General features: G+C 38.9%; 1 protein-coding gene and 3 long non-coding RNA genes across 9 annotated transcripts; 1 reads left to right on the forward strand and 3 right to left on the reverse strand.

Moving 5' to 3' along the window:
• The first annotated feature begins 10,613 nt into the window (after window positions 1–10,613).
• Window positions 10,614–13,408, forward strand: LOC147754026 (uncharacterized). 2 transcript variants are annotated; one of them, XR_015313380.1, is made up of 2 exons: window positions 10,614–12,105; window positions 12,604–13,408. It is a non-coding gene; the product is annotated as an uncharacterized LOC147754026 (long non-coding RNA). The 2 variants fall into 2 exon arrangements; XR_015313379.1 differs by having other exon boundaries at window positions 10,614–12,043.
• An 11,851-nt stretch (window positions 13,409–25,259) lies between these two features.
• LOC111266201 (uncharacterized) lies at window positions 25,260–28,311 on the reverse strand. Of its 4 annotated transcripts, none has more exons than XR_015313914.1 (3): window positions 28,020–28,311; window positions 27,369–27,663; window positions 25,260–25,691 (listed from the first exon to the last, which is right to left on the reverse strand). It is a non-coding gene; the product is annotated as an uncharacterized LOC111266201 (long non-coding RNA). The 4 variants fall into 4 exon arrangements; XR_002683934.2 differs by having other exon boundaries at window positions 28,016–28,310; XR_015313886.1 differs by having other exon boundaries at window positions 27,464–27,663; window positions 27,925–28,023.
• Window positions 28,312–36,217: 7,906 nt separating this feature from the next.
• On the reverse strand, window positions 36,218–37,646 carry LOC111266234 (uncharacterized). 2 transcript variants are annotated; one of them, XM_022843661.2, is made up of 2 exons: window positions 37,359–37,637; window positions 36,218–37,099 (listed from the first exon to the last, which is right to left on the reverse strand). In XM_022843661.2, exon 2 carries the CDS (start codon window positions 36,966–36,968, stop codon window positions 36,276–36,278), a length of 693 nt encoding a protein of 230 aa, XP_022699396.1. In that variant the 5' UTR covers window positions 36,969–37,099; window positions 37,359–37,637; the 3' UTR covers window positions 36,218–36,275. The 2 variants fall into 2 exon arrangements, with proteins under 2 accessions (XP_022699396.1, XP_022699318.1); XM_022843583.2 differs by having other exon boundaries at window positions 36,218–37,646.
• A 7,134-nt stretch (window positions 37,647–44,780) lies between these two features.
• On the reverse strand, window positions 44,781–49,190 carry LOC111266330 (uncharacterized). The gene is made up of 3 exons (XR_002684041.2): window positions 48,821–49,190; window positions 46,102–46,137; window positions 44,781–45,756 (listed from the first exon to the last, which is right to left on the reverse strand). It is a non-coding gene; the product is annotated as an uncharacterized LOC111266330 (long non-coding RNA).
• Window positions 49,191–72,089: the final 22,899 nt, after the last annotated feature.

Raw genomic sequence — 72,089 nt, forward strand, 5'->3', positions numbered from 1 at the left:
CTGTTCCCAGTACGCCAATGTTTATAGCGCAACATTCTTTAACTTAGATCTTTCATTACGTAAAAGTATTTAAAATTATAACGAAAACTATCACCCTAACTTAAGGATAGATACAGTTCATCTACAGTAGCTGTACCCCAATAACAGAAGATGAAAGTGACTTGTCCTGAGTTCCTCATTATCCTTACTTATCTTATCTTATCTTTACTTAGCCTAAACGAATGAATAAAAGGTGTGCCAGGTGAAACCAAGGCATTTTGCAATACTTCGACTAGCTAGCACGTACAATCACGCGCAAACTGACGAATATACCTACGTTACCTATTCTCTGTAAATATGTCTATTTACTTGTGAATCTCTCACTTACCCGAATCAAATTGCCCCAAATAGCCACAAAAATCATGGCCAATGCGCCAACGTCTACAAGCGTTAACGGATGCATTCTTACACCGAGCAGTAATCGCTGCTTGGGGCAGAATTGTATTTGGGCATCTGCACGCGGGTGCAGGCGCCTGTCCACAGTTCTGCACTCTAAGTTCTTACTTAAAGAGGGGTGGCATAGGCGGCATTACCAGCAATCTGTAGTAACGTGGGTGCGTGTAAACTCTAGTCTCAGTTCTTCAAGGAGAAAAGCGTCTAGCGTGAAAAAACATCACCTTTCCTTTTCAGACCCGCTGAAGTGATCTACGTCGTCCAAACCTGAACTTTTTGAGGGCTCCTGAGAATTGCAGGGGCGTTGACATTCGAAAACTGGGTTGATTTCGATGTTTTAACGACAACAGCAACGACGTCTCACACTATCCTTTAGTGAAGCTGACGAAACTACTTGATACTATTGTCTCATAATTTTTCCTTGTCTCATAAGCCTGACACTTTATAGGACAACTGTATGTATAAATTCAGTTGTTTTTGCGAGAACTAAAATTTCGACGATTGTAAGGTTCTATAGTTGTGCGTGATACAAACATTATGGTTGCATTCTCCGATCGGTTTATGACAATACTTTATCGAAGAAGGCCGTTTTTCTATATTTTGAAGTTGCATATTTTCGATGCTATAAGTCGTATTGCGTAGGCGTTCGTGTCGTTTGGGAACTGTCACTTCTGGCTGGGCGACAGTAAATGAACTGAAATTGTTAGAATGCTTCTATGATTTATTTATATTAAACTAGAGCTCCTTGAAGGCACGCGAAATTTCTGCAAAAACTTGGCATATTTTACAATTTTGTGACGATAAAGGTACAGGTAGTGCCCAGGCCAATAACAAAAATGCGCCGTTTACGGTCATAATGGACTATCGGAAAAAATAGATCAAAGCCTGTTTTGTCGCTTTCGATCTGGACATTTTGATGAGAAAAATGTCCTTTGTTATACTCGACCGATTATGGAAAAAGTTGATGAAATTATTACGAATGTTAAGCAAGAATAGTTACACTTGAAACGAAAGTTACACTTCAATTGCCATGATATCGTCAAGGGCCTGAGCATCTAGCAGCTTAGACATTTGAAGGGAAACAGCTTTAAACTACTGGAAGGGATCTCGTGAAAAAAAGAAGCTCGCTGTTTGAGTGCCACATGGATTGGCATAAAATCAGCTATCCATTCGTTTTACTATCGGCAAAACTCCACTGAAACACAGCGTAATTGAATCATTTATAGGGTGGTTGACCACATGCGATTAAAACAAATGGGTTACATATACCAAAAATGGGTAATAACGAAAGAGATGTGCGTTATAAATTCAAACTAACGCCAAAGGGCTCATGCTAAGCGTTTGATAGGATTGGAAAGGAGCCGTGCGTAAGCGATTGATTCGGATCTCTACTGTAGACGGCTAACGAAATTACAAAAACAATCATTGGGACTAGTGGACAAAGGTCTCCTCGTCTATTATGATAATGCCACACAGCATGTAATCTTAGCTACCTCGAAAAAATCAAAAAAAAACAGAAGAACTTGGATGAAAAAAATTATTAATGCGTCCGCTGTATAGCTCGGATCCTTGGCCATTCCACTATCATTTGTTTTGGTTTCTTCTAATGAGGTAATTCAGCTGCGATAGTGAAATGCAAAAAACGACCTATCAGCATTTTTTGCCCACTGACCACAGAAATTCCATAGTGATCGAACAATGGTGTTCCAACCCAGAAAAAGCAAACGGTTAGCAATCAAAATGATGAATATTTAATTTATTAATGTAAAGATATTTACTTCAATTTGAGCTTGAGACGGTCAGTACTTTTCAGACCAGTCCGGCAAGTAAGATTTAATTCCCTAGGTAACGACCCAATCTTGGACTCGATATAAACTGCTGCTTACATAAGCTTACAGCATATATATATATAGACTTAAGGTTTAGTTATATATTTTTGTGAGAAATATGTTGTTGTGTTTTAATGTATAGATTTGTCTATTTATATAAAATAACACACAGCGAGTTAACCTGTTTTGCAGACGAAGCGCGTCTTTTTAAAAGCCGTTGTCGTATATATCAACAACTCCTACTCTGTGTATTCTCGTTTCTCGTTTCATATAATGGAGCAGCCAGCTGTGACATAAAGGTTAAAGTCGTTTGCAAAAAAGGCAGCCTGCGGTGCTCCAATAGCCTAAAAAAGTTAAGCCTGGGTTTGCTTTTTCACACTATCTGTATTATCATATGACGCGACACTCTGCCGCAACGTTATAATAACTATTTAGGCGCTTATGGTACAAACGCAGTTAACACAAATTAGCAGGACACTATTATATCAGTAAACAGCTTCAGGCTAGCCGAGGGCGTCGGTATGGCCTACATAAAAGATCTTACATGTAAAAATCCTTAATTTGGCTACCTTATTGGGATGAAACGCGTTACACATACTCTAAATCCCCTGAATTGTTCCTTATCAATAAATTCTTTAGTGAAATTGCAGTATAGGTTATGAAGACGATTATGGCGAGCCCAATCAGCACATGTGCCACGAAATTTTTCCTCTTAGATCTGCTTTCTTTTAAAGTTCCTGATAACAAAAAGAAAACTGAAAAATGATAGTAGTAATAATAATATTAATAATAAATCTTTACTTTTTCATTAGTCGATTACTTTGGTTGGCGCATAGTGGGAAAACATCAGATAAGGTTTGTTTTCGTCCAGGGTGGAAGGGCAACACAGTTGTTAAAGCTCGCTGACGCAAGTCATTGCTATTCTGCTTTGATAAAAGTGCATATGGGACGCCACCGGACCCGGAGCTGATCCGACATGAGCTCCCGAGAAGACGCCGGAAGCCGTCAATCTCCGCTTACGACAGCTGGCCACTTAATTGCAGCTAGACTCCTTTGAACCCTTCAACTAGCTAGAAAGCAATAGCCAAGTTTGGACTATTACCCGCCTACGACCCAGACAGGGTGTCTAGCCAGCCAAATGGGCCTTCTTTGTTGTAATTGACATATGGCATACTTTAACCAATGAACGCTAACAGCTGGATATCTCACAAGAGGTTTTTTGTTTGTCGACTCAGCAGCCTGCAATATATCGTGATAACGTATTACCGCCGAAACCTTGAAAATGAGGCAAATCGTTTAAGTGGGATTTTTATGACAGTCCAGGAAAAATGACAAAAGAAAAAGGCATACCAATATTAAGCTTCTTGTTCTTTAAACCGGGGCGATCTCGCGTCTGAATAACTTTGACACTGCAGCGTACACTGCTATAGAGAAGCCCGAGATTAACTAAGCTCTTACGACCAACGTTATACGAGCGTCTAGGAATAAATAGATCAGATGATTTTGATACGTCCAACCAGTTCTATGTTTCTTCACCATAGAATGTACTAGATCGCCTTAATGAGAAAAATCCATGGCCATCAGTTCTGAATTCCGGATCAGCGCCGGCAATTGTCTTTGTTTTTAAAAGAAAGCAAAAGCAGTAATAGTAAATAGCTTTTTGCCTTGAGGATTTCACAGCGTACATATATACACGTGACGCATTTAAATCTAAGTTTTAGAAGGTCATGTTTCTACTTGCTGTGGCTGAAGGAATCTTGGGAATTAAGTACAAAGAAACATTTTTTGCTTCCTCATACCTTAGCCAAATTGAACGTATACAGACGATGGCACAGAAACGGCATACGATGATGACAATTAAAAGTAGAAAAAGAAATGGAATTATAGTTTATATATAGTGGATAGGAATTTTAGAAAAACGTTTTGACCGACAACAAGATGCTCTCGACTTCGCCTGAATGTGTTGAGGTGGACCGGCACAGTAACACTGTACAATGATATAATGAAGTCGCAAACACCATTCATCACATTCAAATGTAAAGCCGTTGACAAGCCAAAGATTCCATCGAATGCCTCTTACTAAATGTAAGAAACTTGCTCCGTTTGATATGTAAAATATGGAAAAAAAAATAAAAGCTTCTTACTATTGGCAAGCCAAATATTTTGTTAGAAAATATGATTTTTTTCAAGCAATTTCTCCTTGAAATATCCAGTTGGAATTTCCAAAGGCAGATCTTACGCTGTAATCTCTATTTGCATCATTAGGAGATCGTTTAAATAATAACAACACAAATAAGCTGGTCGCTCTCACGTATGTCAACATGTCATGAGCTTACAGAATGTACAAATAGAAAATGTCTGTTTAGGATTAACATGCACCATAAAATATCGTAAAACTCACTTGCACTTCAAATCGGGAATTCGGTTTTGGTCGAAAAAATTCATTGGACTTCAACGATAAACTGAAAGCGATATGAAGCTCATCCTATAGTATTAAACATATAGTCATTTATTATTTGTATATAGGGAGTGCTTCAACGAAGATTGAATTCGATCAGTAACGCATAAAAACAATCGGTGGTTAGGAAGTACATCAAGTTTTAGCCATATGTCAAGGTGTAGAAAATAAAAACAGAAATAATACGAAAATAAAAGAAAAATTTTAATGAAATGACCATACAACATAAAGCGGTAGATTGAACAATCGAAATTATAAAAACCGGTCATTTTGACGCCCAAGTGACGCTTTACTTCGTGTCGCTAACGGAAGTAGCGATTGAGACCACCTTGTCGGCTGTGACAAAACCAAAACGACGCGTAACCGAAATCATATTGCCTGCATCATAGCCGTATGTTGCGCGTGTGCTCCTGACAAGAAGGATTTACTTGTAGCACTCAAATAAGAGTCAAGCGAACGTTTAATTCACGCAATTGAAAAGTACATTTTATTTAAAAACATGGTGTTTAATAAACAGAAAAAGGTTCCTCTCATTATTTCTTTTTTATATCTATGTTCAGTTGCTTCCCAATAGCAACACATGAGACTTATCTATATGTTTCCGCCTATTATAGGACTTACGAACACTGATTAGTATTATTATTTGATAATCCGATTTTATCTATAAGTATTGAAAAAAATTGAGGATATATTCATTTGTGTGGAATAAAACAATAATAATAAAGGCATACGCCTGACCAAATTACTCAACGATCACTGATAGTCGAGTTGCGGAATGTTCAAAGAGAAAGTGTGTGCGCTGTATCCCGTTATATAATTTTTTCTAATTATGGCTCCTTAAAATTCAATCAAGTGATGCGACAATCCTGACATTGTCTTTCACATTTATAAGCTTCAGTCTCGTATATTTTATAAGAGGATATAGAGTTGTGGCATTACGAATACGGATATGGAGTGTCCAAATAGTGGAGTACAACGCTTCAGAATTAGCTTGAGTGGCGCCCGAAAACCAGCAAAAAGAGCCAAGGAGAAAGAATACTATTTTTGATGCAATTTCAGTTAAATTTTTTTCTGCACGATCGTAGCCTTTTCGCATCCATATTTCGGTGGACTTACAGCATCCTGATGCTTTAGAAGGTCTTTGACCCCATATGAGAAACTTTATTAATCGAAAAATCTTAAACACCCCAACTATGTAGACCTCACAACTGCAGTCGAATAGCCCCCTGCGACTATTTCTTTTACGGGCTATTGAAATATTATTAATGAAGAGTTATTTAGTGTTAATAAAGTATTTTGGTATATCTTTCCGCAGAAAATCTAAGCTCACATAACAACCGAGCGATGCTCTATGCCCATTACATCGAGGATATAAAAGAATATGACAGATTTCTAATATGACAAATTTTACTATTTAATTGAGCTACATTTATGAGCTTGAATGACCGTTTCTCTAACGGCTCGATTCTTTGAAATTAAGGACGCCTTTAAGCTGGACAGGTTTAAAGGAAGTGAACCGTCGCTAGTGTTATAGATATTGGCTCCGTCTTATTTATTTGTCACTATAAAAGGTCAATTCCAGGTCTAGGATTCTTATATAGCGATATTACACAAAATAAAAATCCTATCAACACGCGGTTCTAAGAAGAAAATGACTTGGTGCTCTCTGCATTTTGATTCAAGCAATGACATGTGTCGTTCGTCACAAAATTATTAACTCGAAGAATACCTGTTAGAAATATCTTAAATGTATACTACTTGAGTTACTGTATTGTGTAAAAGCATAAACAGATTTTGTCGCGTAACATGAAAAAGACCACTGATATGTAAATACAGAGCGGTTATCAGAAATAACTGATTGATGGAAAAAAGGGGTCGTTTTGAAAAGACAATGCAGACCATCATCAATCATGCTCACCTGGGAACACAAAAAGGGAACCTGATGAATTTATGGGCGTGCAAATTGCATGTAGGCTTTATTTAATTCGAAGTGCTCGTAAGTAGATAGGTGAAAACTATACCGATAGGATAATGAAACGGGACCTTAGATTCTTATTCCTATATATTGTGTTTTTCTAGCGTCGCTATAATAAACCCTTCTGGAGCCTAATACCTCTCCGTACACATCCAAAAAAGTTTTTTGAACTTAATGTTTGTTTTAATCTTTTGTGTTTTACTCTTATTGTTGCTTTAGCTACTGTCAACTGACACATTCAACACAACCTACATACAAACGGAAGTTATTTATCTGTTTGATTTTGATAATAAACTTGTCTTTGATAAAGCTGTTTCACAAGCAAAATTTACACACGTCTATTTTTCTCTAGGTTTTCTGGCTCCTTTGCTATACGCAGTAAGTAACGGTAATAAACCAAAAAAAGTATTATTATTCGGTATACATTGCGTTATTTTAGATGTCATTCAACCTAACAGACTTGCCGAATGCGTAGAAGTACGTAGAAGAGCTTCGAAAAATTAGAAGAGATTTAGTGATTTTTAATTTGTGTGATAAGAATACAAGTGGAATTCTTAATTAAGCTCGAATCAAAATATTTATAAAAAGAGAATCAACGACCGCAACAGTGCAGCGTAATTTTAGATAATACTAAGACATACTGACTATATAGACGGGTTCTATGACTGCGGCTGTTTAGCATATGACTACGTCCTATTCCCCCACATGTATACGCTTACGAGAGTAGTCGTATACTTATATTAAACTTTTTTTTCTTTAGAGAAAAGAGATAAATTCGCTCGGGATGCTGTTTTACGATTTATTAAGGTAGTGGAAGCGCTCATCCACTAAAAGCTATGGTAATTTAGAATAGTTTTAGAAAAAAAGACGGTTTTTGAGCTCAGGTTCGTCAAAACATCAGTAATTTATCTTGCCACACCTCCAATAATGTGGATGGTACTAAAAACAATGTTTTGAATTAGATTGAATTCTCAAGGTTTCCTTAAGTCCTATTTTGTTGTAGGCCGCATTTCGGCACCCACCTACATAGTCTTATGAACGGCAGGAATTGAACCCCTGTTCTAATTATCCTAGAGTGTGAGTAAATATCTATCTATCTATCGCTAGACTAATCGACGATATCATAAAAGATAAATATTCTGAATGTTACGTCTGGAACTGCCTGATAATTATAAATATAGTTACCGATATCTCTCGCACACTAGATTTATTTAGATGAGTGCATTGTTGGGGCTCGCGTGCTGAACGTCTGATAGCTGCTGGAAAATAATACAAGTGAAACCAGTTAGCAACTACGCGGAGCGAAGCTCGATACATTAAAAAGCGCATTTACAGCTCATGTCGAAAACTCCGATGGCGGCATGCGTTTCAGCCCTGGTTTAACCTTTCAGGTAAATCGACTTGAAGGCCCTAATTTTTAGCGTGTGCATGGGTGCAAATGCCTAGGAGAAAATATCGTAGATTTCTAGTCACTTAATTCGTATAAACCCTACATAGATAATCTGCCTTTGCGACGAAGTCCACCCGTTAGAAACACTCGGCTCAAAGAGACGCGTGTCATTACGTGTCAGTACGACATTGTTAAAGCATGTTGGCATGATGGTTCGTGAGATACAGCGTACAATTTCTTCCTGTATTTTCATCCTATTAAGGTCTTCTTGGGTTTTCGTTTGATCTATCAATAGCTAACAATAAGCGATAAACAATAGGCGACACTTTCGAGTCTCCTCACTTATGTGTGCATATAAAAGTCGGATGGTACTGTTCTGAAAAAACCTGAACCATACAGGATCTTTCTGAGCCTCAAGGCTTTGCAAAGCGAATTCAGAATCAAAAAAAAATTTCATGAATTTTTAAATTCTTAATCAATTGAAACGAGTTCTGATCAGGCTACTAACTATCACATTGCCGGTAATTTAAATTACGCTACAAAGCATATCTAGCTTTGAAAGCTTTTAGAAAGTCTAAATTTCGACAGATCATATACTTAATCTTAAGCATAACTACAATACAATTGGGAATCCTAATATTTACTTGTATTTTGTTTCCTTTCGCTTCAGCTCCAAATATGGCTGATAGTTAAATGAATGCATCTGAATAAGTAGTACGGCATTAGTATATCAAGTGAACGAGGAAGCCCCTCACGAAAGACTAGCAAAAAGAAGTCAATGGCGAAATATACAAATCTACTAATTGTAGCCAGTCGTTGGGACTTTGAAAACCCATACATTTATTTTTGATATTTTTGTTTAAATTTCAGCGTTGTTAATTTCGTTCGAAGTTAGGTTCCTAAAAAGCGCATGTATTATCTGGCATTGCATGGTCGAGTATGCCTTCTTCAATTTTTCTGTTCAAAAAGGAATTACACAAATTTACTGTAAGAAGGTACCAAAAAAATATCGTCTTGGATATCGTCGGTGGCCAGGCTGGCCGGATGAGTAGATTTAACAGGCTGTCACAAGCAGGAGCTTCCAGATTCGATCCTTAATTCAAATGAGAGTAACTTTTCAAGTTATTTGAATTCTTTATATTTTTAATATCAGCTCCCATTGCTCAGTCTGGTTCTGAACGAACAGTCGATTCTCTGTCCGGAACATACTGGAAACTGGTGGTCGTAATAACATCAGTATGTTATTACTAAAGGTTAAGAAAAAACGAGTTATCTTTAACTAAAAATTAACACTGTATATCAAAATAACATTTTATAGAAAAGCGAGACGGAACGTTATCCCTGGCGACGACCTCAGCTTTGTTGTCATCAATTTGGCTAAATTGTCAATAAAAATTCGAGTACCAGTTTATGTAGTATCGTTATCTGCCTGACATCAAGGTGTTTCGGACCAAAGCGTTTCCACCCGGGAGCTAAAGATAGTTTCCTTCTGACATGCACGAAAAGACAGACATGCATGCATGCATGCGTTATAGCTGCAGATTATGTCGCACACGATTGGAAATATAAAGGGTAACACGAATGGGCCAGAATTTATACTTCGCAACAACTTTTTGCACCTTGGTATTAAATTATGTAGTACGTTCAGACGAATATATTAAATAATGGTTCTAACCTCGGTCTGATCTCGGTCAGAACTAAGTCCGTAAACGAAATGGAGGTGAACACTTTGGCTAGGAATTTTTTTCGAATGAAACTTTGGAACAAAAAGGCTTTGCTGAATAAAATGTCTATTATAGTAATAACATGGTATGATCGAACGCTTCCCTATAAGTTAGACACAAATAATGTTAACCGCTTGAAAATAGAGTGCCTCCTTGGGCTAACATATTCCGATCTTATCCTGTGCGGTGACCTTTGGAACCTTTTTCAATTGTATTGTACAAAACCTCTGTTAGGTGATCTTTGCAGTAATGGGATTTGTGGATAATTTTTGTTTGTTTGTTTGTTTCGGTCAAGAGAACCGCAAAGGGCATAGAGACCTCAGCATAACTGTATATTCGCTACTGGAACTAATACTGTTAAAAATAAACGCTTTATTCTATACAATGTGTTTCGTAATAGAGATTCCAGTTAAACTGTATTACATACCAGCTTGGTTCAACGGTGCTCATGAGGTTTTTTCTAATTCAGTTTCATTTATCCTGAAGTTACAATCTTAGGTCTCTACGTTAAAACACATATAATAAACAAATACTTATACTAATATTAAAATATTTCATCGTATGTATATAAATCCTTTTTTACACACAACCAACATGACTTCAATCTAGCTATGTAATATAGTCATTCCCATAGTTGTTAACATAATATTCTCTCAATCAGATTTTTTCGGATCCATCCCTCGAAGATGTGTCCCTCTGAGATTTCTATCACCAGGTCCAGACTGCTTCTACTTGAGTTTCCAGACTTGCTGAGGGTCTTTGACTTAAGAATCCGGGAAAAATGGCAAGAAGCCTCTAATTTCAAACCAGACGTGTCAAATAGCCTTCTAGCAAGGATCATACGACGCAGGTCCATGAACAAGCAGGAATGACCCCTACAACGATATCATGGAAGATGGGTCTTCAAGCGCTTCAAATGGCAGCAAAGCCGACGTGACTTCAGGCTCATTGTTGAACCTGAGGGTTGTGGGGCCATTCCCGCTGTTTGAGAATGTCATTTAGACCAGGACAGCCGGGTTGACACTCGCCTAGTGGCAAGATTAAAATAGTCTTCTCGTTTTTTTTTAGTTCAATGGAAGCTGCAGTGCCACGCAAAACCCAGAACATATGGGGACTGAAAGTCAATTTATGTATCCAAGACCTGAACATGCACTCTAGGGCAGCGACTCCATTCAATTAAATATCTTTAATTAAATCGATATTCTTTCTTAGACTCTAAACAAACGACCAAGCACCTAGATCAATGACCCTGTCCGCTTCTTTATGCTTGCCCCTTTAGCAATGAGTTTTATCCTAGAGTTTGTATAAGACCACTATTGTGACCTACGTCGTTTTTCAAGCGGTCTTCTTCTGCGTCAGATAATGACGGGTGGCCCTTCCTATATCATGACAAATGCTAAATGTTCTGGGCAGCCAGAGAAAGAAAGGGTATCTAATATTCCTTTCGTGCGTTGGAAAAAAATTGACGACAAGACCGGCCTTATTTCTGCAGACTTCACTGTGTATTTCTACATATGGTAAAGGACTATTTGCGGAGGCTAGCCTTGGCACAAATGATCTCGTGACCTATTGATGAAACAGAAACGAAGCCAATAATTGAATCAGTACGACAAGCATATCCTGCAACAGAAGCCTGCTGCACCGCTGAGCATTTAACCTGCATAGAGTTGATGCCAAGTGATCAGAATAAATAGTTAATCGCAGTGTTTTCTATTGAACGGGAAAGTGGAAAGCTTTGCAGCGTAGCCGAGATGTCAATCGTATACTCAAATATTCTTCAATTTGAAATGGGAAAGTATATTCATTGTGTTTTCTGAATACAGAACGAACATTTGCAAGTAAGAATAGTAGTTAACAAAAATCATCATGATCATCACACAGTGTTACAGCGCCGTTGGGTATCAAGATGAACTACTATAAAAGGGTAGAGATAATTTTCAAGAAAAGCCGAGGGCTGTTGTCACCGAACGACCCAATCGATATCAACCGATCAGCAAGATAGTCGGCACAGAAAGGATCTAATCGAGTTTATTATATCAAACCCCAAAAAGGACAGAGTAGAGCCCAATCATATACATTTGGCCACAAAACCATTGCTGTATGAAATGATCGCCGAGATACTATAAAGAACAGTTGCTTGAATCTCGATGCTGAACATCTAGAAAGCAATTTGAGTGAAAAAGCCAAAGCCCATTTTAGGCTGCTGCCCCTTACGCATTCGAAGAAGTAAGCGAGGTAGGATCGGCAATTTGGTCTTCAGTCTTCCCAGTTTTCTTGCGATACACAAATTAATAGCGGTAGGCCTCTTCCTTTTGACGATACCCGTTTAGTAGTGATAAGTGCTATAAAGAAATAGGACAATAACTATATTATATTTCAGAGAAAAGAACTTAGGGTAATCACTAAAAACGTTTAAAGTGCAATGGACCTAGTAGAAAACCTCATTAAATGCAAGCTCCTTGTGTATTTAACTCTACTAACTATTAAATATACACGACCTCATAAATCGATAGAAAGCAGGATGATAGTGCTAATAAAAACAGCCTATAACAATCCACGGTTAAAATTAAGTGGATTTTTTTAATCAAGAATTTATCAGGGTGGAACAACATATTCGACGAGGAAATTTGGTAGTAAACTGAACCCCATATACCAGTCACTGTTGTAACTCTAAAAGACTAGAATAAATAAAAAGTCGACAGTCGCAGTATTTCCAAAAGGATCAACTTCAAATTAAAACCAAACATTTTTATCTTTTTTCAAAGTCAACGCTTACTGCTTGTTTTTCATCGCAGTGTACATCTACAGCCACAAAAGGAGCGACCATGGTCGATACGCTAATGGCTAACGACACTCTAACAAGCTAAAGAATTAGTCAAGCTTCGCCTATCTCACACGTACCACTCCAATTGAAGTTGGTTTAAAACTTCAAATAAAAAATAGATTGTCAAAACAAGACTGATTCGCCATTTTTTCGGGTTGAGCAAAGTCGAACAGCGAGAGATGACTAGCTTATACATGACTCCATATATTCCATTTAAATATTTCGATCAAATCTCGTCTAGGTACAAGAAATTGTAGGGTGCTTGCGATCTAATTAAGTTCGGAGAGGGGCAGTGGGTCACAATTTTGCGCTACCTGGGGCAATCGAATGTGTATACAGACTGCCATCGAAGGTACCTCGCGGGCCACATAAATTTCGAGATGTTTTGCCGTTCATGTACCTGGTTTCGAATTGGACAACGCATTTTAGTGACTGTTTCAATGGGAATAAAATTCCGTATAAATGAAGAGAATTCCTCATACTTTGATACTGAGATAAAAAGACGTGCCAACAGAACTTTCCTCTCAAAGAAACACTAACAAAACAAGCAACGTTCAAAAAAGCTGCCAGCAGCTTTACTTCTATGTACATGAATGTCCCCCAGTTAAAGCAAAAGATGCTCTTCTGGATTTTCGTGGTCAGAGTTATCGACCCGTAAAAGGTAACTAAGGACAGCAATGTGATAGAGCTTACATAAACCTGCATGTAGGCATCAGGTCTATGGAACTTAAGATTACATCAATAAATCGACGTAAATTTCCACATGTTTACCTATACCCTGGGCCGTTATATCGTACTTATCGTAAAAACCCATCGTTGATATAGCTTGTAACCCAAATCCTAAAAAATGTATGTATGTTCACTTTACAGACACTTGCGCCTACGACGCCTAGACCTAAATAGAGGATCATTTTATATATGCACCTTCCTGATATTACCTGTAGCTCAGATATTGTTTGTCATCTCCAGAACGTAGAGTATGTACGTACATACATATATATGCAACTACCACGCTACGGTATTGCAGAAAACCTTGCGTGCACCCACAACGTAACATTTCAGCCACGCATTAAGTATTCAAGTCAACTGCAGTACCGTGAGAAACTTCTAACGCCTTTGACCATAATAAGTACTGAAATAAATTAGTGGATGCTAAGAGAAACGCTTGATTCATTTTCATTAGCTATGGAAAATTCTGTCAAAATAGGTTTCTTTGATCAAACAGGGGTGGATTCGCATAAAAGTGCCGATTTGCGTGTTGAAATATCATTTCTAACTCAATGCTTTTCTAAGCGAAGGCGCAGGCCTCATCAAGAAGCCCCAGCTGTGGTTGTGCTTTTCGACTAGATTAGAGGGTCTCCAACATGTAACAGATATTTACTTGCGCGATAAATAGAGGCATACGTTTGAAAGGACATCATTCGAAGCTTTGCTTCTGTACCTTTTGCCCGAAACGATACTGTAGAACCGTATCACAGCTCGTGGTTGATAATCGACGGGAAAAATTCACTGGCCGTATTGGCATCTGGATGCCAAAAACAGTATAAAAATATTCCCTTACAATTTTAACCAGTTTACATAATATAGTGGGGGCTGGCACTTCTTTCTCTAATAAGTTCACCTGATCATATTATAATATCAAGTACCAATTTCCTATTAAACTCCATATTACTGTGGTGCTTCACGCACCCTTATACGCGTACCCAAGTTTCATTAAGCTACTTTTGGCATTAAATGCGCATCCTTAATGGACAGGCAGAACGATTTGCGACGTTTTTCAGGGTTATAGAAATAGGTCAATGAAATTTTTCCGTAAACGGATGAAATGAATTTTAAATGGAAATCCAGTAATCCAGGAAAGATTTCCCTTTGGTCATGCCAATGTAAGTTCCAAAATAGGCTAGCAAGAGAACGGGTTCCTATAACGTTTGCTGCTAACACACAGTTGAGAGCGTATTAGGCAAGCGGCGACCGTTATTAACACATTGAAACTATCAAATCTAAAAACGCGAGCTAATGAACAGGGCAACAGGAAGCCAGGCAGGTAAGTCTACTATTGTCTAAGCATTGCAAATACGATATAATCTGTGAGTTGTCGCTGTCCACGGCTGATTTATTCTCGAGCCTGACAACAAACGTCATACAGAATCTCGCCGGTCTTGGACCCAAAGGCCAAAAGAATCCGCAACTAGTGCCCTGGACACCTGGTTAGCGACTCATTGTATATATGTAAAAGTTATCTGTCTGCATCCACAAAATCTGAAGCGAAAGGCATGTATATGTATAATGTGCCCTAAGAATGTATAGACTGTTTTCATAATAATTTCAGTTGTTACTTACATATATTTAGTATTCAAACTGTGGCAGAATCTACAGAAAGTGTATAACTCTTTGTCTTATAAAAATTAGTACTGTTTTGGTCAGCATACGTCTGATAATGGTGAGCGATTGATTTAAAAAAAGTTCAATGAAAATTAATATCATTAACTAATGATTATTTTCATTAATAGGATGCACCATTAAACTACGCTAGATCTTCTCTTGTTAAGTTTACGACTTGGTTGTCTCATAGATTTTTGAGATATTTCGCTATGGCTCCTAAATACTTCTTTCTGGCTGGCAAAAGACTCGTTAACTTTTTTAGTCTCCCAGGAAATAAATATAAACCCCCTGAAAACTTCAAGCCTATCTTTTATCCTATTCATTGCAAGTCGCGTAAATGGATCCATGTGAAAATTTTAGCGTATTGTTTTTGTATTTCTGCAACATTTTGGTATTTCCAATAGAATTTAAAATAAACTCTTCATTTAAAAGTTAATCTTGGCGTACTCATTATTGCTAAGCAGTGACATCCTGACGAAGCAGTGACGACCTGTTGAACGGTGTAGACAGGTTTTCGGGGCTCATATGTGTGTATGACAACAACATTTATACAGACGAAATAAAATACCACTATGAGATCTAGCTGTTTATTGAACAGTCATCTAGACCTTTCTAGATACCTAGCACCTTATTAGTTATTTTTTTTGTCCTTATCCGTCAATTATTTTCGAAGTCTTATGCACATGGGTTGGTATCAAGTGGTTACGCTATCGTGTATTACGCGCAGGCTACTGCGGCGAAGGCAGTTCCAGTAACGACCAGCATCTAGGGCCGAACCCTTTTACGAGCAATATCACCATAGCGCTTCTTCTACAGGGAGCAATATTACATAAACGAATAGGTCGAGTAGAGGTAAACGACCTAAGTTGTTGCTGGCTTTCCCTTGTCAGACCGCTTACAATTTTGGAGCCCTAAGGTCGCATGATAAAACAGTCAAAGTAAAACGGGCTTCGTTGACTGGTATGTTTATTGAGGCCGTTCGTGCAGAGCATCAGAATCAAGGCCCTAAATCTATTCATAATATAGTAGTTTTATATTTGCCACAAGATGGTAGCATGTAAATTTATGGATGACGCTATAGATTCTCTTAGATATATATTGTAGACTACCTCGAATATACATATTAGACAGAGATTCAATTTTAGTTCTCTACTCAACTCTGTATCTATTAGTACATATTTCGTAAGATCAGATCCGGGTAAGCTACACTATTTTGTTGTATTGACTTGATCTATTCTAGCATTAAACAGACTCGCGTACATCTACTACTTATATATTATAGTATATGTATGTTGTCCTTTAGTAAGACCAAAATGTTGTTTTTTTTTCACGAGGCTAATACTTTTAGAGTAATATGTTGTAAGGAAAGAGGATTAACAAGTTATTCCACAATGCAATTGCTACCAACATGTCGGCTTCAACTAATCCTCTATACCGTAGTTTACTCAAAGAACACAGTATCTTAAAACTTGAAAAAGCTTATGCTTTAGTCCTGCGATTGGTTGTTCACCACTGTGCGCAACGATACTACACAAACAATAGCATTTCCCACAACCGTGGAACAACCCCCGTAGGAGCTGAAATTATTCCACAAGTCAACCCCTGGAACGCGGTTAGTTGCTAAATAGCAATTGTCACCTATCTAGCTAGCAGCCATGACATTGCAGGCGATCTTGCCTGGACGGGACCGATTTGTCGATTAGCTTCGGTTTTTTAACTTTATTTCGATGTAAGTTCGTAATAATTACCTACAACGAAATGGATCAACTTACTATCGATTAGATGTTTACATTTCCAGATAATTCGTATGTGTTACACGGTATGTCGTGCTGGATATCGTGAACTTGCAGAGTCGATGTTGTGCTGACGATTTCAGTGATAATCTCACCCGTTTGGTCTGGTAATCCCCCACATCGATGCTCTTGGCTCGACAAAAAGGCGACCATGGGTACAATGAAACTCCGTAGCAAACTCAATGATATTGCTATCGGGTTTACTTCTAACGTTCATTACCATGAACGGCGTATTTAGCCATAAGCTGACCCATTTTTCTTTTACAGGATAGCTGAATACACAACGGACAAAGTAATGTCGAGTGCGCCAATTATTAGTGGAGTCGTATTGATTAAAAATGGTAAGGCATTGTGCTTGTCACGATCAGACGAGGCCCAATGTAAGGGTTCACAGAAACAATAAACGATAAGGCAATGCGGCAAATTGGCGAAGTCTGTGCTAACTATTAGCAACTTATTTATTTTAGGGCAAAGCAACATGGGACAAAAAAGCATTAGGAATACCAAGAAGAGAACAATAGCACAAAGACAATGTTACTTGAATGAAAACCGCTCACATTGATATTGTTTGCATTGGCAGACCATTTACAGTTTGTCATCTGCACAGCCATCGTTCAGAACAAAAAACACATCGAGCGTGATTTACCTCGTGTAAAGCTATGCCACGACAAGTAGCAATCATCTAGCCAAGGATGTATTTTCCCGAAAAAAAACCACCAAATAAATGATGTCAACGCTAAACTTTAATCCTAAATTACCTGACGAGGCATAAACAATCTATTTCATTCAGTTATCCAGACATGCTGCGGAAGCATATCTATAAGTGACGTTTTTACATGTACGTCAACCTACAGTCCACTGATTCCCCTCACGTTAGGTTCTAAGGCTTTTTCCACAGGGTATGTGTATATGGGTATATGTACGCAGATAGAGCATGGCAGTGATTTCAGGCGATACAACAGCTCTCCGATATCAGGGATAGGTGTCAGTTGTTTCCTAGTGGGAAGTAAAGCGAACATACAGTCAAGTATGTAGAGTTTAAGTAGACTTGATGAAAGTTAAATGTGAGTAGGTTTCATTGAAGGAAGCTTAGCGGAATAAAGCCCTCCCATCGAAGAACACCTTTGCAAATTGTCCTTTGTGTGCCGCTGTTCGCACAATAATGATTCGCGCTATTCCACTTTTTCTAGATAGCTTAAGTTCCATAACGTTGTAGCGTCTTTTCGCTTCTTTTTTCAGACAGGCAGGCATTACAGAAAAAACGATAGAAAATCGGCGCTTTCACTAGATGAACATGACCGATCAGGCGGTCGCAGGCAGGCGGAAGGAAAAAGGCACACCGTGGCCGAGTAAAGATCCACGAGATCGTCACCGCAAGAACTGCTCTGAACGAAATCCCGGCAAGTGGCTTTCTAGAGAGTGTCTCCAAGTTCTTCGTCCTTTCTTACACAGCAAAATTCATCTTCAATAGTGCTGCTACCGTTACAAAAATAGTCCGTTGTATACAGAGGGTCAGAATAGAATACAAAGCTGTTTACGAACAAAAGCTTCTTGCCCTAGATTTGTCCATCTCGGCACCATTCATCAACATCACTAGTAACAAAAGTTCCTTGAGAGGGCGGCTCCAGTGGACTATCTGGATCCATTTTTGTATGTAACCTTCCAATTGTGACCAATATCATGCAGAGGGCCATCGTTTTACTTATAGCATCCAGCAACCCGTCCCGTTCTAAGCGGCCTTCATTAAACGCAGTGGAATTGAAAAAAACATTTTAACGAAAAGTACCATGGATTTAAAATAAGAATTAGTGGCCATGACTCACAGTTAGAAATTGATTTACGCTGATTCCAGCAGACTGTTGCAAAAAGATCGAACTGTTGAATTTTTCTAATTCTCGTCCGCAAATGTCATATATAAGAGGTTAATATAAAGCACTATGAGCCCTATGTTTCGAAATAGTTTTATTTGCATAAATATAAAGGTAAATTTATAGAACTTATATTTGGTTTCGTAAGTTGGAGAACGACGAGATGAGAGCAATACACTATACGAACCTTTAAGGTTTCGAGTTCAAGTTCCTATAGCGTCGTCAACTATTGCCTCAGACGGCTGCCCTTCTAGGAAACAAGGTGTTTAGTTCCACGCCTAGTTCCAAACCTGTATCATCCTACGTGCTCCTGAACTGAACTGAACAGATGAATACGTTATCATCGAACTATCGTGGACAACAATCTATCTAAGCATATCCATCATGGTCAAATTCAGGCTACCTTACATAATAACGTAATCGATATAGATTACATACTTATATCCGATGAAATCGAGCTTTTCATTTCTATACGAGTATTTTCGCAGCAGAATTTAGATTCTATAATACAGCTCAAGCGTGTACCACGAAATGGTCGTCGTCTCGGGAACTACATTCTGTAGTTAATCATTACAAGCCAATCAGTGTCAAATCTAGCCTTTAATGGCCACTGAGTATTTCGAATATTATGCGCAGTACTGCGTTAGTATTGTATAGCGGTGTCTAAGTTCCGCCATGTAAAACAAATTATGTTTATCGCTGCTAAACCATTGCCACTTTGTCAACAAATACTAGCCTACTTCCAGTCTCATAATTGGAACTAACTCATTTTCTTATCAGCGCTCTTTAGCAAAGCTGTCAGAACAGTCAAGTACGGCACGCCTTCGTCTACGGACTGCTGACCATGGAAGGGTCCAGAGACGTTAATCAAACATTAAAGGGAAACAGGTATAATACAACTTCGTAATCTTATCGGCTAAAATCGATTAACTTCACAGCATCGACAGATAGTTTAGTTTAAACATCGAATGCTAGACTATGCCTACGTTTGATCTTAGGACAAGAGACGGCTACCGGTATATGACGCGTCCCTATGACTGGTCGTTATTTAGAAAATTAAGAGGAAGGCAATGTGTAGGCCGTTATTGGCCATCTACCCGTACAGACAACTACTTCCGTTCATCACTGTATTTACCGTGTGCTGTATTCAATGCGTGAAGCAGCCTCGTCAAATTGATTCAGGAACGATTATAGGCATATGGATTTATAGATCTTTTTAGACCAGAAAAGGGCAATCTTATTCAACACGGTCGGCGTTCCCTATCTAGATATCTGTTGCCCTAAAACATGATACATTTCAGTAAAAAAAAAAAAAAAAGAAAAAGTTTACCTGCGTTCGAGTAGATTAAGCAAAACCTGAACCATTATAAATATGTGAACATAATGACAATACTTAAAGGCTGACCTTATAGGCCATCGGTAGCTCTTATCTGTCCTCGTGGGCCAAAATAATTTCTATGAAAGTACAGCTACTAAACAATTCTCACAACCTCTTCGGAATCAGAACTCTTTTATATCTATTGTCCAAATCTATTGAAAGCAAATATCCCTACGGATATCCCCTAACGTACAGATGTTTGGAGACGAATAAAGCCAGCATTTCTAAACTGCTAAGCATCGGACTCTATCGATTTTGAACAGAAAGCTTTATATATCATACATCAAATTGAACTGTTATCCAGTTATGCTTTCTTTACCAAATGAGCTTTAAATAAACCTTGTCTTTTAAAGCAATCTTAATTTTTATCCTAGGTCCGCGTAATGTTTTTGTAACGTTTCCCAAACGTCAAATAATCGCGTAGTTTTCTTTCAAATACGTCTAATCAGAAAGGAAAAACCCTGCCTTCGTTCGAATTACTATTACCACCAAATATAAAACACAAAATAGTTGCAGAGATCTCATGTGAAGGCGAAGTGTGCCTGTTCGATGCGCGCCGTGTGCTAACTTCTGCCAGGATAGAAACGCTTATTGCGAGAGCACAAGTAGGCAAACCAGTCTACCCAAAAATTGATTTCACTGTTCTAAATAACCAGTCATCGAGAACTCTCACGCGAGCAGTGAGAGGCGTGGCGTGATTTAACGCCAGGCTTAATAGAAATTGCATCGCAACTTATTAGGTTTGTAGTATCGTATGAAAGCAATGCGGATGTTTTGTTCGCTATAGATAGTCTCACCAGCCGATAAGCTTCGTTGGGCGTCGAGTTGGACGCAGCCCCCAAGTAGGTTCTGGGTCTCGTCTTCCAACTCGGTTAGGCACAGTATTTTCTGGTCAGTCTATCCTTAGCTATACGTATGAGAACGGTTTTCGCCATGGCGTGCTCTCTTTGTGAGTCACTACATTGTTTTGAAATAAAGGAAAACTGAAATGGTCAGAAAGGAAGGGCATTTTTCGATTTAGTTCGATACGACAACGAGGTGCACGGTCTACCATGACCTTGAAACGTGCAGTACGACCTTTATATAGTTTTGATTGTATACAAATCAAAATTGACAGTCAGTGTACAGAGGTATATAATAATATAACGTACGTAATAAAGTTTTGTCTTGTCAACAACAGGTAATACGTTGCTCGCTTTAGCCTTTAACGATTGTTTGTCTCACGTAGATTACCGAACGATGTAATTACTGTGGTCTTGTGGTGCTATCTGAGCTGTGACCCGTTGTCGCAACAGAATAATATATTAACTACCAAGTTTTCATTTTTTGTCTTTTAATACTTCTCTCGATGCCCTAGAGCACACGGATCATCTGCCTATTGAGTCTGATTAGTACCTATGCGTACTTAAAGGAGAACGTTTATCACATGTCTATCAGTTTCTATTAACTGAAGCACAATTTCCTCTGTATTTAGTTGATGGCTCTGGATGGCTGATGGTTGATGGCTGCAGAACAACAATTGACTCAAAGTTAATTATATTTTGTTAGCGTTAGATGTTAATAGAATGTGCTCGTTAGGGTCTGAAAGATGAAATGCCTCTTTCCCAGATTTCCGAACTTCACAATCAATTTGAGGGCCGTTAGCGACCACGCCACTCAGGTGTACGTTTGCCTGTGCATGCACGTATTCAACCTCAACTCGCTACCGCCTAGCTGAAGCTGGAACGCGATGCGTTCCCCAGGATAAATCTCAGATACACATCAGACCAATTAATGAAATACTTTTCGTGGACGAGCTTCCTTTACCTTATCGCATACCCGTTAAACTCCCGTGCGCAGCGTATCTTCGCTGCAAATATGTAGAACATTTGGAGAGTAGGCTCGAGTCTAGCTAGACCTGTTTGCTGGATAGGAACGACAGTGACATGCATATATCAACCCTGAATAAATCATAATATCCCTATTCTTTCCAAGCTTTGCACAAATCCCACCTGTGAGCTTCCATTTTGTCTTAGCTAAAAGCTACAATACACTTCGACGTAGCATTGTCGTAGCATCACCTGTGCATGCGTGTAAGTGTTAGTAGCTCGGAAAAAAAAATTATTTTGGCCTACCCCACTGCACAGCCCTCAACCATTTCGTTCGTCTCGCTTCCCTAATACCGTCCTAATGCATCGTTGAAATATGCAACATAGTGCTGAGAATAGCTCCTTTATAGCAAAATAGCTATGTACGAGTGATAGGGCAGGCCCGTCGCTCTGCTTATACCACATAATTGATCTTTTTTTTTTCCTTTGTATATCGTCCGCTGTTAGCGGCCGTTATGAGCAGTTGTAGCGGGCCCGATTGCTGACATTTTTTCGTATTTGAGTACATAGCATTGCACATGATATAATCGGTATATATTGGTATATGAGAAAAGGGGCTACGCACAAATACATATAGGGTCTAACTAGAGATAAATTAAGGTATTGATTAACTATACCTATCTGATCGTTGATATACTCGAAGTAAGGTTGGCTCGCTGAATGTTCACCCTCTATACCATCTGCCTACTGATCTAACCCATTGGTGATGACGGGATTGGGTGTATCCGTCTGTGAAATATGTACGAGTCTATAAATAGGGAAAAAGTTCTTTACTTATCCGTACTGCTTCTCCAGTAACTGAGCTTTCGAAACAATAAAGCACCACTTGAATGAACTATTTTATTCTAAAATTATAGGACGGTGTATAGCTAGACATATGGCGCATATTGTTTAATCCTTGATGTATATACTCGTGGAATTACGGTCGTTAAATAAGAAGTTGTGTACCTTTAAGGAAAAAAAATCATGATTTTGTGATTAATTGGCACACTACTTTCTACTACTACTAATACTAGAAGGTGTCTTTCTGACGATTTTGAATAGTTTTTCTTCACAGACATAATAGGTGATCCTACCAGGCCAAATTGCGAATCTGCAAGGAATTGCTTCTGCTTAAGTCTGCTGTGAAGTCTAAAGAACATCCACACAACACAAACAAGAAACGTGTATAATTAAAAGAAAAAGGCTGACGACGCGTTATCGAAACTGACACGCCCCCCTAACGTTCATATTAATGCGTCAAACGATAGGGGCAACTTGTGGACAAGATCCATTCGATTGATGCCCAGTTTGTTAGCAAGGAGTTTCGGACGGGGCGTAGCAAGTGAACGAAATCAGAACGACAAGGTAAGCGAACAGGATGAATGGCGGCCTAATCAGTGTAGTCCGTTCGACAACAAGAGGAGGTTGTCGTCCCGGGTTAGGTTGGTGTAGGTCAACATTAGGCACTATCTGTCGCTATAGTGGCTGAGTCACACGAACACTGATCGATTTGAAGGAATCGGGCCAGTTTGGTTAAAGTTTGGTCAGAGCATTAAAGGGAGAATTGCGTGAGCTTCAAAATCCGCAGCCCTCCTAGGAAATCTTCTTTGTGATCTTATGTATGGTTATTTAAGGGAACACAACTCCTAGAAGGAGTAGCTTGGAATACTTCCGTCTCGTGAAGAATTTCCACATTCTGCTACTGGGAAAATTGCCCACTACCTTAGTTGCATCCAGCTCTAGACTGTGGTCTCAAACAACTGCGCTGCTGTGAAGACGGTAGCGACAGTAGACAGTCATAAGTGCACGTTCATTAATTTTGCGTCTACTGATAGACACATATTACACTTCGTTGGATGCCCTCTTTCTTTGCCCTTTAGAAATTTGCTATCGTTTGTCTAAAATTTCTCGTGGGCTTAGGCCTTAAACAGTGCATATTTTGTCATTTGATTCATTCAAAACTGCGTATAAAAAAATACGCGGGAATAAAAAACAGTTCAAATAAACAGAAACCGATTCTTGAAGAACAACAATAGCTCGTTGAGGAAAACGAAAGACCTTGAAAAGTGATTAAATTATAATGAACAAGATATTAATACTAAGCAAGTATAAACCCACCATAAGCATAAAACTGAAAGACTCCCTTGGACAAATTCGAGGCTCCTTTCTGCTTTTCCCAAGGAATTGCGTTGATCTTTCTAAAATAAATTGTAGTCAATCTTGATTACATCTTCAAACATTTAAATCGGTTTCTATACTTCGCGTCGTATTGTCACGTTTAACGTAGCTTTTGTTATACGTAATTGGTAAAATTTTTGAAGCAGATACATGTATTTCAGATTTCAAACTTTTCATACTTTTGTGACAAATTGAGATAGAAAGTAGGGTTTTGTTTGCGCGCGGAAAGTAACGCATTGCAGACGACGATTATGACTAATCGTTGAAATATCGTTTTCAATATGTTTATAAAACGATTTGGGCAGTGGCGCCGATTGTCGCCGATTGTTAAACGGAGAGAAACGTGTGCCATTGCAAAAAGCTCAACAAATCAATTATTTTCTATTCTTGGAAATCGCAATACGTCTACACAGCATAATACGAAATGCAAAGAAACTATTCGCTAATTATCCACTATTAAGATAAAAAGGTTGCATGAATATACTAGACAATTTTTTATGCTACAGGTCTCACCGTTTATCGCAACTGAACCACGTTAACCTATTCGTGAGACTATTTGCGACAGTTTACGTAAAAGCTCTAAGACAATGCGACTTTTCGCTTTCGAAGGTCCTGCGCGTAAACAAGCCGAACTTCAATGAGTTGGAAAAAAGAGACCACCCTAGCCTCGTCGTAGTTTAAAATGAATTTTTTAAGAAAATTACCGCGAATTAGAGTACGCGTCAAATTAGCTCTTGTGGAACGTGTGGAATATTGTTCATCTTCTAACTAGATTATGCGTTAATTTTAATTAAATTCAATTGATTAAATAATCTCTGTATTCTATAGGGGTCTGTTTGCACTCTCCGGCATTATTTGCTTTCCTTGATGGATCGTTCATTGGAATCGGTGATTAGATGGTTGTATGATTGTCGAACTTGGTGCGAAAGACCTCGTCCTAGTCCTGGGCTTCTGTCCCATTTACAACTGACACGTACATCTGTCTATACAGAAGATCAAATAGCGGTATTTGCTGAAACCGAGCTAAAAGTATCAAAAACGGTTAGATATGGTATCGGGTTCGAACGAACTTTCACCAAACGCCGGACCACGTCATTCCGTCGACGTCAATACTGTAAACTTCTAGCTGATAGTCTCATTTTGGTTTAGACTGTGATATAAATGAGGTTACCATTGAATCTAGTTTTTTGTTCGAGCTCTTGTTTATTGATTTCCAAATTCTACGAAAATATTTAACTCTTTTTTTTCAAGATGTTATGAAACTTCATGTCAACCGGAGACAATCTGTATAGTAATGCAGTACGTTCGTTCTATCTCGTATCCGAACAAGGGCACGCTTGAACGTTTCGACGAATCATCCTGTTTGTCTACGGCTTTCACGGTGATTTTATATGTTGTATCTCATTTTCTTCCAAACATCTCAGCTGCGTCCCGGTGACTGGTATCTGACAGCTTAAAAGGCCATTATTGGTATAATTTCACATACACCTGATCACTTCGCTGAAGATCAACGATAACCGAATATGTCTAGCCATTAGCCGATCTTGCGAAATCTCGATGTATTTTGAAAAAGCAAGGCTGCTCATCCGGAATTGGCCGATCCTGTGCAACTGTAAGGTACAATACGGAACCATGTTTTTTTACATCTTTAACTCTGCTGCACCTATTACCTGTCTAATTTTTTCATGCAAATGACTGCAAAGACTCACGACGAAAGTTCGTCGAGTACATAAATAGGATTTCAAAGATATACGGTAGAAACACCGCTGACACTTATTGAAAACTGTTTGCGGAACGGATGGAAACGGACTTTGTTCCAATAATTGTCAGCAATAACCGATCATCTGTCGCTAAGTAAATCTTCGGCCGTACATCATATAGAAACGGCACTATTTCACTGCTTATACTAGAAAAAGACTTTTCGATCTATGAATAGTTTATTTCGGGAGGACTCAACGATTTGTTTGCGCGAAGAACCACTTTCTCAGATCTGTCAGGCTAGCTATGTATCAGTGTGATCCTAATTCAGCATTTGCTTGCATTGGCATCTACTAATACGGGTAGATTAGGATTATGCTCTTTAAATAGATCTGCTATAAGAATTTTCTTCATCGTCTTGAAACTTTGAGCACATACTGTTTTCTGTTTGAATGGTACATCGTTTCTCAGAAAACTTGTCAAATGGGTACTTAATTTTTCTCCCTTCTAGTACAAATATGCTGTGATACAACATTGGACCTACCTTTTGTCTCTCGGCTTATGCACTTCTCTTCTAGATTCTACTTTATCTGAATCGGGCATTCTCTGTTCTCGTTTATGATGAATTTTAAAATGTATCTAAACGCCGCATTTTTCAGCGCTGATCCTGAATCCACAGTCACGAATCCGTCTAAGCAGAGCCTCTATAAGTATTTTTTAAGTGTTTTTCCTATTATGAGAATTATTGTCGTTCAAGTATATAACTCTACCATCCAAACTAGCTATTATTGTATCAGCCATCTTTTGGAATATTCTTGGAACAGTCTATGCGAAATGGCGATCTATTCTTGGCAAATAAGTCTCTCGGTGTATTATAAGAAATTTCCTGCCTCGTGCGTCTATTGAAACACGAAATGCGCTTCGCAGGGATCAACCTACGTGAAGTAGTGGTTGTGGTCCAACTTAATGAAATTGTACTCTGTTATTGGAACTGGGTACTGATCTTCCTGCAATGATGAATTCACTCCTTTAGAGAACTCTACGCAAGGCTAGATTTTCCGTTCTAGCTTAGAATCACCACTGGTGCTGCCTTTACGACCCTATCAATTTCCGCAGAAAATTTAGGGAGTACAGTAAAAGCTATCAGTCTCGACCTTCCGAAGATAAGCCGCAGACCCTTCTTGAACTCTAAAGTTGGTTCAACTCTCCTGAGATCTCTTAGATCAGTTTTAAGTAATGAACAATAAGACTAAGCGCTCCCTACTTCAACATATAGTAGATTCCAGTAGATCACGTCCTTTTAACTTACTCCTGTTCCCAGCAACATAACAATCCCCATCAACTTTTTGTCCGTTTACCTAAAACCTTATCCCAGACACTGCGGCGCTGAAATTTATCGTAGCCTATCTGAGCTTGCAATCATGGTGCATTAATGTTTCTCACCGGCGATAATGAGGTTAGCTCCAATCTCTAAACGAAATTGTGTCTCTTTATCTTACATCTTCAATTTATCTTAACCGTATCGTAACTTCGTTAGTCTTATTTCGTTGGGCTCCATTATATTGGCAACATAGAATAAGCGTTCATACCAAGTTTTCATTATGCCTGTTCCCTTCTGTCGCCTTTATCTTTGTAACAGTGTCCATATCCTATTCGGCGAGCACCCTGTTGGAGATCGACCTACTTGTTGGACTCGATTGATTCCAGCTGCCTTCGTTTCGTGGTTTGTATTTGTATGTACAGCTTGCGTTGATAACTGCAGTTAAATTGTTTAACGCGGGCATGCAACGTAACCAGGATCGTATTCAGGACCTCGTCTAGCCTTTTTAATGCAATAGCCCGTATACTGCCTGACTGGTCCTCGATCCACACTAGGCATTTCATCTAAAAGACCGTCATATCAGCATTCTCTTTAGTATACTGATGCGGTGTAGTCATCAAAATTTCCTAGGTTGTTATCCTCGCACGTCGTTTGAAAGCAGTTAAATCTTTCAATAGATAACAGCGTTCTAGCCGAAGAGCTTATTGAGCCTTAATGAAGCCTGCACATAATATATTGGAATATTTTTGTAGAAGAAAGAATATGCTATAAAGAAAGCGAGAGAATGTAACTTTGGTTGGAAAATTTAACGTTGGCTTTCTTACCTGCCCATCATTTCGGATCATATCATTATAACGATTGCAGCTGGATCTGAACATTTTATAGATCATACGTAGGGTTTGATATGCCACTTACAGACCGTTAGCAGGGTTCTTGGATGCTAGTGATGCGCCGCTTGCTTCTTCCTACTTCTTCCGGAACAACGCCTACGTGCATGACCTTTTCACATTATTAAACAATTTTCTGTACCTAGATATTCATCGATTTCTTGTTTTTTGTTGTAAGACTTCCTAGAGGGCTCACATTGCAGTCGACGAATTGTTAGAATCACAGGGTCCTCGTCGCCACGGATAGATCAGACGTTTCGTTGTATCTCTGAATTAATCTGCTATTCTATTGAGATTTAATTCTACCGTTTTTTCTAGCCTTTTCTGTTTGATATACGCGGGCTTGTCTCATTTTTAGTCGAGAAGGGAATATTAAAATCGATGATGCAGGTAAAGAGCCTTATGAAACAAATGAGCTGTAACAGTGTCTCGAAGCTGACATCGATGCTGGCCTAACGACCCATTGAACGGATCATGTCAAGCCTCTTAAATGTTCCAAAAATGTATACACAATTTGAATAATTATAGTTTAATACTTTGTTTGTTATTTTATAAGATATTATATAAGTTAACATTTAGAGGGCGAAACAAACTGCATAAAATATATAACGTTTCTTTTGATAGCAAATTAATACCGTTCTGGTAACAGTAAGCTGTTGATTCGTGATGGATGATTGATTGTTCTATTTAATTTAAGCATCTTTAATCGCTCATCAATCAATCAGTCAATCACTTCATCGCTCAAAGCATCGTTTAGAGAATTATTCATATTTTCCTAAGTATCGTTCATAATATTCAGTCTGGATCATTTCCATTGATAGCATGTGTTCTTTTTCATTTCAGCGTTCAAAAAACACTTGATACCGAGCTTGCGACTTGAGTATCTTTTTCGAATGATTCGCTATAATTTTGCAATGATCTCTTTGGTTGCCGGTTGATGTTTTTGGATTTGGATCCGAAATGTGGTCCGAAACGAACGACCTCGACAAACCCATTCGTTTTAAAGTTACTTTTATCGAATTAATTATAGGTCGCATAGGTGAATCTGCCTGAAGCTCCCTCCGAGATTGTGTTAATACTTCTGCTACAAATCCACGCATTCGATATAAAAGTTAACCTTGCTTCGCTCATATTGCCAGATAATTACACCTTGAAAATAACAGACAAAAATCATAAAGCTACTATGATTATATTTTGAAACACCCTGTGTACTATAAAACTTGTGCCAGTAGCCAACTTATATTATCTGCTTGGTAGACGAACAAGATTTGCAAAGGCTCAATAAGAAGGGAACGAAAGACAGCTGGACAGCTTTACTATGTCTTGGCGATACCAAAAGTACTTAGTCCGAGCTTCTAAATCACGTAGAAAGGTGCCTAGAGCTACATTCTGTAAAACCGTCAGCCCGCTTCAAAATGAAGAAAGTCGAAGCACAAGATCTACTTTGTACCATTTTTACTATATTTAGTTGGTGCTCGGTGAACTCAGTAGAGCGCGTGAATATCCGGTAAGCTGGGATATTTGTTTGTACGTACACATATACAAAGCAATATCCCAGTTACGTCGGTTCTACGACTTTTAACCTGATCTGTGTCTTAGAATAACTTCAAATAAAATAGAAAACGTACGATTTTCTATCGAAGCTTATAATTCGCGTGTATATCATCAACAATATAACAAGTCAGCTTAGCTTGATTGCTGACGCCCAGTTTTAATGAGCAGCGTCCCAGCGATTCAACGTTGATATGTGCTGGAGGTTTTCGTTATCGGGACCCCGACCCAAAGAAGATTTGATCGAACAAGATCTGCCTGTAAATGCAAATTTGGAACAATGAATAAAGCAAGCGACCCTTGTGTTGTCCCAATCACTCTACAAATACTAGGGCGACGATATCAACTACGTAACCCACTTGAACGTCTAAATACAAGCGTGCCCGGAGTGCGTGGACTAAGTTAGGCAACCATTCATTTGTCACGCAAGTAAAAAAAATGAGCCTAAATCATTACTGAACAGGCACAAACAGTAGAGAAAGATTTGCTTGTGACCATCGATATAAATGATGATAATAATCCCTCTCGTTATCTGAGTGTCTCCAAATTAAGTGAACTTTACTCGTGATTTATATGAGGCTTCTTAATTTACTCAACGCGCTAAAACTAATACAAACTAAATATTACATATAATATTGCTTTTTAAGTATGCTATAGTTTTGACAATATTCTAATCCCTTATTTTAATTTACACATCGACGTAAACATTCCTAGTATCTTTATTGACGCTTATCGAGGACAGTTAAGTATATTGTTCTCCTTTACAGGTAATTTAGAAATGCCGTAATCGGGCGTTTTTTCAAGAGTCGATGTCTGTACGCTTAGAAGAACGTTCCGTGCTTCGTATCGATTTTTGTTGAGATATGGAAAGATAAGTTTCACTTAACTTTTCCCACGTTATCATGTCGGCTAATCTTAATCATTGATAGATGGAGTGATGCAGTATACTATAATTATGATGGTTGCATTTGTCGCTACAATTCGATCGCTTTTAGACGAGCCCAAACTTCAAGCTGACCTGTAGTTTGAATCTTAACATAGCTTGCCGCTGAATCTGCCCCTTAGCGCGATTTTTTTTCCGCCTACTTATGAGGGCGCTATAAAACCTCTGCGTATGATAGGCTTTCAAAATAGGGTAGTTTCATTGTCGCAGACTGTGAACGTCCACCTGCACTGCCTAATGAAGTGAACGCGCCCCGAGCGCGCATTTATGATCGATACATCCCAGATTTGTGAAAAGTAGTCTTCTTTATGCCATACAATACAATACAATGCTGTATTTGAAGAAAGATTTTTATACGACCATATTTAGGATATTTTCGGTACTGGAAGGCCACAGTTTTTCAGAGACATTATTCTAATAGGGCCACCTCTATATGGACGATGGGCTCTTAAGGGATTCGTAAAATTTCTGCTTAATGGATAAAAGCAAAACAATAGCTATAACATCTTTCCATATAATAAAAACGGTTTTATGGAATTTGTCTCTAATTTACTGGCATCGAAGTTGAAATACATAATAATCCAACCGAGCATGATGACATGAAGCTGCTTCCAAGTTGACAATGAGGGATGATAGCATGTACATGTTATAAATTGTATCATCACTTAAAGCGCACTTAATGAACTAAAACCAGTTTATAACGCTCCCAGCAAAAACGAACTAACAGAGTAAATTATAATAATTATAACGTAAATTATAATAATATCAACGTTTGCCGTCAGGCTGCTTTGAAAGTAGAATACCTGCTGTGAACAGTTTGCTTAGTCATTGTAAGATTTTGAAATGATAGTAGCTGCTTTTGTTTATAAAATAGGCCTGTCAATAGGACGTGAACAAGTGGAAAAATTAAGGCTACGCGCCCCTATAGGAACGGAGAGCTGGGCTAGTCAGCGGTTATTCCACAGTGTCACGTAGTGAGCATCGTATACCTAGCCTCCTGCGGAACGAGCCAACAAGCCTTACACGACCGTAGCTATCCAATAGCGTAGATCATTCCGATAGGTCACTGCTCGCCTCTATTCGGTCGTTCCATTTTTTCAATGTCTCCGTAAGTGGGTTCAATTCAAACTGTTTATTGCGCAGAGTAGAATCGCCATAGATATAAGTATACGCCAGAAAGAAGAAGCTCTGACAAACATGTACAGAAAGATCGTCGCTTCTTTTAGCGAGTATCTGAGCTAAACGTTACGACTACGAACGTGTTGCCGTCGTAAATATTACAATAAACCAGAATTAGAATAGCAGGAAGTGCACATACAAAAAGGAGTTAGATCAACGAAGGATCGATTAACTGTTTCCTTAGAATACGAAGCTGTTGTTTCTACCGCCAGTGTTAAACCTATCAAGTTCCTATCGCAACTACGAGAGGTGCCTTTCCATGGACTTGCTGGCTAGTTCCAAAGCTGGACGATTACCTTTACCTCATTTCTAGCCGATCTAAATAATAAATCAGCAGACTTTTAATTATCTTGGAATTTTGAAAACCTTGCTTTTACCTCAAACATATTTCCTTTATAAAACGCCATTCCATATTTTTATGAGAGCCGTTTCAGTAATCCTGTAAATTCGTCCACTGGCAGGATGCTGGTGATAAAAATGGCGTGGAATTATTTGGAATAGCAAGTAAAACTCTGACGATTGCGATGCGGGCATTTTTTAGTGGAAATCCTTTCTCAGGGAAACAATGGAGGTTAGGTGAGGATTCTTCCGACACGTTTTGTCCTCGTTTTGAATCCTCTTTGTATAAAAGTCGTACCACTAAATAGCACGTATCATGCGACTGTATTCGAGAAGTTTCTTTTGTGCAGAACGAATTATCCTATTGTAGATTCTATCTCAAGTAGGTCAGCCTATTTGTTATAGTTAAAAGAATATCGAATTTAGACCATTCCTGAAGAGTATGACTGCGAAGTGGCTTACACGTCGCGAGTATAAAAATAGCCATCTGGGCGAAATGATGCCAACAAAAGATTACTGGCTAATCATCGAACGTCGGATGGTCCGCCTGATCATGTGAAACAACTTTGCTCGAGTGCTATAATGGGGCAACCTAAAGTAGCTGAAGTAAAGTGCTCGACAACAGTCCACAAACAATGGGACGTAAGGAAAAAACCTCTACCGCTATTTCAAAGGTGGGCTAGATGTATGTGCAGACGATGGCCGGAAAACTGTTTACAACGAACATTTCCCAATCAATGTTGCGTTTAAGTAAAATCTTTGCAAACTGCTTGTAATAAAAAAGAAAAAACTTGTAAAACTGCTAGCAAAGGACAATTGATATATTCAATTGTTGTTGTTGGCGCCATTTTGAAGTTACTACTACCACATGGCCGTCGCTGTAGTACACACGTTCAATCAATTATTTAGCATTCGGTGCGCTCCTTCTAGCTTCGCCGTCTCAATAAAGCTACACATGCCTGTACAGGACATTTTTTTGCGTTATTTAAACTTGACAATGCATTGTCTATTTCATTACATCAGAAGACGAATACGGTGTTTAGATAGCTGCAATAGGCTAACAACCAACGCTGCGTTATAAAGGATAACACCCATATTTTTTCAATTAACAACAACAACACCAACGGTTACAAGTATCAATAAAAATGATGGCTTCAAATGAGAAGAGTAAATACCAACTTACCATATATTATCAAATGAATAGCGTACAGGGACCATCTGTATTTTTAGACACCAATTTCAATTTATATACAGGAATATATATGACGAGGTAACGATAGACACAACAGACGTACCCACGCCTTCCTTGTGAAATAATCAAACGCCCCCCTTATTTTTGCTAAGGCAATTGGCTGGGTAATTGGGGGGAGACGAATTGTCTTTGGGCGATCCCCCTCGCTAAAAAATCCACACAAGTCGTTGAATTGAGAGTGCAAAAGCCATTACACTAAATAATGATACTGTTAGTTAGAAAAGACACGTCTTTCATAAATTAATGGCTACTAACGTAATTACTTTGGCATGCATACTGGCGCATACCCATTCCACCTAGCCAATCGAACTAATGTATACATATATTTTTTAATTTGCTTATTTAGTAAAAAAGTATGCCTTATTAGCAGAGATACCTGTTCCTTTGAGCGTTTAAAGGAATTTAGTTCAGCTCCAGCCTGTCATCTTCAGTTTTTCGTAAGCTTGAAGAATTACTGACGTTAAGACTCTATGATACCACTAGACCCCAGGCAGTCACGTACGGTCGGTCAATCACTGCTAATACTTCCTTGAGCGAACCTACATCTCATCAACGTCAACCGGCTTTCTAAATGTAATGTTTTATCACGAGTTAAGTGCTTTTTCCTCTTTGTGGTCGTAGTGCGGGCCTTTAGATACGACTACGCTGCGAAGGATTATGGCCCCAATATCAGAAAAATTGCCAAATAGATGCAGCTAGCTCTCAACGTTTTATCCTCCCAGCACCTTTATTAGTATACGGTATGAAATCCGTCAAAGCTTTAAATATTCTAGACAATTGCGGTAGTGACCGTACCCTGCGAACGTGTCGTTCGCTACGTTTATTCACGTATTCAGAAATGAACACACTGTTTAAATTCAAGGGTCCATTAACAGCAGCGTATAGCCGTCATCGACAATCTGGATGACGGGGTATCAAGATGCAACGCCGATAAGGCCTAGAAAAACGCAAAGCGTAATACATACTTTCAGGGCTTCATCACGGGTTACAGCTACCCGAAACGGTTCTCTGCGACCGTTTCGCCTGGGGAAATGAACGGTATACGGCAGCGCATTTCCCTAACCTGTGGGTTGAGTATTCCCTAACTGTAAGTAAATGGCTGTGTGTATATTAAATGAATATTGAGTACGAATGTTGACCAATCATTCAGTCTTAATGACGTAAATGTTTCGACGTAACGAAACACGTAGGTTTATGAAAATCTACCTTCCGAAAAACGACTTGTTCAGTGTTTCAAATGAAGCGGACTTGGTTGATTGAAATCTGTTAGTATCGGTGACAAGGTAATAGAACACTATCAAGACCAATCAGGATTCCTCGATAACTACTAATCTCATTCTGCAACGTGGAAGGATAGAATTTAACTTGTCTAAATGATATAGTCTACAAGTGATTTGTTAGCTTATTTTTTGCCGTATTATAGACACCTGGGCTGTCCAAGACAAAAGCTCGTTATACCTCTTACACAAATAAGGCTCATGTGTTTGTACGTTCATAAGGTCATATGTGCTGAAGAAATGGTAGTTTCCGAGCCACTTTTCAACTACAACTATACAACACCAGGCTTCTTAGCTATGTCGTATATCAAATGTCGAATTAAAACTAAGTTGAATAGACATTTTCGGGCTGAAAAAAATTAGGCATTGCGCAGACAGCTGATTGTACGTTAAAAATATGCTGTCAGGCCAAGAGTTACCATCTTCCACTTGACCCATTATATTTATACCGTTATTTAGTCAGCCTACGTGAATTTTCTTCAGGTTACCTCACCTTAGTTTGATCGGGGATCTACAGCTTCACGGGTGCGACTCTTCCAAGGTCTTGCGGCGCCCATTACGTTATAACGTTGCAGCTATCCTGTCACAGTAATTCTATCTTTCTGAGTCAACATATTTCAATAATCCCGTTACAGTTCATCTACCCTATGGCCTTAGTGATCATATCTAACGTAACCTAAAGCTCTGTTACAGTCACTTACACTGGCAATACTCCGTTACTACTTGAGGAGACTATCGGTCGTTCCTTTTAAGTAGTCGTATAATTATAACATCTATCGTAACATATAAATTGCTTGTATATGCAGCCAGAAACCATATAGGACCCCAACTACTCGTCCCGCTAGATTTAGCGTTGTTGGGATGTTCACGTAGTTTCGATACCCCGTTACATTAATAGCACTTTTGACATCTCAATAAATTTGCTTTCTTGCTTCCCCACCTCATCAACTTCTAACGATTCGAGGAAAAATTACAATTACGCCCTGTAAAATATAAAAGAGGATGTAAAAACCTAACATGTTTACTTGGGATTCTATCTTGCGATTGTTTTGTGGCTCTTGAAATTTTTGGAAGACAAGGAAAAAAACCCAGGCATATTTGCCTTAAATCCAGTGGAGACTGCATTTAGGTGGACGACCCGGATGGGATTTGGAAGTGAGTCTAAATGAGAAGCATCTTACAATGACATAAATTAGTTGAGGGAACCTGCGCCTAGATATGCCCAACCGCTAACTAGTTGAAACATGTGGAAATATATTTCGTAGGTCGTAGCTATAGCCGTTACGGTTGTTTTGTTTCCGTTTCTGCAAATACGTTTTCGAATCGGACTTTCAGGCCCGTATTTGAAAAAACGGAAGCTACGAATAGTTCGTTACCGTAATTACAATCTTCAAGCGTTCTAGTTTCTCATTCATTGAGTTTTATGATTAGTTGAATTCTTTGTAGGGAAACAAATGTAAAAATGTAAGGTTCTCGTCTTGGGTCAACGGTATATAAGCTACTTCGAGACATTAAACCGCACCTGAAGGTCTATTCCAACAATAAGCTATTACGTGACTCACACCAAGTTATTTTTGTTCTCACAGCAATCCGGGGAAGTTCAAAATATCTGGAAGTTAAACGCCTCCTTTAATCCAGATATTCAAAATTATAACAACAAATGATCAAACAAAAATTGCTCACAACAAATAAATTGCTTACATAAATAGACCTAGATTTATTTGGCAATCTTTAATGTTACGTGTCTCTATAACGTCAACAGTAAGGTAAGCGTTCCGGTTAGTGCTATCCATAAAACGATTAGATATATGAAGCGTCCATTAGGTCCTGCCTCTATTCCACTAGAGTCATTCTCCAAAATGGAGCCTTCACCAGGCGTGTAATGTGCCTTAGCTAACACCTTATAATTGACGTCCAGGACTGTCCAGCATTCGAAACGTTCTGGAGGAGGCTGTGCTATATACTTCCTCACGACAATGTCGTAAGTACCATCTTCGTTTTTTTTATCTTCTCGTTTCACGTATTTAGTTTCTTCGATAAGGTCACCCTTTTTCGACGAACGATAGAGAATCACTTTGGGAACTGGGTAGACGCCCTGGATACGGCAGGTCATCATATGTCGTTCAATATTGTAGTACAGTTTCGTGTCACGAGGATTCACGTAGATTATGAGTTGTTGGTCACGCTCATCACTGTTTGCTACCGACGTGACGTAACACTTGTAGGTGCCTTCGTGTACAGTTGTAGGCTGTCGTAGACGAACTCCGAATTTACTTGTCAGATCTTCACTTTTTGTGGAGGACATCTTGCGTGCTTCGTCAACGGAAACATGACCCTCGAAGACGCCGAAAACTTGGAATATATCTTGCTCTGGTATCCACGTAAATACGGGAGACCGGTCCCCGGAGTGGACCCATCGTAAGACCAAATTTTCATCCATCTCTCCGCGAACGAATTCGCATGTGAAGTCAATGCTGGCTGATGCGTTCTCCACGTAGCGCGGAACCTGCACATCTTTGATAGTTACAGCAGAAGTAGCGGAGATGGCTAAAATTGGTAGCAGCGCTAAACCTTTAAACGTACACAACAATGAGGAGTTTCTGGATGAGTTGATCGCACCTGGCATTGTCGAATCAGCTATAAACACACCAAATTTAAATCGTCTAGTTCGACTATACTCGAATCTTATCCTGTCGTAGATACGGCTCAAGCTTCAGCGCATTCTAATATTGAAATTTCATGGTTCATATATTCTTCACCTGCTTAGATCGGACTACTTATTTTCATTCACATGGTCCACAGCGATAAAACCATTGAAGATTAAACTCACGGATTTGTAATCAGTCACTTAACGCAATAAATAGCGCGGCAATAATAGAAAATTCTTTCGAATTCGCAGTTACGCAGTGTCGGTCTGTTTGTTTTTTAGCCTTTGAAGGTTTTGGGTATTTTGCTTTCGCAAGAATAGCAGGTTCGGCCTGAACCTAGCCGAGGGCGCCCTATTACTCTAGGTGGTGCCCGGCCGAGACTGCATTCCCAGGCCCAGACTAGAGCGCCAAGCGGCCGCCACTTCCCGACTGAACCTAAGGTTCGAACCACAACAACGCACGCCTCACTCTACGCTTTACCAAACTAGAAAGACTCTGCTACTGCTGAATGAGCTTCTGTCGACCTACTGGCTTTCAGAATGTCCTTAATAGCAGTTTCTCAATGGGGCCAACACGGCGAGCGACCGTTGCTGATCTTCGGGGTTTCGATAGTGGCATGTCGTAGTGTGCCAACCGGGCTGACCTTCTGATGACACAGCCTCTGACCAACGTGACCAATTCTCCGACCGGTTAGTAAGAAAAAAGAAAGAAAAGTAAAGAAGCGGTGGTGGAGACATAGCAACTTCCGAACAATAGGGCTGCTTAGGAAATCAATTCACGGTAGTACTTCCGTTCCAGTGGCACGCTGTCATCACGTAATTGCTTTTGTGGTTAGATAGGGAATGAACCTCGAAGAAATTAACTGATTACCTAATGTATTCGTAGACTGAGACATCTGTTCAGAACATTAATATCAGTTGTCCTCACATTGTCGCTGGCGTATCGAGCAGAATTTATCAGCACCATACATGATTATTCCGAGAATAGAGAAAACATTTTACTAGCTATCACTGCCTGAGATGGGCAATAATAAGCTCATGGTAAACAAAAGAGAATCGTTTGTAGAATCGCATTGATCATATTATTAAACACATACACCATACGCATACATTCTCAACATATCAGCTCAAAAAATGGTCATAAACTAGCGAATTATTAAAAAACAAAAAAAAAAAAAAACGCAGTAATTTATAGCAGTTTTAGTCCATACTTTGTAAGTTTGATTGGTCCGTATTCGGTTCGAGTGTAATTAACTCAATACTAGCCCTCATCCCTACGCAGCTACATCTTGAACTGCGTACAATCCTAAAGCGCATATGTTGCCTGTCAGCTGGTAGGCGCTTAAGGTTAAAAGGCGTAGGCATCCTGTCAACTGCGTTATCTACGCTTTAGTTGGTTTACACGTATGGACAGTTGTAAGGTGGCCATTCAGTCGTAGCAGCGATATACCAAAAGTATCTAAAAATGGTATGACCAAGATAAATTCGTCTAGGCTTAGGTTGCTACCTGGTTATCACTCTAATTGTGGACAATTGGGTAAACTAGGGATCAGAGTTTCATTTGAAAACGGCTCTTCTTATAGACAATACTATGGCCGACGCACAGAGTCTGACGTGTTCGTGTAAGCACGTTAATTTAAACAGATATCTACATAGAGATCTCCTATATACCTTAAAGATTTTACCGGAATCTCGAAAAAGTGTAGAATGCATAGCTGCTCTTAAGATTTATGCATATTAGATCGTACGTGAATGAATACTGGACCACAGGGGCCTGAAAAATAACCCCGAAACCCACTTAAATATTTACATATATTAGACCCTCTGCGACCGCAATGTGCACTGCATAACAAATTTTAACAACGTTCCCACCGATAGCCTTCTTATGAACATAAAGCACAAAGCTGTACCCGGCTAGAAGCACACATACGTGAAAGCCGAATTACATTTTCTGTTCAGGCACCTAAGTGATTGTTTGTCATAGGGCAACTTACATGAAAGTTCCATTCGTACAATGTAACTACTTCCATGCCCAGTCGTTACTGAAATTATGTTGCACCTACCAAAATATTGTGCCTAGTTTCCGCCATTTGAACACGAATCATGTTTTAATTTACGTAATATCGATACGAAAACATCGTTTACTTCGACAGAATTTAGGGAACTCCATTAGGGAACGTTATTTTTTAGTTGCCAAAAGCGGCGCAAACCCGCTCGTGTAAATTACTATACGAGTACTGTGTGCAGCCATTTAGCTTTTACATTCTAATCAACGCTTGGGTTACCTTGGTATATATATATATATATATATATAGTTGTACATGAAATTAGCTTGAAGAAATTTAGCTAGGTCTCGTGCCTAACGCAAAAGCGAGCCTAAAGCTTCGAGAAGAATAATCTCTGATGCGGGAATACAGCCATTATCGGCAAACGAGTACCGATAACTCGTAACCCGAGTTTAACACTTTACCCCATTTAATCCGAGGCTAAAAGCTGGCGATAACGAGTCAAGACTATCACACATAAACAGGCCTTGTAAAAACTGTTCAAATATTAATTGTGACCTTTATGGAAAATTATATTCCAAATGATATAGATGAGATATGACCCTGTGGAGTCTGAGCTGAGTTAAAAAATATATTGTTGTGTTAGCGTCTTATTTTGAAGTGATACATCTTTCCTAAATTAGTCGATTGGCCCCAGTAAAACACCTCGACTATTTGTACCGCGTTTGCGATGCTGTATTTAATTTCTGGTTTTTACCATATGTATGAAACGCTGTTATCATGCGTCGAAGATATGGAACGAGAAATGATACCCCGTAATCCTATAGTTGTATGTTCGCCAGATAAATTTTTACTTCTCAACACACCGGCTCAGTTACTTTCGATAATCCTTCACATATCGAGTATGCCAAATGAATACTTCCACAATCGATCTACCATCGACAGTATATGCGTTTGGTACAAATTCGAAGAGGTTGGAAATAAGTTATTCCTCTACTTAGTTTTTCAGTTATTTTCGGCGGATTTCCACTAAGCTAGTGTTCTAATTATCGGTTTTCCTTTTACCCATTGCTATTCTAATAATTCATGCACACGGTCAGAGGAAACTTATATAGACCTCAATTGAAGATTCTGTACCTTAACCATAACATGTTATAGCTTTCATAGCTAAATACCTTAGAGAACGTGTCTACTGTCAGGACAATGTCTAACTACACCGATAGCCGGAGAAAAGGTACTAGCAGAATGCTAATGTACTTGTTGTGTTTCCGCAAAAAAATGTCCGATCCTAAAATATAGTGCAGTGTTGCTAAAGCAATGATTCAGTACGTAATGTTAGCTGAAAAGCATCACATTCACTGTGACTAATAAATTCTGGTAATAAACACAATTCAATTGATCGAGCGCACACATTTTTTACGAAGGGTTTTAACAAAAATTAAGAGTAGGTCCGGTCGCAGCACACCTAGCTACCGTGAATAGCCTACGGGACTCCCAGTTAGCCATTTTTTAATCGGATATACATATAGATTTGATTATGATCGATGAACTAGGAGTTTTTCTATGGCGAACGCGTTCATGCGACTACTAACTAGCTCCATCTTATAAGGTCCATCTGACTACATTTTCTGTTCTAGTAAATTTTAGGTCCGCCTAACAGAAGTGTGTTCGTAACAGGGGTTCGGCATGGGAAGGTGTAATCGAAGTCAATCATTACCCGAAAGCTTCTTTTTCTGTTGCACCACAGTACTTGAGACCACCTATGGAAATGATGAGTTTGTTATCTTACCTGTGTATTGCGTTCCGAAATCTAAATAGTGCGATATCGATTACATATTATTCAAGTTATATTCGACGACAGGTACAACAACACGATTGAAATAATGAAAAAGTAGGCCAATGTCTTTCTGCAAGACAAACTTAAGTTGGAAAAAAATTGTGAATTATCTTCCTTGCTGACTAAATAACGGGCTCACTGGGGATACTAAAATCATCATGATAATTAACTTATCAAATGTGCTGGTTACCAGATAGTCACTCAAATGATCAGCAGGTTATCCATCCAAGTTGTTAGATGGTTCCTAAATGACTGAATTTTCTCCAAGTTGATACGGATAGTGAAACCAGTTGGTGTAAAGTATTGCCCCGGAATTACCACGACAACTTGAACTTGGAACTATGCATTTCGGTAGACAGTAAATCATCGCTTTATAGTTTTTATAGACCATTCTTTCGTATTTAGTTAAGTAAGTTTCTCAAATAAAAACTTTTTGGACTAACAAGCAACAATAAATGAAGTCCGAACTTCTCTTTGGACAGTTGTGGACCTTATGTTCCCGAACGAAGCGAGCTTTTACCCTAAATGCTGCGAGGCTACAGAATACAGCGCCTACCTAGCCTCGTACAGCTTCTTGAAGTTAGCGCAAAGAATTAAACCGGACACGTCAGTGCGCATCTATGCCCAACCGAAAGTTACTATTAATATCGAAAGTTGCTGTTTTTGCAGAAGCTAGGCACTTTACAGGCCGTTAGAACGTTTCGTTACTTCAACATCTGCATGTTGAGCATAGGTAGGCACGACATTGTTAAGGGTACGGTACACATAAAGACATTGTTCGGTAGTGGACCTGGCTTCTCTCCAGCACATCTTTAAGTTACGAAAGCTTTACGAGCAGTGGCCCGTATATGTTACTCGTATGTGCGTAAACTTTGCTTTTATCCTATGTCCAGTCGGATCTTTCATTGTAATTATAATTGGAATCGAATTTTAGACGTGCGGGGCTCAGGATAGCAGTACAAAAGAGCCTACTGATTCTCAGCTGATATTAGAGCTCGATCCCAAATGTTTGAGAAGTTTTAGATACGTGCTGTAGGGAATAATGTTCCACTCAGCCAGTCGATATATATGAATGAGGTGGATGCGAAGTCAGCTATTGATTTTGCTCGATTCTCGCTGGTCAGTCTATGGAGCTAACCTATTCTAAAACCTCGAATGGAAGCGTTGCGTTAAATTTGATTGATTTAAATAAAATTATTTCGTGTTTATTTTTCCTAATGTGGTGAAGAGCTTTTTGCGCTTTCGCAAGCTTCAAATGGTTAGAGTTCGATGATAATTCTTTAATAAAAATGTAGAACAGAAAAACAAAGGTAGGGAGGGAACTAAGGATTTTGTGCCGTTTCAGCCAGCCTCGCACTAATTTTTGCAGCTGAGAAGCGGAAATTGGCACCAAACAAACGAAAATATATGAACAGATAATGATCTGCTTAGTCAATTTTCAGTAGATTACTTTACACTGGTTTCAATCTGCCTTGCTTAAAGTGGCGTTTCTTAGCAGCTCAAGCTTTTTTTCTTTAGCCTTAAAGTCGAGTTGAAGATGTCGAAAGTAAGCAGTGTGATGCTCAAAGGTCTGATTATGACCAAAATGTAGGCGTCGTATCTCCGAAGTTTTCCCGCACTCTCTGACGCATAACTAACGTTAACGGACTAAAACGTGCCCTGTCGGTAAACAATGAACCAGCTTAAACTTGGTTTGAAAACTTCAACAGATCGCAGCATTCATTCGAAATGACCGATTCTAGTTCTCTCTGAACGAGCTGATAAAAATTCGCAGGCTAACAGCTTGGAAAAATCAATTTTTACAGGTAGCGATCTCTTCCCACGGTTGACGCAAAAATTCTGTTGCCACATCATAAAAGTAATTATCAATGCGTCGTTAGGACATTTTGAAACAAAAACATTTTTCATTCAGTGCTTACCGTACAGAAGTTTTCACAAAATCATCTTCAGACAGACGCGTGTTGCCGATGTGGCCACACAAAACTTTGAAGCTAGGAAAAGTGCAGTCGACGCTAATCGACAACGCTTAGATCACCACAATCAGCGTTTTTAGCCTTTCACAAATGTAGGTAATAGAATTTACTAGAAAATCTTGAAAGGATATAAAGGATAATATATGTTGTAAGCATTTAAGTACCCTATGACCCCACGCACCTCCAGGCACGTCATTTGCTGGAAAACTAGTGTCTGTATGTGGTCATTATCGCTATTCTTTTATGTCAGTGGGTATTCAGCGCTGACAATACTAAGCTCACGCTTCAAACGCCTCTAAGTAAAAGCTGAAAAAGGCCGTAGCCGTATATGGATAAATAGGCTTTGCTACTTTTTAGCGTATTTCGATGCGGTGAAAATTAATAGCCAACGCTCAAAAAGAACATTAAAGTATATATATGTGTATGTGTGAGTATTCCATAGACTATGTTTGTTCGGGTAACGAATATCGTGCGTGTAACACTCTGGCAAGACAAACGATTTCCAAAGAAAATCTAATGTTGTATGATATGAATAACGTTTATGGATATATAAATTTATTATAGTTTATATGTCTGTTTTTTAGAAAGTTGGTAAAGATAACAGTTTTTTTTTTTTTTTTCTATGCGCTATAGCGACATTTTAATGTTTAAGCGACTAAACATATCCTATTTTCTAGCGCATGATCAAAATAATATTCTTCGAATTGCATCTCGTCGGCTTGAGATTTATTTTATAAATATATATATATATATATATCAATGAGATACGTACAGGACATACGCTTACCTACATGGACAAGATGTTTTGGAGAAGAGCTACTAATAATAGAAGTACAGAGCTGAGTTTGCCAAAATATCACTCGGAAATGTCCTTGTCTCACTCGGCCCATTTAAGAGTAAATGAAATAGAAGAAAGCGAGCAGAAACAGAGTTGGACGCCGTTATTTGGAAACACGCTACATAAATTAAGTGTCTGAAGTCGAAGCGACCGAACAGGGAATTAGTTGTCTGTACTCTTGTTAATAAGCATTAACATCATTGTATTGGACTGTGCGATCTGTCGACAGTTTGATAGGCACCCCACAAATCCCGCAGCCGACAACCGAGCAAGATTGGATAGGCCTTAAAAGGCAAAAGGACAAAGCAGCAGCAGAAAGTGGAGCGTAAGTCCTTACTCACTCAGCATGAAAGGGTATGAAGCCTTGCTGAAATTGTCAATGTAGGGTATATATGGATTACGAGCAAAGAGAAACCGTATATGAATGTATGCGTTTCTTATCATAATCTCCATGTTATATTTTTTCTAGGCATTAGCTTTCTGTAGGCCTCCTCTGATTCTGGAATGCTGGAACTATGGGCCCGAAGGAGTATATGTATATTATGATTATGAGAGTTACTTATCAAAAGGGTATCTTTGAGTGTTTGTTTGCGGATGATCTTCGTTGGATACGCATGACCTTGCGTGCTCTACAATGCCAAGAGAAAAATTCATATGTACACACATATGCTTATGAAGTGTGCACTCGATGTGTTTGGTACTAATAAAAGACCCATTATGATAGAAGTATCGATGCGCTAGCTTACAATTCTGGGGAATTTCCAGGGATTGCTTTTTGGGTCAGTCAGGTTGATACATCCATTTCGTGTCGGAGTCCTGAAAAGGTTCGCTTCAACTGATTCGAGTAATGCTTTTCAGTGTAATATTTGTAGTATGTATGAATTACATATGACCGCCCAGTAGACTAATTAATGAAGATTCGCGGAACGTTCAAATATAAAAATAAGTCGTGTCTTGCAAGTGCAGCAGGTATCAGACAACGGGAAATACTAAATAACCGTTAAGTAAACGGGGCTGTAAAGTTTTCCTTGGACCTTTCCTTCGAGTTATATTATCTATTTGCTATGATACTTAATATTCTAATTGTGGAGTACTCATGCTAAATCTCACGCTCAAACAAAACACAGTCGTTTTAACAATAGATAAAATTTTTCGGCAATGCGGATATAAAGCAGGCTGCGGCTTGGCTTGAGTCGTGATGATTCCAAAAGAGCGGGCAACAAAACAAGCCCCCAAAAAAGCTGTCCTCTTTCTTGGTTGTCGACTAGGCCTTTTTGGCAGCATTTCATGAAACAGAGGTACTAGGTCTTCCAATCCTCCAACATCTAGACGGACTCTTTGGTACACGTTAAATTTGTTGCTTCTGGCAGCTACCTTACTTGATTCATCTAATTATGGTGATCCTCGCCTGGCGCGTGGGGACGGGGACACTGCATATAGTTGCCATGCTAATTCGTGCCTCGTATTCATGTTAAGCAACACACAAATCCCTGTCACAACCGGGCCGACTTGTAGGATTCATCAGGTAACCCATTTCCCCTGTCGTCTACCAAGAGCATCGCTAATGCTCACACGGGGCTGTAGAACAAAAGCTCCATATGCCCTCATAAACAGAAACGAAACCTAGCAGTTGTAGTAACGGTACGGAGGTGTTCAGGTCAAATGAGGTTCTGGTCAGCAGCTGACCGGCGAACGTTGTGATTACGGGTGTCTGCGCAAAAAAACTATATACTATGACAAACGGGTCCCTTGAGATCTGCACATAACAGACTCGCAACGCCAGCATTGCGTCGGCGTACCTTGCAGTTCAACAGGAAGCCTTAAGCCATGTAGAGCTGGGTTGAAATTGATGTCGTCTGCGAGTGCCACTGTTTTCTAGAGATGTTCAGTGAAGCACGGTATTGCGGGTCGGTAGCGCACACATACTCTGCCAGAAAGTACACATTTTGCACGCATATATTAACATGTTGACGTCAGTTTAGTTGAAGGTTGAACAGAGGCGAAGAGCAGAGGCAAAAGATGGAAAGTTTCTAAAAGAGCCAAATTTATGGAAGAGGAAAGACACGGAGTAAGATTCTAAGGGGACAGGCTCTCATTTTTATGCTAAGACGCATACGTATTATACATATACACGTATTACATATATATATATATATATATATATATCGGAACTACAAAAAAGTCTATACCACACGCTTATGAAGGTACACTAGCTGCTGGTACATCTCACTAAATAATAATATAAATAATAATAATCTAGGTTTATACTTACAATTCAGTTTAGATGTTGAGATTCACACGTTTCCGCCTGCGCGATCCATACCACACAAACACAGCGAATATTATTATGTTATTTCTCCGAATCTGACTTGAGCAGATTCAAGCCTGCGCGGTCTAGACCCAATTCCCGAACCAAATACAGTTACATCGATATAACAAAACTAAGTTCAACTTTGAAAATCTTATGTGTATTAAGCCATTCAATTAGACTAGAAGAAAACGGAATGAAATAAATTGATATTTTGGGAGGGAAACCGATTCTTTCTTAACCCATCGTTCCACTATAGTGCCTTAAATAAGATTTACGCGCAAAACACATAAAAGAATTAGACCTTTCAAAGTGGTTCGCGCATACACATACGTCTATCAAAGAACAGGTCGATTAGAAAGTCATCTCATCTAATCCTAAGCATTTTGTTTGAAACTTGGCGCGCTTAATTTCTGAATGGTACTGCGTCTGCTACGTTGTTCACAGTTTGTCTGTCCGTTAGCAGCAGTTATCTGTATGATTAAGTCATGTGATCGATCGAAGCATCGCACATTCGACGCTGTTGTCTTACCGTAATATTAGTCCGCTAGAAAAATGTAGCCGATACATGAATAGCTAAGCGTGAAATCGAAAAGACCCTATAGCATTAGCCAAAAATATTTTTAGAACATCAAAGCGAGGATTTACATTGGCCACAAAGCACGCTCGAAACGGCCAGATGAAGCAGATGACGATGTACTGCGGGTTCCGTTGAGCTAAACTCTGACTCAATCATCTTACGAAGTTTCTATAAAGCTATGAATTAGTTACGGCACTGGAAAATATATGGAGCATTAACGAAAGTAGGTATGCTGCGCATGATTTTAGCGGAACAGCGGGAACCTAAGCAAGTTATTACTGGACAAAATCGGTTCCGGAGAAAACGAAATTCTTATGACAGCTCTCTGTGTAAGACTTAGTTTATGGTCAGCCCATTATAGAAGAATTTTGGTAAGAGGACATCTCCAGTGGTGCTTGATTAGAAGTTGCTGTTCAAGTTGCTGCTGAAGAAAATGCAGAGACTTAAACTGAGTCAGATCGTTGATAATATGAGGCCCCTAAGAAGCCTAAAACCCTGCAGAGTGATCATGATACTTAACCCTACGAAGTTTTAGCGACTTCATGAACTTCCATAAACTTTTATTCTCTCTATGTTTCGGGTCCTACGTCCGGTATGGCTGTTAGGCGTTCGATTAGCAGCACAAATTGAACGCAAACCACAACACGTTTGCATGATTAGCATATAAGTACGTTACCAATTACGCTATCACCAAATGAGAATTGTCAGAATCCATGCAGTACGGCTTGGACAGCAAACGAAAGGCAGAAGTAGAAAATGGAAAAGTGGAAGGAAGAAAAAGAACTCTTCTTCGTATCAAAAACTCATGAAGTAAATCGCTTTTAAACCCAAACCATTATTCTTGCGGTTCTTGTGTTAATCTCCGTAATGACGCATTGATGTCGCGCTCGTCTAGGGGACGATACATAAGCATGTTACATTTCATGCAGCATTCCCTAAACAATCTGAAAATTGAGATTGTAATAGAGTATAGACTATGTGATCCGCACATAAACCGTGTACAACACGGAAAGTTCACTCTAATATTACAGTTGAGTTTGACGGGGTTACGGAAACAGAAATTCTCATTGATATTATCTCTTTGATTTTGCGTTACCCTCGATTACTCGTGTTTTTTTAAGGTTTAATGTTGTAGTCGTGTGTATTTAAGGAACATAATGCTATAGACTTAATTTTACGTATATATTTCTTTTGTTGTTCAAGATTTATATCCCGTACAGGTCATGAAGAGTCATAAAGTCAGCGTGTAAGGTCAGACTTATTAACAAACAAAAACGTGACATCGAATCAGCCAACGGCGAAACTGCCAAACTCGTTGTGGTCATGTAAGATAACCATATCAGTCTCCTAAAATCAGTAGACAGCTTATATCTCCAACGTCTATATAAATTGGATTATCTATTATTGTAACTAAATGGTTTTAAATATCACGTATATAGATATATAATTATATACTATAGTCACGTCGCGTCGGTGTTAACGTCTGGCAGTAATAGAAGTCGTAAAGTAGCTAACATTCAAGTGTGACAGATGCGTGAAATTTTCTTTAGAAAAACAATTCTAAATTTTAACAAAAACCAAAGTGCTGCTCGAGCTTATAACGACTGTGCTGTTTGTGGTCGTAGTGAGTTATCGAAAGAAAACGCCTAAAAACGCTTTTGCTCTGCAGATATCGATGTTAAAATTGTTTATAATCTCGTTTAACTACAGAAGAAGCCGATAAATGATTGCGAAAAAGAGATTGAGATCGACACGTAAGTGGCCACAATATCAGCAAGGAACCAAGTATCCATCATCAAATACGTTTCAATAATTTCACGAAAGCAGTTTACGACGAAAAGCTCAATGTTTGAATGGTACACGGACTGATGTAAATGATTTATTAGATCGCATTTCCATCTGCAAAATTCCACAGAGACGCAAGGAAATTTTTGAAATTGATCGATTACAGGTGATGATGAAAAGTGGACTTCGCGAGGCAATAATGTGCAAATGAAAGAGCACTTGACAATCTGTGGCCCGGTCCAAAGTTACGAGTTAGAGAAGGACTGATTTGGACATTTACTGTTCACAACTAAAAAAAGCTACTGAAAAAAAACTCACCGGAACATTGCCTTTGACGATGATAATGCAAAAATCGAATAAACTTGGATGAGAAATCGCTGTATAGCTCACATCTTGTACCATTCGTCTATTATCAGTTTCGGTCGTTAGAAAGCTCTCCTAATAGAGTTTCAATAAAGAGATGGACAAGTAGCTTGTAGCAGTTTTTCGTTCAGAAACACAGACATTCTTAAGTGATGGGATTACGATGTTATCAGAAAACAAGAAAAAAAAAACTAGTTTAGTAATGTTATTTTAGAATATAAAGATATTTGCTTCAATTTTAACATAAAAACGGCTAGTGCTATTTCGGCTATTTAGTGTTCCGTTTGTCTTTAGGCAAAGTTCTCCATTTGTGTTGACTGTGCGTGCGTGCGTGCGTGCGTGCGTGCGTCTATGTGCACAGACGTACAGTCAACGGACGCACACGGGTTCTTTCAGTTTCGAAAACACCTCGGAACGCCTTAGCTCGTGCATAGACAGGCTGCTTACTGAGAATAGTGTGCATACGCTTTTTGTAAGTTTGGAGGGTAACTAACTACAGGCAAGAGAGAAAAACACAGGTTCTACTTAATGCCGCGTATTCATTCTGGTCCTTTTTCTGATCTAGAGCCATTCGCGTTCTTATGGGTTTGAGATGCAGTCACGCTGAACCTCGCAGTAGTAATACTTGAAATCTGCGCAAAGTCAGCAGCTATTGGATCTTAACGGCAGGAGTTTTGCGGAGATGTTTTATCACAACGAAACTATGCGTTATTACGTTATGTCGTAACATGCGCTTTATTCGACATACTACTTTATGTTTCATAATTTAAAATAAAAAAAAATAAAAAAAAGAAAAGGAGTTTATGTGCATCTAACAACCTGCATATCAAATATATAGATATCTATAAGATTACGCTATTCTCTCTCTGGCAGAGTAGCGTGGACCGCTAGTCAAAAACGCCAGAAGCACTTTGAGCACCAACTGGATTGATCAGCATCCGGGAAATGAGGATCTACGCGATGGATTCGCATGCCAGTCACATCCGTGCAATACAAGATTACAATTTACGCTAATGGGAGCACTACTACTAACAATATTCCAGAGATATATATATATATATATATATAGATATAGTGTGGATGCAATTTTCTTATGCACATTTTTTTAGTTCACACGTTTCCACTAGCCGACAATAGTGTTTCCATTCCAGTGAGCTGTCGCCTTCTACTGAACGTGTGTGACTGCTGTGCGAATCCATCTCATAACCTTTGGTCTTCCGGATAGCGGCTAGACCAGCTGGCGCTTGGGGCTTTTTTCGGCGTCTTAGGCTCTTTTAAGTACAAAGGATTGAGCCTGCCATGAGTATTCATTTGGCGGCAAAGTTATTACTCGCAGCGTGAAGAACCGCTGCGTTGACTGCCACAGCAACAACGAGTGATTGTAATGGGGAATATGCCAGCGTTAGGAATGCATGAGAAGCACAATATATATAAATGAATCTACTTGAAAACAACCTGAGCGAAGGCTTACCCATAACTTATATTTAACCTCGTCGAAGTGTTCTGTCTACGATGTTAGTACATTACCGTGAAATTAATACTCTGAGAAAAAAACAGCCAACAAGTGAATCCCACTATTGACTTACTAACGGTAATAACCTATAAATTTTAACAAATTACATTGTTATCTATGGTAGACGCGTGCTTCTCCATATATACGTACAAATATAAGCCACGTATAAACAGGGTTCGTGTTGTTGGTAGATTCGGAAGTGAGATCATGTATAAGATACAAAGAACACACATGAAAATACTTCTGTAAAGGTATGTCTGAAAGTACTCCCAAGTGAACGAACAATAACGATCATCTGCCAGACGTAGTTCGTCGAAGGTCAGGAAAATGTAAGGACCGTAAAGACACAAATTTCTCTTTTCAACGGCATCGAGTGCCATTGCATTATCTTTTAGGATTAACGATGCATGTATATGTCCGGTTGTATATAGAATAGCAACAGCTAGCTCGATCAATCAGTTAAAATGAAAAAAGTTCATAAATGTCAACCGCTTACAGAATCCATCCCCGAAGCAGCGCTAATTGTAACCAAATCGGTTCTTCTTCCGCACCAACTCTCATATTTGTCTTCGATCACCCATTAAGGCATAATTTCCGCATTTGATCTCAAACTTAAATAATTTAATTAGCTGAATCATGCTGGGCTACGTGCGGCCCACCCTCAAGGATTTTTAGGTACCGATAAATTCGAATCTCCAGATTGGTCGATAAGACTGTTGCCATAGCAACACTTCGATTGCTTTTTTTTTATAGCATTCATATATGGCACTTGTTGGTATATATCGCCAAGGTGGTAAGTGGCCAGGTTACAGTCACGCTGCCTTGATTTTTTTAAGAACGGTCATATGGTATGGACACGTCGTTTTATACGTTCTTCGATATATACACCCGTTAGTAAGAGTAAAGAATTGTTTTTCACAAATGTAGCAAGACAAGCTTCATAGAAATCGGTTACTTTAATAAACATCGGGGTTTTCGGTTTGTTAAGTTATTAAGATCATTGATTATCTCTACTACTTTTTTTTTATGCTGTTCACCATATAGAATTCAATGAGATCATAACTTTTGTCAAGTAGATAGCTGAACGTTTTTACAACGCTTGATTAATAAGAACTGATTCGCCTTAAATACTCAGTAAGTTAATTTTAATAGGATTATTAATTTATAATTTTAGGAAATGTGGAAGTCAGTGGAACACATGGTGCATCATGTGTGACCGCTTTGTGGATAGTTAACTGATGAGAATTGACTCATACAGCTTTGTGTCTGGGGGTGGGGGGTAGCTGCACACTTGGTAACAAGTCATTTTCTGAGTTTTTTTCTGTGACTAGTCGAAATATATAGGCGAAAGTGATACACTGGGAAGCATCTTACGAGTTATTCGCGAAAGTTTTGAGCAAAACAGAGAAATCTACTCGCAGCTTCATGTAACGCTGCTGTCTCTATAGAGGACTTCACGTATAAGTGTTCCACGACCCTGTCCCAAAATGGTGGCCAGTGGCAAAATCACAACGTACCGCTAGAATCAGATGGGGGTATGGCTTCCTAAAGACATTTATTTGGTAACATTTTTTTTATAGTTGAACTAAGAAGAACATAGAATATGAGTAATATTTAAATTTTTATTTGTATTGGTTTTGTTGTTTAAGACTTTGGAAATTATCAGCTCAGTTTTGAATGCCATGTCTATTGTCATAGTGTAAACGTTTTATCAACTTTGTTAATATTATTATGTAGAATAATGTATCGAGTTTTATTGAATTTTCTATATTGAGATGTACGTAGCAAAGCATAAAGGACTGCTACCAATCAGTAATAGGCTCTTGGCATCTAACGCAGATTCATTCTACATTAGACACCTAAAAACACTGATAGAATATTAAATATGACGTTGGATATGAGTGAATGATTTCTAAATAGGAATTTCTAACGGAGTGTAGTTCGAATAAGGTTTGAATTTATGTCCGCCTTGTCTATACAAATAATTTAAATTTCAGGTCTTCTACACAAGTACTTTATGAACATATATAATCAATCCTGTACAAATCTCTTATAGAAACGAGTTGAGTACTCCATAAATCCATTAGTCGACTTGACATCCACTTAGGAATATCAGTATTTTGGCTATCGTCCATCACATTAGCCGTTGGCAAGCTAATTATGTTTATATACCTAGCAAACATCGATGTGACCTGCTTCTGAACTCTATTTTAAGAACGGAGAGCGTTTTATTTGGTGTCGCAAAAAATTAGCTATCATCTTCCCCAAATGTAAAGCAAGGTTTAAACAATCGGAGTACCGATGTTTTTTTCTTCAGTCTCAACTTCATACACAAAATCGTATTGAAAATTATAGCTGATCCTCACGTAGACGTAGATTAATGAGTTGTTACAGTACAAATAATGGGGCGTTTGTGGTAACCGGATAAGACCTCCGACAGACATCGAAAATGACGAGGCTGTGCAAGAGAGAGACAGGTACAAAGCCTCCAAACAGTTTACGAAGCCAGCGTGGCCTTCTTCCAGGCCTCCGAATGCCTAGAACAAGGTTAGATTTAGTAAAGCACTTTCTGTCCTTATTTTATTTTATTATTGCGTGCTTGTCAAACAGGCATTCCGAAGTAACAGATTATATCCATTTTTGAAATTTACTACAGCTCCTGTCAACGGCAGAGCATATTTTTTTTTATCTTCCAGGTAAGTGTAACTACGCTTGCATCTTCCCTGACTTGTATCCAGTTTTTTTTTCGTTAGTGACGCTGAACCTTAAAAGTGCTTAGAAATTCTAAAATGTGATACATATCGGATGAGACACTTTTGCATTACAAAAGCTTGATTCGTTTTGCTTAGTTCCAGTTTGTATTAGGATAACCTTTCAAGGGATACGTAATAGTAACAGATATCAGAAATACTCCCCGTCAAATTATCAAGACAATGTTCCATTATGCTATGACGTTAATTGGCCCAAGGCTAATACGAAACCTTAGTCGTTTTTTCTGTTACATTGTAACGCCGATTCCGGAGTTTTCGCTCTCAACTCGGCAACTAGAAAAATCATCAACAAAGATTTCGCTTACTAGTATTGAGAATTGATTGAAAAGCCTGTTTTCACTGAGCGATAATGCTAGTAAGAGTAATCAATTCGCAACATTGTAGAATAGAAGCCTTTACTGATTAAACTATGATCTTAAACTAAGTGCACTGCGGTCATACGTACTATTATTATAGCTGACGACGAGCGTTTGGTTTGTATACATCGTTACCTGTGGATAATGTCTCCCACAGATTTTTGGCGCGTCTTTTTGAACGGGTTGGGATAAGGGATCAGTAGCCTTTGATCATTCCAGCACTATGGCGCACTAGCGATGTATTCGAATGTTGTTGTATCAGTAGAGTGTTTTGTGAAGGTGGTTTATATCAAGGCTTAAGATAATTCATAATCTGACTTTCAATATCTTACTTCCTTGAAGCGAGAACTGTTTGCACAAGGCGCGGTAGAGAGTAAAAACAAGCTTCGAAGTTAACTGTTTATTATTGATGGAAAGGGCTCATCTTTTACTTGCAATCTTTATGGAGTTCTAATATTGATTTCAATCGATTTTGGGCATGGCTTGTATTAGTTAAACAGCAAGCATATTCGAACCACAGTACAGCCTTCTATTTACGAAAGTGACATATATTTAGCCAGCGAAATACAATACCCTTGAACAGAATGCGAGAAATAATATCAAAAAGTGTACATTCTACAAAGTTTTACTATACTAATATATCCTAATAATTAGGCGCTCATCTGATACACATATTTAAAAATGAAAGTTTTCTAATGTCATCACAGCAAGCTTTTGCATAGGCAAACTACGTTTGCCAGAAAAGACAGAAAGCTCAGCATAGAGAGACCGGGGCCCTAGGTGACTCTCCTGAGTGCTGCTATTGATTGCCTAGCAGATATTCCTTTCTTTATTTCTTGACCATTTCAGTCGTCCTGTTTGTATGAAACGAGTACTGTGAGGTAGGGCATTATGCATATTGATATGGGCTTTACTCCGCCTAGCATTCAGCGATGGGAGCATATGTGTGGAGCTAAGACACCATTCCTATTTAAGGATTCGCTCCTGGCCGCGTTAGCTTATTCTTTCGCACCCGGACGCGTTAGGTTATTCTTAAGTGCTGACTGTTATCACAGGGTTAGCAACCTGAATATCTTCTCCGTAGAACCCGAGCAGTTGGCAGTCGTCACTCCTTTGTTGCGGCTTGTGTAGGGTGCTATGCAAAGTTCTCTGAAAAGGCCGATTCGAAAAGGTGTTTACTACATAACCGTTATAAGGCCCAAGAACATTACTAGCCAGAAAAATATATAGCACTTAAATAAACAGTTAACAAAAAGAGATACAAGAAAGTTTTTATGCATAACATTTACCGGGGAGATATGTGTTGAGATTAGTTTATTTTAGGCCAGATTACGAGCGAGTCGTGAGGCCTAACGGAATAGTGGACGAACATGCTTAGGCCTTAAAGGCCTCATATTCAACAGCTTGTAAAAGTACTACTAATGCTACTTCTATAGAACTTGAGTTTTTCAAAAACAAATTTTGGTTAAAAAATGTTTCAGCTTATTTGGAATTGCTTTTGATGGCCTAAGCTTAGACGAAGCTCAGTTATAGAATAACGAAATCTATTGAAATTATTTTGCAGACCGTCAATTTTTACTATTCAGTGAACGAACCGCTTACAACGCTAGGCATAATGTTGGAATAAACCTAGTTGTTTCTGAGCACGCTTCATGATATAAAACTTTTTTTTTTTTTATCACAGAACACTTTTTCAATAAAGTGCTTTTGTTTTTGAAAATTTATTCAGTTAATGAATAATATATATACGACTGGCGTGGCTTGAATCCGTAGTCGCTCGCTTTCTATATAACTTCTCAAAAACTTCTAGTTTAACAAACGCATACATAAATATTATATGAAGTACGTAAGAAATTTTTTTTAAAAGTGCAATTTTAGACTTTGTGTTGAACATTCTTCTAGTTCTTCTCCATAGTTATATGTAATATATATCACATTATTTTGATCGCATACGTTACATATTTTGTGGGTTAACTTTTTTCCTTTTTTTTTTTATTGATGTGAGGAACTTCATCTGTGAAGCATAGCAGTCATCTAATTTTCGTAATTGAATTTTTCTATTTCAAAAAATCTATTACCTTATGCCGGGTGCTCCATACTCTATTATAGTCATACACTCTGTTCAAAATACAGCTCCCTAGCACTTGTTTTTCCGCAATCTGCTGCTTTTCCTCCTACAAAAATATTCCAGCAATATAGTTACCTTGTTGCAATTCTTTCGTCCATTCTCCTATAACAATCGCCCCGTCTTTGCCTAGACAACCATGTGTCTCCATATTATGTGTCATGCTTCCTGAAAAAATGAATGATAGACTTCAAAATATATCACTAGGCGCTACATAACTTAAGCTATACCGACCTATTATAGGGTTATTATCATCCCGTCACCTTGTTAGCAAATACGCGCGTTTCTCTGTTAAACGGTTCTTGCAATTCCTGCTGTACGTACTTGGTTTTCTCATTGTAGTTAGTCACAACTTCTACATCGGTTCTCTTTATGAATTCTCAATCACTCTAATTATTATTTGATCTCTAAATCTGAAAGAAAAAGTGGGACATACTTTTTTTAAAAGAAGAAAAAACAATTGGATGTGGCTATCAAAAGAACGCAATTGGGTAAAACTTCCGCAATATCATGAAGAAGATAAGTCTTAATAAAAATATTTAGCTAATATACAGCGCACTCAGGAGTAAGACTCAACGAGCATCCAATAAATCATGTTACAACACCTTTCGTAAGCCATCTTATACGGATAAACGAATACAAAGGCAAAGAGATTTATATTTTTCATATACAAAAATATTGATTTCGATTCCACTGGCATAAAGATCTAAATCGGAAACATTTAGTAATATGTAAGAACTTCCTGATATCTGCAGCGTGTAAGTAAACTAATTGCATCTTTTTTGCCTATTCCGTAATATGGGTATTTAGTTAGAGATATGTCGGTAAGTCGAAATCCAGAGGAAATGCAGATCCTAAACGAATACACGTCGTTCGCACAAATGTTTTTTTCGCTCCTGGACACTCATACACACTCAGACGCACCCACCCAGTATAAAAAAAAAATATCGAACGATAGATTTTATGCTAAAATTTGATATTAAAAATTGTTCAAATTTGTAAATTGGGGAATCGATTGTAATTTGAAAAGTAAATCCTGTCTTTGATTTCTACATAATATTACCCTGAACTTTGAATCGTGCATAGAACGCGAAGAAGACACGAACATCCTACAAATGTTATAGTTTCCTCAGCAGGTAAATATATGAACCGCTGACTGAAACCTATGCACCACGGACCTACCAAGACTTACCCATGCAGTTTCGTGTGCAAGTTACTAGTTAGCAATAGGTCGGTATGCTTTCTGTAGATAACGTTGTTCCGAAAAGCGCTTCCGGTGAAGATATTCCTGCGCTCACAGTACAAGAGACGCCTCCATATCTAACCGTTCCATCCATATGGCCGACGGGTCCAACAATGCCTGATAAAGCAAACATGCGACAAGGTTTAAGTGACAGTCACACTTAGCAACAAGGACAGACTAGAACTCCTGCAGGGCTATAGTGTTACAAACCTCAAGCTTATTATTTTCCAGTAGTTTAAGGACTGGAAATCAAATGCTAGGAAATTTCAATAGATGGCTTGGAAGGTCGTCATATAAAGGATGAGCAATTCGATTTTGTATATGTATTCCGTTTCTACCAAATTGGAAGCATTATGACGAAATCGGTGATAAAGCAATCATCCCGCTGACAATTGAAGATCTGAGAATTTTACAACGTATTTTAAGATGTACGGGTTTTCAAAAAGCAGCATGATAAAGATAGATTATATTTATTTGCTTTTCTTTATACTGTTTCTTCTGTTTCCAGTATCATCGACATTGATAATTCAAGGCGTAAAGTAGATTTAAACGATTCGTAGAGCGGACTAGAAGGCAGACCTATTACGTAATCCTTTTCTATGAAGTGACTACCTAGGGTTTACAATGCTTAAGTAGTGGATTAATTAGACAATGGAACCCTTGACAAGTGCGGTGTTTAGATATCTGTTCATCGTTGAGCCAAAACAATGGTACGCACGTTGTTTCTCTCAGAACGTATGCTAGCGTTCAAAGGAAAGCTGACCAATGCCGCAGGAACGAAGGGAAGTTTGCTGACTACTGAATCGTATTCCGAAATGAGAGCGCGAAGTACTAGGAAGAGAGAGCTCTCATGCTGTCGAAAATATACGTTTTATTAGGAAATCGGCATTGGTAATCGACGATAGATAGTGAAATCACTAGGCCGAAATCCTTTCCTAAAAAGACCTTTATAGTCGTTCGATCATAGAAGAAGGTGGATGTGACCACAAGACAAGAAAATCTTTTAGTTTTTTATATTGTAGTTTTATTAGCAGTACTTTTAGTTCTGTGACGACACTTTGGAGAGCCGGTTACTACGAGTGGACGGAAAGGATGGCTCGAAAAAGACCCCCTTAGCATGGCTGTCGATACCCATAGCGCAAAATTGAAAACGATGCGACCCAATTTTAAATATAACCTTTTGTCCATATCCGCTTTTTGTGCTAATTGCGTCATCTCACTAAAAGCTGCGCAAGACAGCTTATTTTTCTATGTGCTTTTACTGACATACACAGATAATCAAATATAGTCGGTTCAGCCATGAAGAAGACGTTGCCAAGAAAGTTTCAACCATCCTGACAAAGAAATTAAAATCTTTTTCGAATCTAGCAGATTGCATTGGACAGACGCTAACGGTGCATAAACTAGAGAGGTGTGCTGTTATAACCGGCCCTGCTTTAGAGAAGGCCGCGGTTAGTCGCGAGGCTGAACACAAAGTACGGGCCGAAACCGAACACGTCGAAACAACCGACAATTGCGCATTCGCTTTAAGAGCAGAAGTAGACATAAACCTGTTACTCGGTAAAATGTATAAAGAGCTTTTATAGCTGCTGTCCCTATCTACATGCACTGCAATCGATGTCACCGTATACAGTGAAACTTGGGCGTCTAAGTTCTTTGAAGTGTTTGCTTCCTAAACTAGCTATCTCTTCATGCGTTTGTATGCTGAGCTGGATCCGACTAGCTACGCTTCATATTGATAATCCTATTCCGGTACTACAAGGTTCGAATATCGACTTTTGTACTAAAACCTTGACCGAAGGGCTAAACCTTCTCCGTAACTCACCCGAAACCGCATCGACAATACCCGCCTGTAGACGTCGGATCAGACCTGATCCTAAAGAAGTACTTGAAAGGTGCGTTTGACACGATCTCTGGCTAGGCAAGTCTATTCAGTGCTTGTTTATACCCTGGATGCTTACCCTCTTGAGCGTCACATTCGGGGAAAGAAGCAGTCCGCTTGACCCATCTTTCTGAAGGGTGATCGCGGAGAAAAGCCATTGTTACAAGCGTTGGGCTCCTCTCTTCGTACATCAGCTGACGATGTTCTTGGAAACTTGTTTATGTATTTCGGCTAAATAGCATAGACTTTGTACGGGACGTTCTACCCTCACGCCATGTGACATACCGTTTCAGGAGGCATACGTGGTATCCGTCTAGATACAAAGACAGGCATTCTTTGCTATGCTTCTGCCTTTTAAGTCGTTGTTTAATGTAGCCAAAAAGACAAGATTTTAGTAAAGCTTACAGAATGCAAAGTTCCACAGAACATGAAGCTGCATTCAATTGGGGCAGTATTAAACCCTACATGAGCATAAATCACAGATTAGCCTAGCTGAAGCCATTCGTCCAACCGACTGGCGTTGTACACTTGATCCCCTTGCTCTTCTTTCTATTGCGGAATGGTCTGACACTTCGTCTTCAAGAATGTCGCTGCACGCCGACGGCTTCGTGGTTTCTGGAAAAATTAGGTCGCAAGTCAAGCCTGCTAAATTTACGAATACGTGGTTATCTCTGTTCGATCCAGGCATAAGCAAATTTTGCCTCATGCTAGAAGTCGGTCGTCTAAAATAATGCCCAACAGCCCAAGCATGCGACGTATTATACGAGACACAAAGGTTTCACGTTCAACAAGCTTTTGTCAGCCCGTCGATTACGTAGACCAGGTTGGACTGTGGATTAAGATGGACAAGCCGCGCTTCCGAATATATCCACATAGGCAGAACGCATTTGAAGTTCGAGAATAACTTCAATTACCGCCGTGTTTCGAGTTTTACGCCCGGCATCGCCGTTAGGCATTCTATCACACGGCTGGCTCCAAGCGCGATACGAGGTATGTCTATGCCCGGGTTCGAACCTAGGCTACAACGTGTCCCTATGATTGGAACGCAAACACGTTACCCACCGAAATACAACATGGCCAGATTCAATAAGCTACCACGAAGGACCGAACTGTTGCCAAGCGCATGATGGACTGAGTGCGACGAGCGATAGTTGTGAGTGTGGAAAGATCCGGGCCTTATTTGAAATGAAAGTGGACCCGGTAGCTTTCTGCAGAATGCAAACTGAAACATCTCGAAGAACTTGAACGAGTCAAATTCTTATTTATACAGCACGCCATGGACCTGCATTGTTCATCGGTAAACAGATATGCGTAGCTTCTAGGCAACGCGGAATTATGTTCCACATCATTTCTGCCTAGTCGGAGTTCATCAACACAAGGAAGAGAAAGATCGACATTGGCTTGTATAAATGGCCGCAGCGATTAGTGAAACCTAGCAAGGGTCAGGGGATAGAACGAACCGACCCATCGTTACACGTTACACGGCAGTACGTGGGTTTCATTTCATCGTATATGGGGCAATGAGTTTTTATTTGTTAGAGATTATATGCATCTGCACAAAGTGGGATGCAATTTGTTTCAGGTATCACGTCGAGCTATACACTGTAGTATTATTATTCGTAAGTCCCTACAACCAGGTACACCAATTTTGAGATTAAAAAAATTAATCTTTCAATGTACTCGCTCATGAAAGACATTTCTATTTTTTTTACATTATATTGTGGAATTAGTTCGAAGCAAGGGACAATTTTGGAGCAATGGACCGTTCCGAAAACTCTGTTTCAGCTTTTAGACGTATAAGTTCATGTAATATTTATAGAAACTTTTTAGGGCTAATATTGTCTTCTCATTGTAATATTGAAAGAACTGAACTGCCCCGGATACTACAAGCCCCGGATGGAGCATCTACCAAATAAAATACATCCGGAAACGGCAGAGTCAGGTTTGTAATGTAACAGCCTCATTTGATCCTTTCTCAAACGAGCATATAGTATGAGTAACCCGCATGTACCGTAACGTAGAACAGGATTCCTACAACGAGCTATTCAAACGCAGGCCTTGCTTCGAATTCAAAAGCTTAGACAGTCGATTGATTGTCTCAAGGCTTAAGAAGTCCTATAGGATTACTTAAAGGCAACAATTAAACTTTAATTATGTAAGTGACATTAGCTTTCAGCTATTCTTTTTCATGTCAGTATATAGTTGTATTACAAATGCGGCGGCTTGTAAAAAACAAGCCTCTAATTGAAAGAGACAACCGGCCGTCGAGTCAAGCCATACTTAATTAGTGATAATAAATAAACTTGTATGGCTATATTGTATGGTAAAGCGTATCCCATCAGTTATATTTACTTAGTCACATAGTCCTTAATGTTTTTACAAATAGTAAGGAGCGCAAAGTTAGACGTTTCGAGGCACACTTCACCTTGACAGAATTTTATTAAATAACGGCCTAGGCGGCCGTTAACCTGATAAATTTTAGAGAAAAATTAAAAAACTAGAAACGATCGATTTTCTAAAATATCTATTTCGCAGAACAAATCTCGTTTGAGACAAATAGTAATGTATTTACTATGAGGAATTTCGCAATCTGGAAATACGAAGAGTCGATAAATTGGTGTCTGAACGCCGTACACTTGCTCTGCTAAGGTTGGGCTGCAAGCTTCTTCTTCGGGATTAAAAACAACGATAACAGCTGCGATAGCATTGTCAAAAGCTTTTTGGCTAAAGTCAAGATATATAATAATAAAAAAATGGATCAAGTGAGTTTCCAAAGTGTCTTAGATACATGATTAAGTGACGTTTGAAATCTTATTAATATCCTAATATATTTTATACAATTTACAAGGTATTCTGTGTGTGCAGCTATCGGGGTTTTAAGGTATCACATAAGTAGGCTGAATGATTCGGCTTTTTACAACGAGTCATAACAGTATTCTATTTTCTATATTTTTTTCAAGCGCCTTCTCTCTCTTGACCGCATTTACGGGAAGTCTCATTAAGGCTGTGTTTTCCTCACGCACCGAAAGGTAATAATAAGCTAACGCAGGAGCTGGCTCATACAGGATACGTCTCATGATTACTTTAGTTTTGTCCGGAAAATTGCGGAACTTTTTTACCCCGTTGTTAGTGAGAAAACCATTGCGCACCTTGTCTTTAACGAGTCTTTGTTGTGAAGGTAGTATTTTCATGCCTGTGCTAATTGACCACCTATATTACAGAATGCAATCGTATTGGTAAAAACCATCCCATTTTCACAAGTTCTTCTGGACCTTTTGAAGGAAAACCATTAAGCCGATAAACAAAATTATAATTCAGTCGTTTATTGAAACAGTCTACTCGAAAGTATAAAGTTATCCTAATAAATTTTATTTTACGTTTCCCCTTTCTCGACTGCGACTGTATTTCGATTATCAAATATTGTGTCTGGAACATCATTTCTATGTGAAATTTGCTTTTTTCGCCATCTTTGCAGGTATGGGCTAACCGTGTACCCCAACAGCTATTGCTTCTCAACGGTTTCGAACTATACCATAAAGATTGCTCGCATTGTAAGGCTCAACCTAGTGCCTGGTCCAAATACCTCCCAACTGCAAAAGTTTGTTGCTTATCTTCCAGAGACGGAAAAATATCTACATTACGAGAAAAAGCTAATCAAGGTCCTATTGTATAATTTCCTTAGTGAGCTCTAAACTAAACATTCTAGGGAACTGATCTTGGCTTATTTTCTTTTTCGGTATCCGTGATTTCCAGATATAGATTTAAATACTGGTCTTGGTTACTACGAATCAATTAGATCTTAAATGTTGGGCTTGAAAATATCAGATCGGTTCCAAAGTAAATGTCGTCAATTTTTGAAGGCATTTATTCTATTTTATTAGGAAAATTTTGCTTGGCTGTATTATAGCCCTCCTGCGGCATTTTTATGCGGCAGGTTACATTCATCAGCAAGTAAAGAGTTATCCACGGAGGCAGTCCACTTATAAACCCATTTTTGAGCTTTTATTTCTATCTTAATTGCTTGAGTTCCTAATCATGCTGCCTGGATCTGATGACGCGCACTTCAGTAAAGTAAGGCCTGATTTATAAGCCGAATACTAGAAAACTTTTTATCCAACGCCCACGAGTTGGAAATTCTGAACACTACAAGACAAGGAAAAGAAAATCCACATGGGGATTAACGTAGCTCACATTTACAATCGGTACATTGCACGGTTGTCATTTACTTAACTATAAGTTTTTGTCACCCTATTTGACGACTACATCGAATAATGGTCCACGCTCATCGTTGAAATAGTTCGAAGCAGATAGATTTCCGTTGGTTTTCGTGGTTTGATTCCGTAGGCGATTGCCGTTAGCGGACAGAGCCAAAGTGTAAATAATGTTGTGTGCTTACAACAATCCAGAGAAGAACTTCATTAGGTTACAGCGCAAGTACGTGGGTCAAGTCTGTGACCGTAAATTTAAGCTCTGACGGAGAGCTAATATAATAGCTATTATACCATATCTTCTCAGAAGTACATAGAACACTATTCTGTTTTATTCTAATGAACCTAATTCGAAAAAAGCAAAGGTTCTATTTACTTCGACCTGATCATAATCTGTTTGTTCAACTCCAGTTAACCGATTCATAAACTATAGCCGGTCTCATAAAACCCGTTCTTCCGTGTGAGTTTATGCCTCATCTGTCACTTCAAAATGACATTTTGTTGCTTTGAAATACCTGCCACAAGCTTTGTAAGCAGGGCATGGCAACTACGAGAAGCTTCGTTATGCAAGTTTATTCTCTGGCAATCACACGCGTGCATTGTTCCATTCTGGGCTAATTTGAGAGACTGGGCTAACTTGAAAGATACAAACACAGCTCGGTCTAGCCATAACATTCATGTTGATAAGCTGATGTCCGTAAATGCCATCCGATGGAGGATGTGCTGCAAAATATGTACACAAAGTCGTGTTACCCGTCAGCATCCTCACTCGCACAAATTCGCAACTTTCATTCTGTTATCTATACTTTTTTTGGCCTTTATCTCAATTCTTCAACACTGCCAGCCTTTATTATTCACTACCGTCACGCCCTGACGCAATCATGAACTATGGACGTTAGTACTGAGAGCGTTCGTATTATACATTTGTTGAGGGATCACCAAATTTTAGCATCGTAAAGCCTTGTACATATTTCCGTATACCTACCTTACATTCTGAGTTTGAGCAACTAGTAATAGTGTTACGAAGGCTAGCAGGAACAGGCTTAATAGTACGAGGACGTAGTTGTGTTAACGAAAAATTGGAAATCGGTGTGGTGGCATGGTATGGTGAAGCCGTCCCGTGAGAACCGCTGTCCGCAGAAACTGATTCCGCGATATTTTCTGTCCTTGATTAGCGAATCGCGTTTTGCAACTGAACAAAAACACTGATTAATTATACATCGAGCTACGCAAAAGAAGGATAGTTCAAAAAAGTGGTGGATTGGTTTCGTTCTTATGTCACTCCAGCGAATGATTAAACGAAACATATACATCTTAGATTCAGTTTATGGTCGACATGATAGCATGCGACACTGAGATGTTATAAATCAGGTATCTGTGCGTTAACAAGAGAAAAATGAGACAGGTTTCCACGATCTTCCGGGATCTTCCCTAGACGATTGTGCTTTTGTTCTCAGGCCGCACATATACGTCCATGTTAGAGTAAAGTTGGCTCGTTTTCAAATGTTCTGACGTGTTCTTGAGGCAGTTATTGACAAATCTCAATATGCTCGAAATTCAGGCCCTTCAACATAATACTTTCTGTAAATCATCTGTTTCCCGAATAATCGTCCAAATAGTCTGAGATAATTTGTTTGAGACATACAATTCCTTTTCGAGCCCCGTGAATGCAACTCGGCGATTCTTCACCATTAGCTTCAGCTCGTTCTCTGTGTTTGTTGAACTGTTGTGCTTTTCATTATTTTCTAGGCAAAACCAATCGACCGGAAGGGAGGTTTATTGGCACAACTTGAATACATCGTAGTTCGTTCTTAACAAAGAGCACGAAGCACACTGTGTTATCCTGTCTCAATTTGCCAGAAAAACAAAAGGGTAGCATACTCAAGAAACATGCGTTTGAGTGCGCTAAAATTTTAATAGTAAATAGAGGCTGGACATGCGAGCGTAGCGCCCACAATCCGGCCACGGGTCTAACTTCAACCGAGGAGGTTAGGCATGTCATGTATAATTTTTTGCTTTAGTGGACAGATTAATAAGTATGTTGTATTATTCTGCTTCTGAAGATAATAATTAAGATACTATAGAAAAATTAGTTGTTTCGTTAATCATTGATCAAGCAAAGATTACATTTTAAGCTAATGTAGGTATGATCCGTCTGATGATAGATTATTTGAAAGGATAAAAATCACAAATCCATAATGGTCTGAAAAAATTCATAAAATGTTTAAAAGGTCTTAGGTATGCAGTATTAAGCTGTTGAAAACGGATTTGGCAGAATTTAAAATTGAATATTTGCTCAACTAGCTGGGCTAGAACGGTGATTCTTCAAGATGTGTTACAAATTTCGTTTTTTATACACTCCTCCCAACGTTCTGGCAGTTTTTGGACAATGAGATACCTATTACTTGCGTTCCCATATGTAATTTCTCTGTCTATAGTTTTCCGAAGTATCGATAGATAAATATGCCTTCTCACTCGCCCAGTAAGAGAAAGCCTCGTAATCACACGGATTTAGATGGGAAGAATAAGCGGGCTAGGCCAGCGTTGAATATCTTTTTGCTTAATCCAAAGAGTAACTACGTCATATCAATGATATCTAACGTTGTCATCAAGCATCCAGACTGCGTGAGATAAAGAACTGTATTTATTGTTTCATGTTCGACGAGTATCTCATAACCGAAGACGCTCCTCATATTTATTGCAAGTGCTACCTTACCTGATGTCCTCATCTGCTGACGCTCCTAACGGACTCGATTTTTCTACAAAGCGAAGTCACATTTCCCGCCCGGGCCCTCTCCGGGTGGCAGCGAATATTCAACTATGCCGTATCGCTTTAAGCAGCTATTTTGCTAACTCAAGTTCCGCAAAATTGCATGCAAAAGGCACCACACGCATTTCCAACTGGCCTGGAGTCAATTTATTGTGGACCCATTTCTATTCAGTGTCCGCATTTTTAGTCTTTGGGTTCTAATCCTCTAGCACGTTATATCTATTTCGGCTATAAAACTCTCAGACTTCTTTCTTAAAAAAACCCGCTCGGTTACGTAGCCGCGTTCTTGTCCATCGGGCCCCGATTTCTGCTTACCTTCTCGCTGGCCTTCAACACTTCAGTCTTCGTTCTTGAAAACTTTGTACAATTTACACAAAAAAATGTGTACCCCCCCCCCCCTTGCCTAATGTCTTCACTAATCTTCGATTAATTTCGGCAGCTCTGTGGGTTCCCGATTTGACCACTGAATTGAAAACTGCTTTTCTTTTCGAACCCATTTCTTTGAAAGTACAGGCAACTTGTTTGCAACCACAAATTTCCCGAAGAGGAATAATTACGATGGAAAGTTCAGGAGTTATTCAATTTCAATGTCCATCGAATTCACTTGGAATAGCCTAATATTATATAAAACGTTTATTAGCTGACTAGCCATCTAAAAAATTGAATTCCCTCGGCAGCCAAAAGCCTTATTCTCATATGTAAGCCTTTCGTTGAACTCTCCATTTAAAGTGACAACATTTTTTTAGATTTCCTTTGGTTTAGGGTAAAACAAACGAAGAATTACTGACTTTGCAAAAATTAAACTATAAAGTATAACTTATATATATTATCATATTATTTTTTGAGTAGCTTTTTCGTCTCCCACAGGCGCTAACATATACCCGGATAAGGCAGCAACAAATGATAATTATTATCGAATATATGTTTCGCTCCGTTTGACATCACAACACTGATTACTCTGTTACTCGAATGCTCACGATAACCTTCTTCTTTGTTTATTTATTCTTGTAGCCTAGAGCAGCACTCGAGTAGACGTTAGTGCATAGACCCTTGGTGCTATATATCTCTTTACGTCCATACACGACGTACGCTTTTACCTCGTCGATAAATATCGGTTTTCATTCGGCGCAGACTTTGTTCTTTATCTTATCATGGATCTCGTCTTTTCAAATTTGCCGCGGACTTTTTTGTGCGACGATTGCCGAGATCGCAAAGGCGTCCCAACTTTAGCAAGCCAACAATCTGGACCTCGTTTCGCGTTCTCAGTCCTGAGCACCCGCTTCGGAATCAACGTATGTTCCTTAAAGCTGAATTTCTCAACCTCCATAGCTTGTACAACAGATACTTACACAAATAAGGCCACTTGTAGCATCGAGAAGAAAATTATTGAAAGATTTTTGTAGCAAAAGTAACTGCTCATATTTGTTAGATGAGATGAAGCGAAATAATCAACCGATCAATAAATCAATCAATCAATAAATCAACCCGTAAGCTGGTAAAAATGTCGGAACTTTTTACTCTCAGCGTCAGTGTATGGTATGTGTGTACCGTAGGGCACACGGAGTGCACCAGCTACGCACACTTGTTACTGACAAAAAATGAAATTTGCCTGTATCAGCTTTGCAAGTCAGCTTTTGCATTCATTTTATCTGCACGATTGGTTTTACATATTACATGATGAGATAAAAACGGTGATTATATCAGTATTTGACAAACTGGAGGCGAAGACATACCGGAGAGTCTTGTTAGGGATACGGTAATAGCGGGAAACTCTGCACTATTTACAGGCTGTTACCAACGTTGATTTGACAACGAAGGCGGTGAATGGCGGGTTGACGCCAATGCAAAATATAGCCCAATAGTTCATTTTTTTCATATGAATATCCAGTAAAATACTCACTCCGCCATCGTTTCCCCTTTGACGTTTCGTTCCGCAAAGCCCTCTCTTACTTATCTAGCCTTCATCAACATTCGGGAAGCTGACCCTATGGCACACCTTACGGCCTCTATTTACAAAAATCCAATTAACTGTAGGAAAATAGAAAAAAGGAGAAAGAAACCTGCCTAGTGTTAACAAGTTTCTTTAAATCAATCTGAGTGGCTTTTGTCTTTTTTTTCTTTTTTCCCCCGCTTTTGCGAAGTATACGACAACAGCGACGACCTAAACTGCGGCGAAAGCCATGCTTCCAATAGCTTAAGCTGACTGGTGTGCTCTTTCTTATCGAAGGTAATGAATGACGAACCATGAATAAGTATTCCATGTTTTGCTCCCCCGTTGATTTATTAAAATTCGTATAGGGGTCTGCTCTACAGACGGCGCCAAACAGACAACACATGGTCCGACTGATAATTCTCATAATAACGCGATGAATTCGAACCCCGATTACTGGCTACCTTCTTGGTTATTATTAAAAAAACAAATTATATGGCTAAAATAAGGGTTCTTGTCTAATTATTGTAGTATTTTTAACAATCGATATTTATCAAACCAGTATTAGGCTAAAAACGCCCTATTAGAAATCTTGCATATATGTATATAGTGGTACGCACAATAATAATAGACCGTTCATCATGTTAGTTTCTGGTATAACGACTGAAGTCAGATAGGTTTTAGGCTCAGGATGAGGATGATACTTCTCAGATGTAGACTGCAAGCAGATCCGTGCACGGCCACGGAGGGATACACAGCTTTAAAAAGCTGTACTTGGTATGATAGTATCGTACATCACGTGCACGCCACTCCAACAAACAGCGCCGTATCGAAAAGCTAAGCTCCCTAAAATTAGTGATAGGATATAGCGCAAGCAAATTTTCGCCCTTTTGGGTAACATTCAAAGGGATCTCAGCGGGAAGCGGAATGGCAACACATCATGGAAAATCGGCTGGTGACGTGATACGGGTCCTAGTGAGCTTCTATACGATTCAGGACGTCCGCTAAAAACTTTATATTTTTGAGGGTCGATGTGATTCTGCCGCACAGGAACATGATACTGTAATATTCATGATCGCGATGACTGTAAAGGCACCAAAATGATGGCGTGCTAAAAAAAGGAGCCGTCAGGGTTAGGCCTCCATAAAATAGAAACTAAGGCATCCATTATTTGTAAGCATTTCCTAACATACAACATCATCATTCATAATGCTTTCTATACATTTCTAGGTTGTTGTAACCTATTCCGTGGAAAGGAAACGTGATGAGATAGTCATGATTTAAAGGATATGCCTACAATTGCATAGAGATACAGATTGACTCATCCCTTGCATATCAGAAACTAGCTGCGTCCTGCACTCATTATGAGCAGACATATTATATATTCATTTGACGTACGATTGCGTCGCAGAGCTTGCGTCAGTTGCCAGCCGAAATAGTATGTAACAACTCCGATTCGCCTTAGCTATCCATCATTAAATCTAGCGCCGCCATGTTGAATTTTCTCTATTGAAAGAAATCTGGCAGAGATGCTATTGTGCACGCGAGAATCGACAGTTAAAACCAGTTGATCAACCTATTTGACTGCGTAGTTTCCTAGCTATTTGGGGTTTAGAAGGGTTTTGAAAGAATACTTTTAAAGTTTTTACATGTGATACATATGGCTAGCTTCTAGGAATTGTGTTTCTGTGTGCCGTGAAGCTATGACGCTCGGAATATGCTGAGTTGTATATGAATGTTTGAAGCAATAGGTGGACCGTTTGAGCGGCTTTTCTCGTAGATTGGGTATGAAGTGGGTGCTGCATAATTAAGTGAACTTTTTGAAAAGGTTCCAAACCTACTTAAATACGACAATTAATAGAACAGAGAGTAGCATCAATCATGAAATTAATAAAAGCCAACAGAAAAAAATGATAGCGAACGCTAGAAACTAAATCCCAGATAATCTCTGTCAAGCTTTCTCGGCTCCTCAGATAATTTGGCCACACTAGAATAAGTAAATGCGCTAAGTTTTGGGCGAATCTTCGGTTGCATGACAATCTCTAGTTGAGAGGTTTATACCACTTTCATTGCGGCCGCCCGAATTTTAATTACTTGGCTTTGGTCTAGCTTGATCGACTGTTTTTTGTCGTATCTTCTCCTGGAGATAGCACGTGAGACAAAGCCCACCCTACTCTGTTAAGGACTAATGCCTTTTAAAACATTCTCAAGTTCGATTCTATAAAATAGATTTTTTCGAAACTACAAAAAGCAAAAGCTCACTGAGTTTTGTAACAGTGTCATTTCGCTATTTATTTTGATTATAGGAACTTCGAATGTGTCCTGGTAAACACTTCCATCAACACTTTTCGCCGCAGCCCTCGGAGTCACTTGATTCAATCTATTTGTGTTAATGTCACTTGCTGTGAGGCCTGATATTAAAACTAGTAAATTATTCTATTATTGCAGTTGGTAATGCTACAGAACAATGGTATATCGTTACATCTTCTCCTTGTAAGTAGATTGTAGCGGAACGATATTATGGTCATAACGACATATATGGTCGCCATACTAAATCGCCAATTGTGCACTTTCTCTTCCCCAATCCCATATGGATAATTTGCGGAACAATTTTATGTACATATGAACTTTTATCCTGTTTAGAGACGTGCTTAATAGCTCCTGTTATTATCTATAAGGTAATAATAATATACTTTTAATATTTCGTTGTACTGATCCGCTGTGATATGCTACAGGTAAGGCGGGCTTAAGGAACATATGATATTGTCGGTAAAAGAATATATTTTTGCAGTCTACATGCCATATTAAAAAATTAAACCCAAACTATAGTTACCTTGAGTGTTTCCCAATATGAAATGGGCTGTTTCTATAGCTTTGTTATTAGATAACCTACAAAGCATTATGTAGACCTGTATGCAGCATGTTTGCATACAACCAGATAGCGTGTAAGTGCACGTAGTATATTCTACGTTTCATAATGGTGGTAAATATAGAAACGTGTTTACGGAGTTTACCGGATAACTAGCAATAGCTAAACATTTTTAAACTATTTTCTCCACTCTAGTTGGGTAAAGTTGCTATTCTAGAATAGCAAATTTTAGATATCTGAGAAATTCCATAGTGCGAGCGGTTTTCCGTCAGGATGCTCGTCCGATTTAGTTTACGGCGTAATTTCTGCAAGCAAATTAGCTGCCTTATAGCTTAAGCTGACATTTGAAAGGGTTTAATACAGACAGCGTCCCACAAGGGGCAAAAGCCATTTGGAACTAGATATCAGTTCGGGCTAAATACCTGCCTACGTGAAAATGGGTTTTCTTTATCTAACTTCCCAGACGTTATCAGCTGTCGTAAGCGCCAGCTAATAACGCATAACACAAAAAAGTACAAATTTAATACAACTCGAAGGTGTATTAGGAGCCAAGATTCTAAATTCTAGAATAACTGCAATATAGTCAAATCATATCTGACCTATGAATCTGCCTGGCGTAATTTGCTGTGTCATCCTAGTGCTAGCGTCTAGGGCAAACGTCCAATCTCATGCTTCATGGCCACTGGTCGTACTAAAATTTATCGATAACCAGTAAACGGACATTGCTAAAGGGGCAATCAGAAATGCGGTAAGTGTTTCATATGCTGGCTATATTTTCAAATTACAAATAATACTTTGCAAGTAGGACTTAAAAATTCGCCTTAAATTCGGACTTAAAAAGCCTATAAGACCTAGGAAAATTTCACGACACTTCGCTAAGTTGCATAACCCAGATCGTCCGATATCTTACTACACTCATGGTATCGATTATGGCAGCCATCAAGCTTTATCGGCACAAGCATGTTTTTGTCGAGGTGAACGCTAGTCAACAGAGTAGTTCGGGTTATCAGAAAAATAGGTTACCTCATCAGTAATATGATGTTGTCAATTTGAGCGCTCCGCTGTATCTAAAAGCCTTCACCGCGCACAGAAACTACTCGCTGAACAAGTATTCCAGGGGCGTGCTTTCAACCATTTTCTTCTTGAAGCTCACACACTGCTAGGAGCTTTGCAGGCACACTCTGAATAGTGTACTCCTTCTCAATGTGGCACATATCAGAGATCTGGATTAGTTTCGCTTAATGTAGACAACACGCAAGGTTGTGAAAAGACCGAAATCGATAATATCTTGCCTTATCCTATTAAACATGGAACTGCAGAAGTTCGAGTGATGGCTTAGGTAGAAGCAACTTGTAGGCGTAACGCTATCAATTGTTGATTTCACTGTTTCAAACAGTTATTTCTTACACAGTTAATCTTAAGTTTAAGTGCCAAGTACCTTGAATGCTTCAAGTTAAATATTGACCCACCAACCGTTCTTTCATTGGTGTCTCATAGCTGTTTATGTTGGTATACGTTAGTAAAGTATTCGTAAGTGGAAGTATGATATGAAAAGTG

This window comes from Varroa jacobsoni, unplaced genomic scaffold (genome assembly GCF_002532875.2).
Source record: "Varroa jacobsoni isolate VJ856 unplaced genomic scaffold, vjacob_1.0 scaffold_11, whole genome shotgun sequence".
Lineage (NCBI taxonomy): Eukaryota > Metazoa > Arthropoda > Arachnida > Mesostigmata > Varroidae > Varroa > Varroa jacobsoni.

What these genes read in the sequence shown, in the direction of transcription:
- LOC111266234 (XM_022843583.2), bottom strand. Translation starts at nt 37,154, where the DNA reads ATGCCAGGTGCGATCAACTCATCCAGAAACTCCTCATTGTTGTGTACG.